This window comes from Trichoplax adhaerens, genomic scaffold, assembly GCF_000150275.1.
Source record: "Trichoplax adhaerens TRIADscaffold_13 genomic scaffold, whole genome shotgun sequence".
NCBI classification, from domain to species: domain Eukaryota; kingdom Metazoa; phylum Placozoa; class Uniplacotomia; order Trichoplacea; family Trichoplacidae; genus Trichoplax; species Trichoplax adhaerens.
This window is the reverse complement of record NW_002060955.1, coordinates 677,239-749,327: the sequence shown is the minus strand read 5'-3', so window position 1 is coordinate 749,327 and position 72,089 is coordinate 677,239. Positions and strand designations below refer to the sequence as shown.

At 31.4% G+C, this 72,089-nt stretch overlaps 8 protein-coding genes across 8 annotated transcripts in view; 7 read left to right on the top strand and 1 right to left on the bottom strand.

Annotated features, from left to right (window-relative positions):
• Window positions 1-11,770, top strand: part of TRIADDRAFT_30395 (uncharacterized protein) — a gene marked incomplete at both ends in the record, with an annotated part of 12,645 nt that extends 875 nt beyond the window's left edge. The window contains 5 exons of the mRNA XM_002116066.1: window positions 898-1,014; window positions 7,242-7,364; window positions 10,600-10,721; window positions 11,342-11,468; window positions 11,595-11,770. Of these exons, the coding sequence (XP_002116102.1) occupies window positions 898-1,014; window positions 7,242-7,364; window positions 10,600-10,721; window positions 11,342-11,468; window positions 11,595-11,770 (665 nt within the window). The remainder of the gene's footprint in view (window positions 1-897; window positions 1,015-7,241; window positions 7,365-10,599; window positions 10,722-11,341; window positions 11,469-11,594) is intronic.
• A 3,494-nt stretch (window positions 11,771-15,264) lies between these two features.
• TRIADDRAFT_30388 (uncharacterized protein) lies at window positions 15,265-16,377 on the top strand (the record flags this gene model as incomplete). Its single annotated transcript, XM_002116065.1, has 1 exon — window positions 15,265-16,377. A coding segment is annotated over one exon (1,113 nt), but the record flags the coding sequence as incomplete, so codon positions are not given.
• Window positions 16,378-21,756: 5,379 nt separating this feature from the next.
• Window positions 21,757-25,119, top strand: TRIADDRAFT_60020 (uncharacterized protein; the record flags this gene model as incomplete). Its single annotated transcript, XM_002116064.1, has 6 exons — window positions 21,757-21,942; window positions 22,738-22,800; window positions 23,223-23,305; window positions 23,609-23,747; window positions 24,735-24,822; window positions 25,076-25,119. The coding sequence occupies 6 exons, from the start codon at window positions 21,757-21,759 to the stop codon at window positions 25,117-25,119; spliced, it is 603 nt and encodes a 200-aa protein (XP_002116100.1).
• Window positions 25,120-34,652: 9,533 nt separating this feature from the next.
• TRIADDRAFT_60019 (uncharacterized protein) lies at window positions 34,653-35,733 on the top strand (the record flags this gene model as incomplete). Its single annotated transcript, XM_002116063.1, has 2 exons — window positions 34,653-34,729; window positions 35,478-35,733. The coding sequence occupies 2 exons, from the start codon at window positions 34,653-34,655 to the stop codon at window positions 35,731-35,733; spliced, it is 333 nt and encodes a 110-aa protein (XP_002116099.1).
• Window positions 35,734-36,623: 890 nt separating this feature from the next.
• On the top strand, window positions 36,624-36,827 carry TRIADDRAFT_8072 (uncharacterized protein; the record flags this gene model as incomplete). Its single annotated transcript, XM_002116062.1, has 1 exon — window positions 36,624-36,827. A coding segment is annotated over one exon (204 nt), but the record flags the coding sequence as incomplete, so codon positions are not given.
• A 7,698-nt stretch (window positions 36,828-44,525) lies between these two features.
• Window positions 44,526-48,984, top strand: TRIADDRAFT_60017 (uncharacterized protein; the record flags this gene model as incomplete). Its single annotated transcript, XM_002116061.1, has 11 exons — window positions 44,526-44,543; window positions 45,070-45,195; window positions 45,557-45,697; window positions 46,472-46,649; window positions 46,743-46,957; window positions 47,101-47,116; window positions 47,189-47,291; window positions 47,565-47,658; window positions 47,766-47,957; window positions 48,035-48,290; window positions 48,533-48,984. The coding sequence occupies 11 exons, from the start codon at window positions 44,526-44,528 to the stop codon at window positions 48,982-48,984; spliced, it is 1,791 nt and encodes a 596-aa protein (XP_002116097.1).
• An 810-nt stretch (window positions 48,985-49,794) lies between these two features.
• Window positions 49,795-52,801, bottom strand: TRIADDRAFT_60016 (uncharacterized protein; the record flags this gene model as incomplete). Its single annotated transcript, XM_002115976.1, has 11 exons — window positions 49,795-49,873; window positions 50,087-50,232; window positions 50,389-50,438; window positions 50,563-50,605; window positions 50,674-50,770; window positions 50,854-50,930; window positions 50,995-51,023; window positions 51,053-51,186; window positions 51,288-51,400; window positions 52,014-52,084; window positions 52,591-52,801. The coding sequence occupies 11 exons, from the start codon at window positions 52,799-52,801 to the stop codon at window positions 49,795-49,797; spliced, it is 1,050 nt and encodes a 349-aa protein (XP_002116012.1).
• Window positions 52,802-59,284: 6,483 nt separating this feature from the next.
• On the top strand, window positions 59,285-64,126 carry TRIADDRAFT_30390 (uncharacterized protein; the record flags this gene model as incomplete). Its single annotated transcript, XM_002116060.1, has 15 exons — window positions 59,285-59,590; window positions 59,688-59,889; window positions 60,009-60,192; window positions 60,380-60,599; window positions 60,892-61,158; window positions 61,248-61,466; window positions 61,551-61,764; window positions 61,924-62,125; window positions 62,237-62,383; window positions 62,514-62,731; window positions 62,838-62,984; window positions 63,063-63,282; window positions 63,392-63,490; window positions 63,599-63,816; window positions 63,933-64,126. 15 exons carry the CDS (start codon window positions 59,285-59,287, stop codon window positions 64,124-64,126), a joined length of 3,057 nt encoding a protein of 1,018 aa, XP_002116096.1.
• Window positions 64,127-72,089: the final 7,963 nt, after the last annotated feature.

Genomic DNA, 72,089 nt, shown 5'->3' with positions numbered 1-72,089 from the left:
TATTATTTTAACTGTTACTTTAAAATGGCTACTGCAATCAAAATTTGACAAGAGTTCTTCCATATTCTCCAGATTTATTAGACTCAGGGATTATATTTCCTTCATCAGATATGGGTTTTGCATGTAGCATTTGTCACAAACTCCCGCGTGACAAGATAACGTTGTAATCGAATCTACGATCTCGCAATAATTCGTACGCCTTCGATTTCCGTTATACTTTTAACCTTAGGAACTAAGAACTAACTTTTATTAATTTGTCCAATTGTTTAAATAGATTTTATCTACAAGCTTTTACACACCTCTTAGAATACTACTAATCCAACTATCAACTATAGATATAAATGACCTTTAACATATCACAATTTAAATCGTACCGTCTACAATCTATATCTGGCTACATAATCTCCTCGGCTTATAATATCATTATAGCCGCATAGCATGTACTATTTTGGTACGGTGAGTTAGCACCGTGACAGCATTCTGTAGAAAATTGTCTTTAAGAATTCTCAAGCAAAACTTTGTACGCTTATTTCCTGCCAGTTTAAATTTTTATTATCTTGCTTTTAATTCTTCATTAATATATCAGTTTACCCATTCTATAATACTGACATCATTTTAATTCCTCTATTCCGTAATAATGGCAAATGAGCAGGTGCTACTGCGAAGGTAGTGAAAAACTACAAAATTGGATAATTTTAATCGTATTGATCTTCTCTTCAATCCTTTTCTCGAATAACTATCATTAAAGATCAATCTTGATGTTGTTTTTCACTTATAATTGACCATTAGTACACTATATTGACCTCTTATCGAAGCGGGTGCTTTCGTCAAATTAGATACTAAGCTAGCTAAATTTCGGCCTATTATTTATCTACTACACATTTTTATCAACGTAAGGATATCCTTCATGCCATACTGGAACTTTTACATGTTTCCTGGGTCGATGTATCGATATTTTCCAAAAGTGCGAAAACAAGGTTGATTGCTGGGATACAGTCAACAATCAAAATTGCCGTAAGTTGCAACTGATTTTATTAAAATTAAGAATTCACATTTAATAACCAGTACTATATATATGAATTAAATCTACTACAAACTTTCGTGGTAAGCAGCAGTGTCAAACCCGTTAGAAATTTTAATATTATTTCAGTAGTAATCTCCTGAGTCTACTGCACAGTAGTAGTTCATGCCTTCATATTTTGTTAGCAGGCATAAACAACAAAAACTAAATTTCGCTATACCACTAATTCTAATTTGTATAAGAAATTACATACTGCTGGGTTTCTTCGCTGATAATCTATATCAAAATAAAAAATAAAATTTTACTAAATTAAATTAAACTATCAACAATTGAAGTCCAAACAAAATAAAATTAGGGGAAAAACACCAGTTTATTATATCTTTAACAAATATCTAAGCAAAACTTCTTAAATGAATAACAAAACACGGGCATAACTACTGCCCAACCAACCAAACTATGAATCAATGTGATAACTCACGATTATCCTAGACTTTTCTTGTCTTCTCTAACTTCAACTGCACTAAATTACCGAACTACGCCACCTTATATATGCTACGCAGAACAGTCGGTGGTATTAGACTATCCAACTATCATTCTAAAGTACTCCAAATTAAACTAGCATTCAAATACATATGATAAGATAAATTATACCCTAGACTCCCGGAAACTACTAAATTAATACTAACTATAGTTTAGTTTGAAACTGTACATTTCTACAGCATACACTAAGACAAAATAACAATCCCAGATCAAATTTTTGGGGTTCATACCTTATGAAATTACAAAGTATCATTAACTTCTTCAGTAATTAATTATCAAAATTAGCACACATAAATTCTATCAACTAAATATATCGCTTGAATCAAAAAATCATAATATCTGATTATTAACAAAAATTAAGCTACGGATTATCTGAACTTCTAACCCAAATAAAGTAGTCAGATTTACGTATACCAAGATACTAAGTAATAATCGACTATTATAATCAACCAAACAAGTCATATTTTTAAAGCTAGGATACTTATCACGATTCAAAAACTAAGCTAGAATAATTAAAAAATACAAGAACTTGAAGAAAACTTCTAAAAATTAACCTTCATTACACCATTTTGTGCAGTTTATGCCTAACATTGATAACGCTATCGTTGTTAGGGTTAAGATTAGCTCATCCTGAATTAATCATTACTGCACCAAGTCGATGAAAATCTTTAAATTTTTCCATCATCTTCGATGAAGCAGCTATTTTACCCCATCTTTACATAAAATCCCAGTTAATAACCAATTTGCTAATTAAAGATCAGATTGAATGAACTCGATTAGGAATGATTGCATCTGTCTAGTAGTATCAATAGTGATGATTTTTCTTCAATTAGTAATTGAATACTTAATTAGCACATTTGTCTATTCATGCAACGCATTTTCGCTAATTATCATCATAATTGTCTAATGCGATCATTTTAAGCATCTCTCCATTTGCTAAATAGAAAACTGAGTCGATAGTATATTAACTTTCTTGAGCAAGCCATCGCACTAGAAATTTCTGTTCCAGCTACAGATTAATGATGTAAAAGTGTTGCTCAAAGCTATTGACTAAGCAGCGTACTTTTAAATTTCAAGAGATTTACTTCCTGTCACAAAACAGCTTTGCAACAAGATAACGCAATATACGATCAATAAGTCAATTTCTTGAACCACTTATCAAGGAACGATATCTGCACTATCACAAACACTTTTGCTCTACTAGCAGATTACACAAAGACTTAAGCGCCTCGTATTTTACGTTAAACACTAAGTTTAAGAATCCACTTTATTTCACGATATACTGCATTTATATACTACTCCTCAATAGTTCATGAGTCATAGTTAATACAATTAACATTAGAATCATTTACTGAGTTAGATATTAATTTTAGCTACTGCTCCCTTAATGCAGACAACAGTATTTACGAACATAGACATGTAATGACTAATACAGAATAGTCAGATTACGATATGTCCTATCACGGAACATTTCCATGATAATTTACAATCTACCATAAGTAAATTACAATCACAATGATTCGAACTGTAAGTAGATGATTTGCATTCCCTATTATAACTATTAATTTCAGTATGTGTATAAGTGTCACTGTCATAAAAAGTCAGTGCTATATTAAAACACAGTGTATCCAAATTAGAAGTTAACTAAATAAGGATAGTCTAACAGAATTATCCGAACATAGTTATTTCTACTGTAATACAGTATTTAACACTGCAACACTTCCAAATACCGTGGTTACTATCAATATATTATTGCTTATCGTACTATCCTATTTATCCATCAGTTACCTCAATTATTGTCAAAATTTTCGCCTGAAAATATTTAGTTTCGTTCATCTATCGAAGCGATTATATTATGAAATCTATACTATTTGTTTGTATAAAGCTGTTAGAGAAGGGACTTTGTAAAGAGGAATAACAGAAATATTGACATATTCCATCTATGTTTCTTACAGCTATTTAGAAGTCGCAGACTTAGAATCGTATAAAATGCTAAAATAAGTCACTATAATAGATTAAAATTTATAAAGAATGTGTCTATAATATTGTGAAATCGCTTATGACAATCCATACCTCCAATGAAATATCAGACTAATAACTGAATATTTCACTATTTTACTGAATCTGTTAGTCAATCCAAAGAGTTGCAACCGCTACCTAACCGCTGCAAATGGAAATTTTTCAACGCCCAACTATCCTTCCAATTACCCTGTAGATTCATTTTGTACCTATACTATCGCTGTGCCAGAACGAAAAAAAGTTATTCTTAATTTCCAGATAGTTGACTTTAGTTTCTGCCCAGATTTGTCTAGTTTTCTTTCCATTACGGATGGCAATGGCAATAAGTTGTTAAATTTTTGTGGAACACGATTATTTAAGCCTATTTTGTCTTATGGAATTACAAAAGTTACCTTTTATGGGGGTAAGATTGAAGCCAAAGGTTTTCGAGCAACCTATACCATGTTATCGCGAACTGGTAGGTGACAAAATAAGAAAAACACTAAATTACTTTATGATCTATGAAAAACTCGTTATAGAGCGATATTATCACGAAAGAAGATTTATTAAAAGTAAAATTTATTGATATTCAATATGCAATCATATCATCTAAACTGGTAGAATCTAAATGCTCCAAGTACCAATTTAAATGCCTTCAAGGGCCGTGTATTCCGCTATCAGAGAAATGTAATCACGCTTATAACTGTCCCGACTGGTCCGATGAAGCAAATTGCCGTAAGTGTTATTTCCTAATTCAATAGTAAATAAGGAATGCTGTCTGGATTGATTGCCTATTTTGCTTCTAAAAATGTCAATTACTTAGAACGAAATTAAGTTTAGATCTTACAATAAAAAAGATGAAATATTACCGAGAATACTTGCTTATCTTACAAAAATATCAACTATTAAATTACTATCCAAATCGGGCCTGCATATAAACTTATCGGTGTTAACTGTTAGTTTTGACGCAGATTGTATTAAGAATAAAGTACAGTAGTTTCAGGTTTGAAAGCATTTATGAGGCGTTGCCTAAAAGTTCATTTTAGTGTAGGTAAGATGAAAGTAAAGAGCGGCTTTTCTGGGAAGTAGTTTAAAAGTAGTAAGCCGATGCATTTCAAATTTACTTAATCTAATGATCGTCAAGTTAATTTCCTTAGATAACTATAGTAGTAGATACTTCCTTAGCTTATACATAAAATAATTTCTTTACATGAAATAAGTTGAAGTTTACAAAAACTAGCGTTATAATTATCTTTTTGAAAGAATTATGAATCAATTCTTACGTAAAAACATTAATGTAAAATTTCTTCTTCAATTATTTAACAAATAATTACCGGATATCTCATCTTATTTACGTTCAGAAATAGTTCTATCCGTAAAATAAGGCGGCAGGGAATTAACTTCCAAGTAACTAACCTAGTTTTATGACTTACTATTATTTAGCTCCGTCTTGTCAGCACAGCTTGTCAACATTGTCTGGAATAATTTCCTTCCATTCCTTCAGCAATCGTTCATATCCTCAAATCTTTCGATGTCAATATGATATCAAGATTAATAGCAACGCATACCAAACTAGAATTAAATTTAGGTCTTATAATCTAACAGGGCCTTATGACAAATTATATATCATGACAGCAACAGCCGAAAGTGGTTACAAAAATTACAGCACTCGATTGGTATTTACTCAAAGTAGCTCTCCTAGTTCATATTTATTCGATCTACAAGCCAAGGTTCGAGTGGTTTTTGAATCGAACTATGTTATATCAGATATAGGATTTGAAATTCTTTATGACGGAATTAGTAAGTTCAATTGATAATATTATGTCTCTATATAGCGCTAATGCTAAGAAAGCTTGATGTATCTGTTGATTGCAGTAGAGTTACTGGATATCCAAATAGGACTGAATTTCAAGTTAATAAAAATTTTCTTGCACCTAGTTCCTTGCCATAACAGTACAACCGGCCAGGGTATCATTACTTCACCTAATTTTCCTCACAACTATCCAAACCGAAAGTTTTGCGTCTATAATATTTCGGCAGATCTTTCGTACGATCACGTTATTATTAACTTTACAAACTTTCAGTTGGAACAAGAATCGAAAGGTTCAGGTTGCAGTTTCGATTACGTGGCAATATATGATGGTCATCAAGCGTTAAAGGAATACCAATTAGGGGTATTTTGTGGCCAACTACTCATGCCAATGATTCGATCAAGTAAAAATAGCCTCTTGATTTACTTTTTCTCGGACTATATTATTAATTTACAAGGATTTCGAGCCGAAATTAATCAAGCTAAACAAGAAAGTACGACAATTATGTTCAATTTAAATAATGCAACAATCTTGTAGGAATTCGCCTTGCTTTAATAATCATATCTTTTCTAATTTTAGATTGTACTAACTATCGCTATATTACCTGCCCTGACGGCGATATCATTGAAGCAAATAGAGTATGTGATGGCGTTTTCGACTGCAGCGATCATTCTGATGAAATATATTGTTGTAAGACAATACTTTTAACTCATGTATTTTCAACATATACACTCGAAAGTAACGCTAGATTTCAATTTTGCAAGATCTTGCTTAACCTCAATACCGTAATCATTTCATTTTATTTCAATAACTTTCATAGATTATCCTAAATGCTTGCGAGGAAATTTTTCTTGCATAGCTGGCCAATGTATAGACAAACAAGGCCAATGTCAAAATCCATACCATTGTCTAGATGAAAATGGTCAATGCAATTGCGGTATGTCATTAAAACTATATTTCAAATTTACAGCTCTATTCCTTTATCTCATGAAGTTTTGATATAAACTGAAAGACTATGCTCATACAAAATGTCCAAGAATCGATAATTTCAATACATATCAATCGAGATATAACTAATAATTAAATATCAATTTCTTTCAGTTAAAAAATACAAAAAAGTAATTACTTTTATAGATCAAGACTATGGAATTATTGAAACCCCTGATGTTTTGCAACGCAATGAAGAAATTAATTACATTATTTTAGTAGATGATGAAAGTAAAGTTTTATTATCTTTCCTACTATGCATTGCAAAGTTAACTTGCAACAATCCTACATTTACAATTTATCTAAATCAAGACAATAGTTCTCACACTCTATCCTTGTGCCGCCAAGAGACTCCATGGCCAGCTATATCTCAAGCTAATTTTCTTCGAATTCGCTATAATGTGGGCTCTACAATTGAATATGTTAAATTGAAAGCCAGCTTTCGGAAAGTATTAGGTACTTTAGATAAGATTATTCTAGACTATGCTACGAAATTATCTAATATTCATCAAGTAACTCTAAATAGGAAGTAAGAGACAAGGCAATAATCAATCTTCCCCATTTTTATTTGCAAAATTTACCGATATAGCAGTAGCCCATATAGCTAGAATATCATACTGAGTGTATAAAATAGCTCAATTTTAATTTATAAAGATTTAACCATAATTCATCTTAAATTATATCGGCAATGGCTGTATAAATTGAAAATTTTAACAACTAACCCGATAATTTCTATAGCTGATACTTTTCAAGTTAGTATTTCACTTCATAAATTAATTAAACATAACAATATTAATTAAATCGTGCTGAAAAAATATTCGCTAATGATTAAACTCACCATTGATTTGAAATACTGTAATTTTACCCAATTTTTCAAGACACAGACGATAATACTGTATGTCTGGAAAACTATTTCTCATGTGCTTCGATTGAAATGTGTGTTCCTAATGCTGTTGTCTGTAATGGTAAATATGACTGCTATGACTGGACAGATGAACTAGATTGTGGTAAGAAGGAAATTATAAGTATTATTATTAGTTTAAAGTTCCTTAAACGACTTTCTGATGCGCCTTCCTGTTGTGGATATCAAAATAATGTCGCGCTTATTTGAATCTCCAATCAATATATACTAGCATTTAGTTGAATTTACCAGCTTAAAATACCACGATGTAGAGATGTATTACGGTATCGTTTAATTAAAATTAATAGTAACTCAAGCAGTTGAATAGTATGTGGTTTATAGTTTTAAAATTTAACAGTTAATGCCTACGATTATCTAGGAAATATCAAGTAACCGCAAGAAAAAATATCATATTAAAATTTTTGAATGAAATTTGAACTACATTATAGTATTCAGATCTGTTTTTATATGAGAGAGACTCATATGATATTGTAAAGTTGTTATTAATTATGCTAGGGATAATGAAATGGATCTCATTACTTATAACTCACTATACTTCTTATTCACTGTAGAATAAGTTAACACTTAATACCAAGTTAAGCTGAATAATCCTAAATTCAATTTTACAATTTTATTAATAACAAGATGCAGTCCAAAATTGCTGTAAATAGATACTTTCGCTAACTTATAATGCATTATGTTGAGATTTAGTAATCAATAATGACCTAACTTATATATCCATTAAAATATTTAATTTATTGAGTTAAATTCGGAAGTTATCAGCAAGTAGCTGGACATGAAACTAAATCACGTCCAATGTGTCACTAACGAATAAGAAGATCAAATCTAATCAATAAATCTACGCTAGCTCTCTGTACCTCTTAGCCTACACAGCCTTAAATATTGTCTATTTATGTCGTCATATTTAAATACAGATTACTAATTTAAGACCATAGCACCATATAAAGAACCATATCTAAATCCTTATAATGATATAATACTAACGTTAGTCATTACATTAGAAATAAATAACGGAACATGACACATTACTTGATATCTTCGAGCATACGCGTATTTCATTTTTCTAGAATATTCAGCAAACTGCTCCGTATCTATTCAAGCAAGTAATGGCTATATTACTTCACCTAATTATCCCCAACCTTATCCTAACAACTTGCGCTGTGCGTACTTGCTGAGAGTTGATTCTGGCTACACTATTAGTATAACTATTGAAGATCTTCAATTGCAATCATCTTATAATCATCAATGTGCCACTGACGTACTCACGATTTTAAATCCTAAATTTAATAAAGTAGAACGGATACTTTACTGCGGAGATATTTATGGCCAACCAATCACTCTGGAAAGTGCTACGAATGAGATATTAATCAAATTTTCATCAGATAGCTTGTATTCCTATAAAGGCTATAAGATATCTTTCAAAACAGGTATAGTTTTGTGACTTTTAATTGTCGCTGCCGTACTTATATGGTGCATGCTATACTATATGCATAATAAATCAATAAGGGTTTTTAGATAGTCTTGTCAACAGCAGAATTAATATCTCTTAATCTATAGGGCAAATGTTATGTCGCCAATCTTTGGATGCTCAACTTGGAAGCATTGTCTCACCTCGTTACCCTAACAAATATCCATATTCCATGGACTGCTTATACAACATCGATATTAGTTATAGAAATAAAAGTGAAAGCTTACTCCTATTTTTCGAATTTCTCTCGTTAGAATATTCAAGATTGTGCAGTTATGATTTTGTTCGATTCAATATTTCGCAAGATCATGTTACTACTTTGTGTGGCTCCAAGCAGTATTGGAACCCTTTTCGAATTCCAAGTCTGCATACAGTAATTCAATTTCATTCGGATTTATCTGTTACCGGTAGAGGTTTTATAATCTTTTACACCACAGATGCAAGTAAGAATTGTAGTTAGTTAATATTTAATAGCGTTCCTAATACAGATTAGAAACAGCCATTTAATAGCTCTGTATCATTTTATTTTAACGAAACGTAATTACGCTACTTTTTGAAGATAAAAAATAAATTGATTTTATTGCAATTAGTTCTGCAACAATGTCCTAAGTATACTTTCGACAACGACGGCGATATTTCTTCACCTGATTATCCTAAGTATTATCAAGGAATGATCTACTGCAGCTATGATGTCGCCATTCCAGAAAATGAAACTATCATGATCAAATTTCAACTATTTGATGCTGGAAAGAAAACTCAATTAGAGAACTTTCCTTGTAATCAAAGTTATCTATCTGTCGCAAAAGTAAACGATAAGCCAGTTCAAATATGTGGTAGCTCTAATCCAGCTCCAATTTATTTGTCTGGAGGAAAATTTGCATTAACATTTAGGTCATATTCCAACAACGAACCGTTACGATTTTATGGTCGATATAAAAGATTACCAAGTAATTTAAGCTAAAATGATAATGTAATTCTACATAAATTAGCTTCATTAAGATATAGCATACGATAATGAGTTTCTTATCGTAGGTAATTTTACATTATTCCGCTTACTTTAATATAACTTTTCAAAATAGTCGCCACAATGTCAATATCATCTTGATGTAAAGGCAATCAGCTTTATATATGATTAGTATAACTAATTTGAATGTATTGTAATCAATAAATTTTGACATATTTCGTACTCGTAAACAATCATTTCAAATCTTTTCGAAATGATTGCCGGCTAAAACGATCAAATTTCGCTTTAAATGTAGGACATCGATAGCTTGCAAATGATAAATTTAATATAAACCTTTCAAGTTCTCTATTTTACAAATATCATATGAGAATTAAAGAAGAGTAGGCACTCATCTTTGAACTTTATTGTATGCATGTTCTTACTTTTCAGTTATGCAAGAAACTTTTACGAATTTGAATGGCACAATAAAATCACCTGGATATCCGGATTATTATTTTGGCGTTGGGAAACGACACTTTCTTATAACAGTACCTGGAGGTTATCAGGTTTCATTAACACTGCACGGAAATGTACCTGGTGGATCTTTAGTAATCAAAAGTGGACTAAATGAATTCGATGAAACTATACAAAAATTGTACAACAGAATTCAATTGACCAAAATCAGAACTAGTAAATCCAAAGTTTTAATTATTTTTGAGCCTGTGGCACTCTTTAACAGCTACTTTTACGTAGATTATATCAGTAGCAAAGGTAATAAGATATCTGCTAGCATGATATTGACCCGTAGGCTCTACACCAGACAATTATTAGTTAATGTTTTGTACTTTTTTGTCTCTATAATTGATAAGTTAATGATTAACAACTCTTCTGATTATAAAATTTGTCCAGTTTATCACTCTTGCTCAACCTACAGCCAGATGTGTAAAGATGGAACATGTTTCGCTGATTCTCTTCAGTGCGATGGAAATACAGATTGCGTTGATAACACGGATGAAATTAATTGCGGTACCGTAGATATTTACTTAACCAATGTATTAGTTACTATACCAGTATAGATTTACATTTATAATTACCTTACCGTGTTAAGTCGATCACTATCTTATCTTAGCTGTTTATCACAATATCGACACGTCTGTATCTTCATCAGGCTTCAAATTATAAAAAATAATTGTAGTTCTATAAATTTTTCTATTCTTGTTATAATTACAGTTTCTTTTACAGTAGAATATACTAAAATATTTACAAAACGTTAATCATCTTAAATTTAGATCTTGGAAATATCAACACAACAACGTGTAATCATCGTTTCCAAAAAATTCAAGGAGTAATCAAATCCTATGGATATCCCAATTCCTACCCACCAAATTCGGAATGCTCCTATAAGATTACTGTACCCCCGGGCAATCAAATCATTCTGTCATTACAACGATTTTATATCCCAGAATCGCCTAGTTGTAGTATTGAATATTTGCTCGTTTACGATGGACCACAGCGATCATCGCCAACTATAGGGCAATTTTGCGGCAAAGAAATACCAAAAGAAATTAAGTCGACATCTAATAATATGCTAATTCATTTTCGTTCAAGGAAACGACAATCATCGGCAACTGGTTTCATTGGATTCTATCAGATTTCAACCTTGTATGAACGGTGCCAAGGTGATAATTTTACTTGCTTTACAGGAGAATGTATCCAACACAGTAAACGTTGCAATGGGATCAATGATTGCCAAGATCATTCAGATGAATATATATGTGGTAAAAATTTTAATATTAATTCTAGTTATCACTCTATCGAGGACATTATTCAATATTGTATTAATTGTGTATGTGATGTTATAATTGTGGTAGATATTTTAGCATACCTCTATTGCTATCATATAGGTAATGTAACTTGTTTAAAATCAGAGTACAAATGTGATAGCGGAGAATGTGTTCCGCTAACTGGGCGATGTACAACGCTTTATGAATGTAAAGATGATTCTCAAGCTAAGATGTGTAGTAAGTGCTATGTATCTATGTTATTATTTTACGATTATTACTCAATGAGTATCTGGTAAAAATTAATCTTTTTATTTATCAACCTGTACTTATATGCTTCCGATAATAACATAATATGCCATCAGATTATGCGAATTTCTCTAGCTAAGTTTAGGGCTATGATGTAGGCTATACCGTCTCACTTAGTGAAATCTTACACAGTCATATTAAGAGTTACTTACGATTACATATTAATATTAAATTTCACATGCTCATTTAACTTACTTTATAATTGTAATTACTTATTTTTTTACAATACTGTACATATCAGTAAGTTTTGCCGAAATCAACAATAGAATTTACGGGACTATGATAACTTTAAAGTACTAATGCTGGTTGTGTAAGCGGTTTAAATTTTCCATGTAGAAGAAACAAACATTTTTAATGGTTTATAAATTTTAGACTATTATTTGTTTACAGGATCAGCCTTAAATAATGAGCTGTTTCAATGTAGAAATGGCCACTATATAAACTGGAATAGCGTTTGCAACGGCAAATCTGACTGTGAAAATGGCTGGGATGAGATGCAATGTCGTAAGGATATGCATGACTATCCAAAAATAATAATAGTAATTGTATAGATATTATTACTAATGATACAACTGTACTTGATAGCCAAATTTAAATGTCAAGAAAGGTGTAAGTGCCGAGATTACATTATTGACTGTAGCTATGCCAATTATGATCATATACCAGATATACCAAGTACAATTAAGCAACTGTGAGTTAATATCGCTTTGAATAGCATCCTTCTTTTCATCAAAAGCATGCCTTTAACCTAAGAGCTTTGATATCAGGATTTAGAATCTAATTAGCTAGAATATCTAGTGAATCATGTTTTCGTCATAATGCAGTATTTTGAAAGGGAATCATTTGGTGACTTTAAAAAAGAATGATTTTATCCATCTTAACCAGCTTGGATTTTTGTAAGATCGTGTTTGTCATAGCCCTTTGATTATTAATTCCACAGTACTTAGAATTTGTAACATCAATACAACCTCCAACCATAAATGTATACAGGCCTATCATTAATATGAAATATTTCTGTTGCAGAGATTTAAGTTCAAACAGGATTAACAAGATAGATACAAGTGTCTTTCAATCCCTAAAATTTTTATATTCACTGTTAGCAGAGACTATTTTTAACTTTTAAAAGTCTACAAAATAAATGACATTATGTCTTTAATTCTTTACCTACGATTTTCACTGAATTGCTTAACTTTACTCACGTTTAAAGCCATTGGTATTTATTTAATCTTGCTTGTTTTAGCAATTTAAACAGTAATCAAATAAAATCTTTCTACAAAAGTGGAAATGATACTGCCTTACCGAATTTAAGATCTCTGTATGTAATTGATGCAACTGATATAATTTTAATAATATTTGGCAGTATTACGATTTAATGGGATAAAGTGATATTTTTTGTTTCATCTATATTGAGCTATCTATATTTATACCTATCAAATTAGGTATCTCGAAAATAATACCATTGAGCAATTTAGTGGCTCCGCAATTAATTCTAAGCATTTTATTCTCTTGTAAGTTGATCTTTAAGTTGTGACTAAAGCAAGATTATCATAATTATACCTAACCTTTTTTACTGTTACTTGCATATAGGAATTTAAGTAAGCAATCCTTATCATCTATTAAAGGGATCTTAACTGATCATCAGCCCCTGTTAGTCTTGTAAGTAGTTAAAATATGATATATATCTCCTTTGCTAAAATGATTATAACCCCGTTAGAAAGAAGATATCAGAGCTACGCAATCCTTAAAACGTTTAATAGAAATATAACTATATCAACTAATCATTCAATTACAAGAAAGTCGTCATAAAAAGATTTATCCATTTATACTGTATTTAACGTCAGTAATGAATAACTATATGGAGCCTATATAATCGCATTGATAATGAAAGCTATTTACAAAAGTTTTATTACTGTTTTATGAAAAATTCCAAAACGGAAGTATTATACGGATTCGATCAGAACTGAAGATTTTCAGAATTTAAAATATTATTCTATCTTTATTTAATTAGCGCAGCAATAGCTAATACTGATTTAAATTTGTATTATCAGGGATTTAAGCGGTAATTTATTAAATCTGCTTGAATGCGCTCAATTCGAAGACTCCCCGCTATTAATGACCCTGTAAGAGATATTTTCTCACTTCAAAAATAAACTAATGCGCTCCATTTTTTTAACTTTTACTGAAAAATTTCCATGATAATTCTGCTATTAAAATAATGCACTACTCTCCTTCATTTATAGAATACTATCCAACAATAATTTTACTTCCATACCAGATAAATGCTTTCAAAGTTTAAAACATCTAAAACAATTGTAAGCGTAACCGTGGCCGAACTTACATTTTCTATGACTAAAAATCTTTTATTAATAAAATGAAGCGTACATTGCAGGGATTTATCCATGAACCGAATCAAGTCTTTGACTGATTTCACATTTGCTGGCTTGAAAAATTCTTTGCGTACACTGTAAGTTGACCAGTGATGTCTGAATATTTCAATATCATGATTCTTATTTAATAAGATGATATAGAGTACGGTAAAGAAATAAAAGTTTTTAGCGCTGGTGGATAACTTCTTTCGAACATTGTAATATAACCATAACCGCTCAAAATGTGGGCATAGGTATTTGCAAGGAAATAACATCGAAATTACTGCAACTCAACCATTTGTTGGTTTAAATCTTTCCCTATTGTAAGTTATTACTGGATATTGTAAACATTATCACGATCATACCCCCATACATTACTAAAATATTCAACATTATAATGATATTAATTACAGTAAGCTACCGCGATAGTGTTCCATCATTGTCACAACCCTCACTTGTGGCAAAGGAAAGTAAAGAACTCTAGTGTAGTTACTTAAAACTTGGGCTATTTCTCCCAGTACTTTCAGTTTCTATGAGAGAAGTATTTGAGAACTCGATTTCTCGGCTGATCTCCACAGACAACTGACTAATTATTACACTATTCTTCACGATATGAGTCTTGCCGTTTCTTAAGCAATTACTTACTTTATTCTACAAACACACGCGCTTAAATAGGTTTCTACAGTGAATCCCAATATTAACGAGTGAGAATTCATGCTTTATAAGTTACATTAATTAGTATAATACCATTACTAAATATACATGTCGATATTCTCAGATTTAGATAGCTACAAGCTATCAGGTGTTAAGACGCTTAACCTTCGTCCATATACAGCTCAATTTTTAGAGATTAACACACCTTATAAACCTACAGTAAATTAACAGCTAACAACTTCTATTTTATCTCATTTCTACCATCCTATTATCAGCTACAAGCGCATTAAAACATAGCACATAACCTTATCTTATCTATTCATAAGCATTCATTAATTTACAGTTACTTAATTAGTAACGGCGTACCGTGACAATCATATAACCTTATAACCATTTTTTAGCAATACCGATAAAAATGTAATTCTACCCTTTCCTGCTACAGGGTTACCAGTCATTACTCATTTTGTTGTATAGCGACTGCACAAACATGCCTTCCACCCTTTAATGTTATTTCCAACTGCGCTGATCTTATGGCCAATACAATTTTAAGAGCATCAATATGGATTGTAGGAATTATTGCCCTAGTTGGCAACTTGTTTGTACTAATATGGAGATTAAAGCATCAAAATAAAAATTCCATGGCTGAACAATCTTATTTTCGAAAACTGGTAACATTTTTTATGGGTAATGCTGAATCTGTAAACGTTCTATTTGTAGATGCACTGGCAATTGCAGATTTAATGATGGCAATTTACTTGATCATCATTGGATCAACCGATATCTATTACCGTAAGAAATATAGCCATTATGATGATTATTGGAGGAAGAGTCCACTCTGTCACTTTGCTGGATTTTTAGCCACGTTATCTTGCCAAATGTCCGTATATATTTTGACCGCCATCACTGTCGACCGACTGATATGCATTATCAGTCCATATAGCCCTTATCGAATTAATTTATCTACCGCTAGAAAGGCAATCTTTTGGGGTTGGCTAATCGTTATTGTAACCATTGGTATACCATTACTACCTGGTATTCCATATTTCAGAAATTTCTATGGACGATCAAGTGTTTGCCTGCCTTTCCACTTTTCTAATCAAGTCGATGGTACAGGTTGGCAATATTCCATTAGCGTTATTACCGTTGTCAATCTAATTGCTTGCATGTTTATTTTGCTAGCTTATTTAGCTCTTATGATTAAGTTAAAAACCAGAAAGGTGATGAGTCATAGAAGTGCTAGACAAGATCGTGTTGTAACAGTTAAAATGATCCTAGTCATCGGTACTAACTTGTGCTGTTGGTTACCTATCATTGCCATTACTTTCTTAGCATTGTTTAAAATCCATGTACCTCGTGAAACAATTGCTTGGATAGCGGTGTTTGTGCTTCCATTAAATTCGGCAATGAATCCTGTCATTTATACGATTGCAACGCAGGTCTTTAAAGACGCATTTTTTAAGCCGAGAATGGGAAAATCTACAAGTACGGTCGCTCCTGTTAGTACAGTATCTGACATCAAGATGAAATATAATCTTTCAGATTATACTTTACCTTCCAATATTTCTAAAACCTATTAATTTCGTATAATATAATAATCGTGAAAATAATTTAAGCTTTGTCTCACGTTAAAGAGCAATATCGGCTGTCGTTTTTATGATTTGCTGAACATTGGCCCTGCTGTTTATCAAGCTTAGCTATACTTTCAGGTTTGCGTAAACACGCATAAAAATGTGAACAGTAAACATATATGCATCGTGCAAATCTTGCTGTAGGCTTGACAGTCTCCAAGGCTGCTGATAAAATGTTTAATTTCAAATGTTAAAGCAGCTGCAGATATTTACATTTTGTCCAATTCTTGCGCTATCTATATTCTTTGCTTGTGATATACCCGAACATTTTCAAATAATGCTAATAATAGCTTAATTGATATTTATATAATGACGGCCATAATAAAAATTTAAATTTATAGCTTAATTGTGAAAAGTGCCGTAAATCATAGATTTGCATCATTTTACAATTATACTGTAGATTTGCATTTGTGGAAGTATTTTAAATTCGTATATAGCTGTATATCTGGCAATTATGTCCACGAAATTACTGGTATATTTTGACTGCAAAGAATACTGTTGCAAAAGATTTAATTAATTAAATAAAATATCATAATTAAAATAAAAGTTATTAATTTATTTGATCTAGTCTCTACTATTGTCGTCCTTTATTTGATGTTTTAATCATGATACCGTAAGCTGAAACTTTTATCATAACTTGTAACATGAAAAGCGCTTAAGTCGTAACATTTATTATTAGTCAGCTTTTTTTATAATTCTGACATTATTACTACCGCAGTATTACACATATTTACTATATGATAAGGTATCTAACCTAGTGGGAAATACTTGAGTGTAAGACTCCTACTTTAAGATACTGCTTACATTTTCATCACTTTAATAGAGGCTTAATTTCTAAAATCAACTTGAAGAAAAACAGTTAAGGCTCACTAATCTACCTTAAAGTGATAATTCCGTTAAATTTGCAGCAATTGTGACCGTCTCATTTTCTAGTCTGGCACAAATAAACTTATAAGAATTATAGTAAAAGGTCATTAAGAATTTATTATATAATACTTCACTAGATAATGGCTTGAATTTTTATTTCTAAAACGGGATTCTGTCACATGAATGTAGCGTACCCTTATTTTGCTGTCGAGCAAATACCTCTTTAAAATTTAATATAAGTACGATATAATATATATGCTAGGTCAAATTCACTAAGCCAATAATTTAACAAAGTAATAAACTATTGTATAAAGTCATTAAATCATTGCTAATATTAAAGAGATAACTAGTCGTGTTATAAAATAACCAAGTCTGTCATTATTTTGAAAAGTAAATCAGGTCGTCTTTACAATTCATAAAATAACCATTCAATTTGACATGTTACTAAGAAGTTAATAGCTAATTTATGAAACATATTTTTTTCATAGACGATTTTATAAGCGTTCTTAGTGACTTTATAAAACAATCAATTGGATGGTAATTTTGTAAAATTACAAAAAAGTCGATAGTTAATTTATAAAATATTTTTTTGAAGGTAATTTTATAAACATTCTTAGTGACTTTAGACAATAATTATGATCAATTAGATATCTTTTTTATAAAGTTGCCATCTGACCTGCTTCACTTTATAAAATGCCTACTCAGTAAACTTGACTTAGTATACGCGTATTCTCGTATACAAAAAGTATAGCATGAGCATATTTCTTACAATCATTTTATACCGAACAGAATTATAATTGAAAAGAAGTTTTAAAGATATCAAGCACGTCTTGCAAATACAGCAAAGACAATAAATAATAAGATTTCTTGTATCATCTGTGAATGAATAATTGTATTTAGAATATGGTGAAAGTTTGTTATTAATAACTGTAGACTATTCGTACAATTATGTTACTTTATTAGCTATTCATCGTCGATATTCCATACTTGTTTCTTTGTAGGTAAGACTTGTATAACTGCGATGACCTACAATTTTTGTCTAATTATTTATTAGAAATTGCGTTGCCTCCAATAGATTAGCTCATGAAAAAAGTTTCCTAGATTTATAGGAAAATGGCGCTGTTATATAAAGACAAGAATAGGAAAATCGTCTTGTGATACGTTTACACGAAAATTTTCCTTATGTTCTGTACGAGACCAGATGGGATAATACTTGTCAAAAATAATCACAATGTCTAGAAATAATATAGGGAAACGATAATTTCTCACAAGCGTTTTTTAAGATTTAAAGGAAATTGTATTTTATCTAATTGATATTATAATTATGTCAAACTAGTCTAGCCATAGAATAATGCATGATACCAGCTGAAAGCTATGCGAAATAAGATGTGGCGTTAGAAGAATCATGAATAAATAATTAGTCACGTCTTTGTCACCTAAAGCCAAATTTCTAGGATGTAAAGATTACGAGTGATCATTTCCTGGTCATAGCTAATTCGTGGAAGCTCTAATAAATCGTTCTAATAAATGCATGTACAGGAAAAGGAATAAAATTACTGATATTCATCACGGCTATGACTTTAAATAATCCGTAATTTACTGCTCTGCAATAATTCTGATCCGTAGAAATCAGGCAATAAAATCGATCAGATAGCCCAAATATCATCAATAAATGGGTATAAATTATTATTGACTCATAGATATATATTTGCTACATAAACGCAATGGATTAATTTTTGTATCATAGTTAATTTATTGGAAAAATTTAATTCATGAACCCTAACAGTTTACATACAATTTGCGCAGTCTCTTCCCGTTTTTAACTAGGCTAAATGCCATGCATAGCTGAGTTCACATCACATGGTTAGTTCCTAATTAAAATGATAAATTATCTTTGTTTTTCTATCATAGTTGATTTATCCAGCCTGTAGGAATAAAATCATGAGCAAATCGTATGACAGATCGATCAAAGGCTATTAGTTTTTATTGTCTTAGTTTTCTGTAAAGTAATAGCCATTATGCACTACATTAGCGGTTGAGAAATCAATCTTCATTTCTTTTATTACAAAATATTGAATTAAAACCTTATATCTATCTTTATCACAACTAATAAACTATTTAAATAGTTTAAATCATTTCATTGAATAAAATTTTTAAACCTATTATTTGGTCTGATTTTAATCACATCTACGAACTTTATTATCGTCGAAGATCATGGCCATTTTCTCTTTGTTTTCATGTACATCTAAAAACTAAATAAAGAATTGGATACTTGGTTATTATACGGTGAGCAATATTGAACTATAATTCAAAGTTATACAGTAAGATTTCAATGTTTAACGATTATTAATATACGGGTAGTATTGACATAAAGTAAATAGATTTTATTATTAAATTGTAATCAGGTAGTGGGTGGTGAAAGTAGAAGAAAACGAATAGCGTTGTCAACAACCGACTTTCCTATTGTTTATATAATTTATGTTGATTTTGCGTATAATATGATTATTACAGTCTGTACTCCACGTATAATCTAAATTAATATTGAAATACAATTTCATGAAGTCCAGGGTACGAATAACCCATAAGAATGTATTTACGAAGATAAAACCCATAAGAATGTTTTTACGAAGATAAAACTTTTAATGTGCGCCTACTGTACATTCATATACAGTTTTGACTAGAGTGAAGTCTTAGATATTTCTGAAAATAGTGGAGTTTATAATATATATTATTCTGTCCTCAAAATATTTTTTACAATCATAGTTATATTTTAAAATCATCAAAAATTACTTTTAAGTCTTTAAAAAATTAGAAGAAGCTCTTCAACTAAATCGTAAATTCGATTGATTTCGAAATTAGCGTATCTGACGTAAAATTTCTACATCTTACAAATTACTTTTGTAAATCTCACTATAACCCTGCGATAGATATCCTACATCTTCTATTAATAAAAAGAGTAATTTCATTTTACACATATTGGAGCTACCTATATATCAGTAAAGTTATAATTACACCATAGAACAGAAATGAAATCTCTGATAAATAATATCAGGTTTGTAATCATAATATTATAAATAATAAGTCATTTCTGGAGGATCGTAATAATAATTTTAAGATATCTAACAGTAATTTGAATCTGGCTTAGCTTTATGTCTGTAAACAGGCATGCATGGCTGAAAGATCATACGATTAATTACTTTTCTATTTATAATAATATTTAATTTTCTTAAGATATATTTTCTTTTTGGCTTTAAACTTGCATTTTTGATACTAATCTTTAAATCTTACACGTTATCAACGTTCTACGACTCCGCTACTTGCGGAGGGTTGATAGTTTTTGAGTATTATAGAGATGCTATTGCTGTTATTTATGAATAATATCACTTTTACAGCTTACTAAGACAACATATACGCTTTATCGTTTTCTCTGTTACTTAAAGATCTAAAATTTTCGAGTTTAATGATTTATAAATAGCCTATCATTTTCATATGATCTATCAGAAGGAGAATAATTACCTTAAAACTATTGCTATCATTTTCTATTACCATACGAAATACATACTACTTTTTCAGATGTATACAGAATAAATTACTAATGTTGTTTGTATTTGATAGAAAATGAGAGCTATTGGCGCATCCAGCTAGAAGCGGTATGTTATTTGATTTTTCTTTTATCTATAAAGATCATGCTAATAAATGAATTTATTTCTGACTTATACACACTAAAAACTGTACTTCAACGTATTTCTAATCAAAAAATTAATCTGTATTCTGACGAACAGTTGAAAAACAGTCCAACTTTTATCTTCTATTTTATACAATAAGGAAGAATATTCGTATATTAAATTTGAAGTAAGATGAGAAAATAAAATTTGATTTTGTGCTCTCTAAATGAAATACAAAGAGTCTGATTTTGTTCGCGAGGTACAGATGTTATAGAACAAAAAAGTGATTTCTAAATTATACAATAAGAAAATGTCAAGATTTGTAGACAAATAAGGTGCTGATCACAAGATCCCAACAGTCATAACAATAAAATTAATCATGATCTATTGTTACCGTATGGTTAAATCAATATCATATCGGCCGAATAATAGATAAGATTATTGTTGAATTACTTTAACAACCAATCAGCTCATTTGCCCTTCAACAATAAAATCTCTCCCGATATAATAGCCTATCCAAGTGGAAAATACTTTAATTATTATGATCGTCGCGATGTTATTGTTCCATAGTTATTCATCTATCGACTCTACTTAACGATTGGAGTAGAAGTGGAGAGAAGGGCATGACCAAGAATAGATGCTATTCTTCATATGGCTAGTTTCTTGAAAGAAAAAAGGCTGGGAACAAGGTGGTATATTCAATCATAGCATCAGATCGTATAGATTATTATCGTCTGCATCATAACATGATCTTTTATTGACGCATGTTGTTGTACAAGCAAATCGATAAAGAAAAATGGATAGAAAGGTCTACGTAGCTAAATTTGACTATCAAAATCCGTACGATGGCGAAGAATTAAACATGTTAAGCTTTCAACAAGGTGATCGATTTTTATATGTGGACCATCTTACTGACGAATGGGTTGCTTTAAAACGAATCGATACAAAAGAAATTGGTTTAGCTCCGTCAAACTATGTTGAGGTAGGTTCATACTTCCTAGGATTTGGTGGATCAATATTTTTTGAACTTATTGATATAGTTGTCTGTACTCTGCGATATCTTGAAGTAATTTTAAACTAGTAATGCATAGAATAGAAATCTTTGGTACGTGGATGCTAGCTTTGCTAAGATTGATTTAGATAAGGAGAAGCTACTGTTTGGGATTGCATCGTACGAAAAATTTTGCTATTATATCAAATTGAGACTGTAGCTTGCCGTGATAATTAATTAATAATCACAATTTACTGTATTTAACTGCCCAAAATGCCAATAAAACACCCGATGAACGACGTTAACGACAACATGGATATGATTTTCATAGGATGATTAGAGTTTATTGCTAGATTATTTAAGCATTCGTGCTGCTTAGACTGCAAAATAAATCTTTTCCGCTTAGCAGCTTTCTTTACCTTTAAACTTTTGAGAAAAAGACTTAAAACTAAGATGAAAGACAAGGTCTTGTATGCTTTTGGTAATCTGCTGTCAAAAAATCATTCTATCCGCATCAATTAATACACCTAGGCTAGTGAGAAAAGTATTAACTAGAACTTCGATTGCATTTGAAATCCATTCTATGTATTATTTGATCGACAGACTGCTTTTGAATGCTAAAAATGCTGTAATTTTAAAATTGACTTTTCTTGAGCTCTTCATTCCTTATTCTTGTGGCTTTTGTATCAGGAATAAATCAGATCGCGATATATGTGACTAAATAATTGTACAATGTTTCTCTTTAATCAGTAAGCTAAATTTCAACTATCCAATCTTCTTTCTTAGACAGTAGATGGCGATAGTAGAAAGAAAGGCAAGTTGAAGGCCAAAACTAGATCGTTGTCGGAGGTAAGAGATAAAAATTTCCACGATATGAAATTTATCCTTGCAATCTTAGACATAGCCCCTATTAGCTTACATCAGTTATAAAGTTCTGAACTACTCAGATCTAACACATAGAATGGCTAGAGTACTATTTTATAATTATAGATTAACATCTTTGTCAAGAGAAAGTTTCCCTATTTATTAATTCTAATAAAATAGCATCGTTCCTACTTTGTTGACTAAACAGTGCCAATTGTTTATTTACTTTTCATATGCAAGTATAGTACATATGGCCTATTTAATCCTGATAATGTAGCAGTAGTTAATCAATATCTTTTAATTTATTGGCCAAATGATCAAATCATTACATTAAGTCGATATTAACATAGAATAAACATAATCAAATGTTTTTCAGCAATTCAATTGAATGTTAATATCATCTATAGGGTTGGCATGCTGACCCAAATCATATCGATCTGACTAAAAATTCGGAGTTAATCGCACGCGATATTAGCATTGGCAGTAAAGCGTAAGTTAATAAACTGTTATTAAATATGATTGGTGAAGGGCTAATGAGCAAACATCAGAAACTTAAAATTTTGTCATTTAGTTACTTACTCGCAGTAACTCGATTTTTGATTCATTTAATCTTAAATAGCAGCTTGTCTTAGATTCGTTTATTTTGATAGTTTAACTAAATATACTTGATCCATTAACAATCAATATGATATAACAGGAAGAGATTTACTTGTAACAATACCCGTTGATTAGTAAACTAAACCATCACCGACTTCAATTTAATTCTGAATAACTTGATTTAAATACATTCTAGCGGTGATTTAGTAGAAAAGCCGCCCGAATGGAAGAAAATGGTTTTATCAAGGCAGCGAAGAGTGCACAGTCTTGATGATGATAATATCGATTTAGAACTATCAGCCAAATTAAATGCAATGGCAAAAAAAGTTGATGAGGTAAGCAACAAAACATTTCCATTTTTACCTTCATACAAGACAAACAAAATATAGTATTCTTTTTAGGACGAAACAATTTTTAACTTTTATGCGAAAAATAGAGCTAATCATTCTGAAACTATGAGTTCATAAATATAGTCTTGCCATCTAGTTTACTTCGTTAAACAGTACAGACAAATCATTGTCAAATTTAAAATTTATCAATTACTATCACCAGACGGCATTACAATTTACAACTAATGGAGAATTTCAGATATGGGCGAAAATAATTAAATTTAAGACAAATTTTAATTAATTTTAGTATGCTAAATCTGTAGTAAATGGTTGGAATTAAATATAATGCGACAGTTGAAAAAATTCTTAATCGTAAGAATCGCTAACCGTGCCCAGATTCTAATAATACTTATTTAACAGCTATATAACCTTTCGTAATTTGAGTTTATAGTTTTAAATACCGGTATGAAATTAACCAAAATACACAGACGAAGATATTAAATTAATATTTACGATAAGGAAATGACCTAATTAAATATCTAAAATGATTCTTAGTATTATCGGGCATGAATATTCGCTTGATAAGAGGATGCAATGATGAAAAGCTTAAAATACGGCATATATTGCCGCAAGGAAACTGATAAATGCCATCAACGTTCGAATCCTTGAAAATATACTTGTAGATCTTGCATTCCTACCCTCCAACCGTATTCAAAGGGTAAACTTCCTACATACAGTAATTTCACTAGATCTAAGACGTGGTACACGGAAGTACTTTATATAAATACTGTAAAACTATTAGCATTAAATCTAATTAATCTCGAAATTCTCTTAACTTTACAAATTACGGTATTATGTACCATAGCTGTCGCACCTATACTACTCCAATAAAGCCATTCTTGGAGTAGGACTTTATCCTAGGGAGATTTTGATAGAGCTTCTTATAAATTTAAATCTTTCAATGGTACATAAATCCTTGTTACGTGATTTCAGCTTAGTATTAGTGTGAGGATAACTAGTAGACTAATATTGAGCCCGAAATATGATGTCACATGTAACAGTGTTGGTATGAAGATTCCGAGTAAGTTAAAATTCTTCATGGCTACGATAGCTATTACTAATGAAGCATCAGGGAACTAATTACCCATCGAAATTCATTATTAGGCATAACTCCTTCGAAGCTTTCGCTTATGGATACTAATTAAACATTTATGTAATAGTTTATTCAGGATATTTTAGCTAAAGCTCTAAATAAGTAGTTTATTAAGCTGGCCAGGACAATCCAGATGAATAGCTTGCTGTATAAAACAAAACTATGACAATAACCTTAACAGGATCCTCCGGGTATCAGGGCGATTCCTCTTTCAGCATGTTATAGTTAAACTTAGAAGGATACAATAAAGTAACATACAATATACCGTTGTTTTCTCATTTAAAATTCCTTTTATTTAATCAGCTAAAGCTTTTCTTACGATAGTTTGAACTTTATCAATTCCTTTTATCTACTCAGCTAGTGCTCCTTTTGCGATAATTTAAAGTGAATTAATTACTTTTATCTAATACTCCATTTGTGATTATTTGATCTTGATAGTCGTAGCAATTCCATCGTTTCTTGAACTTTAGCAAACAAATTCAAGATGTTATCTAAAAGACTTTCAGTATTTGATTGAGCCACTCCATTTTTATATTTATCTCCTATTAAGGCTGATAGAATTCAAGAAGAAGAAAGAGATAAACCAGAATTCTTAAAGATCAATTTGAAGAAAGTGGACAAGATTTACTACTAACATCAAAAAAGTTAAAAATATATTGCTCGATAAGACGTGCTAAAATTGTATAGAAAAAGAAATCAAATTAAAATACCTTCGAGTACATGACATAAGGTTGTAGATTAGCCAGCCATATGATATATTATTTCCGGATCTACTGGACTTGATCAGCTTGGTGATTTCGTATGCAACCAGAAAGTAAGAATTTAAAACAGTCTTTCGTCAGTGTATAGCGCCTGCGTAAAATTGTAGATTGGCATGCTATACAATCTCATCATAATATAATACTAATTTATAACGACATTTTCCAGATGTTAATGGTTTTTATCGGTCAAAATGACCATTGCAATAGCAATAATCAGAAGAATGTTCATGAATTTATATATATATATATATTTGTACGAATGCTCGTATATATCGTAAAAGTGAAATTTAAATATCCACGGGCGTTACTTGTGCAGGTAGTGTTAAGATTTAAAGTTCTACTTTGGTCAATAGCTTATAATTCAATATTTCACTTTTAATAATAGCAAAATCCATTTTAGCTTATAACGGAAAATTTGTTAGCGAAGCTAATATCAGCCTTGTGATGTTAAAATGCTCAGCTTTGCAATCGATTCAATTGTTTTTGTAAGCATTTAAACATGAAATTTCATGCTGGGTACTAAAACATAGAGAGTTCGCTGTTGCAGATATTCAATATTTGATATTGCGCTGATAAATAAGTTTACTGGTTTTACATAACATCAATTCTGATGCTATTTAACGATTTCTTGTATCTAAATGGTAGTTTTGGTGCAAATTAAATCATTTACCACTAGAGATTAATTAAAGTCGTGTCAAGCGATAGAATTAATTAATTTGTGCCTTTACGAATAGGTTTTAATCTTAGATGCTTTAAAATTACGGCCAATAAAAAAAATGATTAATTTAAAGAAAAGAATCGCGTTTTAATTGTATAGATTATCGTAATGGCAATTACAATTGAACTTGGCTTTGTTTTAATTCTAACGTAATATTAAATTATAATTGATAAAGTTGCACAACGACCCTACTGTTCCATGCCACTCATCATTCAGCTGATATAAGATTTGCCTATGGCAAAAATAGCTGATTAAAATAACTTTAAAGGTCACTGATATTCTTTTCTTTTATCTATTCATATTTAATGACCTTAACTGTTTAGTTGATCTATGGGCTTATTAAATCAATCGACCCTACCCGCATTATCTCTATTCATTTACATATAAGCTTTTTATCCCACCGTCCTTGGTGCTGTTATCATCGTCTGGATCTGAACATAGCGTAATTTAACTTGGTACATCTTACATTTATCTTCCGTATTAAAAACAGATAAGATTATTAATTATATTACACAGCTTACTTATATTCCATTAAGCTTGTTTTTATTTACTATAATACTGGCACTTCGTTAACGATTTTTAATCAACTTAGCAAGTAACAAAACTAGTTACGAAATATATTTGTTAAAGCACAAAACATTACTTTCGATCTAGATCATTTATGTATAGTTTTTTATAATTTAATTTTATAGCGAACTATACAGTATGGTAGCTCACAGATAATTTTTATATACATATAGTTGATTACTTTCTAACGTAAGCCTTGCCGTTTAATGTCAGCGGCAGTTTTCATAATCTGGATGACTGAGATTATTTTGTACACATATGTGCCAGTATATTAGTTAATGAAGCCATCCTTGAATGGTATAGATAGTAATGGATACTCCTCTTATGAATAGCAATTTATTACGTATCCAATAATGATAGATTTCGATATATAGGTAACATCTGAGCTTTCTATAATATGACATTAATATAATTGGTTAAATTGTGCAATCGTATATGCTATGAATTGTAAGTTACTACAAGTAAATATTACGATAGCTTAACTACAAATGCTTTATTATGACTACAGATAGTACGCACTGAGATTAATTCTTAATTGTATACGGAGTTACTACCACCATCTCCTCTTTGATATCAAGATAAAATCTTTCTAATTTAGTTTTAATCAAGCTCTCATCAATCAAACTTATATGTACCAACATAGTGTGGCATTTAATCGATATTTGCTTTCATGTTAAAGCGCTAACACCACTTTTCTCAACCTTCAGTTTTATTAACAATAACTTAAAGGCACTATAAAGCATAATGTTATTATAATGATCTTTTTCTATTAATTTCAGTAATCAGAAATGATGACATTACGCTAATGAAAATATTAATAGACAGTTAACTGCAAATAAATGAATGCGCATTGCCAGGAAGCTTAATGAAATAGTGAGTTATAAATGCACTAAATTTTTGTTTTAAGGGTAGTAAAGAATTCGTATAAGCAATCGAAAGCTTCCTTTAGACATGCTATGCCAATATAATCAGATTTAGACTTATTTACTATCGATTAAAGAGAAAATAAGGTAGCATTTTGAATTATTACTATGAATATAAGAAACTAAATATATCGTACGACAAGTTCTAAGAATAGAATCAACTTTATGGTATTAACTTGTTTAAAAAATCTCTCGAGAAAAAAATAGCATAATGTATTCGCATTATCTCAGTTAAATCACGCTTAGGTAAATAAGTATAATTTTAGCGTATTTATTATTCCATAATATATTATGGTTCATTTTTTTGTTTATTATTGACATAACGTCTGAGAATTAAAATTTATAACATGAATGAGAGACAAAGCCGCTGCTTATGAGAGAAGACTGTAATTCTAATCATTAAGGGTCTGTGAACATATTGTGATGAAGGATTGGAGATTGATTGTTGTCATTAAAGCTAGTACAAACTTAACGTATTTCGCTAAAAGCTTTATTCGCATTTACGATTGCTTGAGGCTATAGTAAGCTATTAGTTGTTATTTAGGTTACTATCGGATTCGTCAGACAAATCTTATTTGTAAATGACCACTATAACAATTAAAAGACTAGAATAGCAATATCAAAGAATTAAATTGTCTTGCATTTCTTTTCAAGCTCGAAAATAAAGTAATGCCAATTTTAACCGTCAACGATAATTGTGTTGATGTAAACAGCTAATCATATGTGAAGGTGCTAGTCGTAAATAAGAGAGGAGTCTAAAGGGTAAGTGAGAAAATTATATTTTATTTTGAGAATTCATTTCATTATCAGTTTGAAATAGCGATACAGTAGTACCTCCTTCTATTGAATTTCACAGTAATACAGTCATGGAAAGTTTAAAGCCGATCAACTTTCGACGCTCTTTTACAAACTTTAAATAAGCTTGATATTATTGATATTAATAACTGTCTAAGCAAACCCTAATGCAAGATCTACGTTGCCTAATTTATCCGTATCTTATAAGTTATAGAATCAAATCTAGCATTATTTCATCTTTTGGTATATATTATTTAATTGATCTTTCATCGATTTTGGGAAAACGTAGTTTAATGTAACTATTATTCTATGATCATAAATGTAATTTTAGTTGATATTGATAGTTAAAAAAAATCAATCATAAGCATTGGTCTTTCTTGAATAGCAGTGATCATAAGTATAGTTACAATCAAAACTAGCAACTTTAATTCGTAAATAAGAAATGACTTTACTTTACTGCGTTAGCAATCCTATGTCTAGTACGTAAGTTGAATACATTCTAAACAAAATAAATATGTCTATTTCATATCAATAGCATACACATAGGCTGCTATATTACTCATTCAATCAAATATCAAGTATCTTCAATGATCATGTTAGGGATTGACCTAACAAGTACATAAATGTACGAAACAACGTTGGATAGGCAGTAATAATTTGCTACACTTGATATAGCATATTTACTATCAAAGCAGTAAATAGTTTCTAGCCATTAAACAATAGCTAATCAAATTTTATATGTAAAAAGCATAAATGGAAGGGCCTTCACTAGTTAAACATCAATAGATGCACTTCATTAAATCTTAATATAAAACCTTTTTATGATTTTGAATATCTTTCAGAATATGATAGATACTTTTTATTTAAATCATACAATCACGAATTCTTTTCCCAGCGGGTTTGATAATAAAGCTGTTAAATTTGGATGAACGCTGAACATCCTTGCCAAATATGATATTAAATGCAGTATCTCAGCATATCGTGCAAATTCATAAATTTATTTAGCATCAAAATTAAACTGTAAAGGGGTGTAAAAGTATATAGTTTATTACTGATGATGAAATGTTTCTTAGCGTTTTCATTATTAAATCAGTAAAACTGTATTCTTTTCAAATAATTACTGAATATTTAAGAAAGAAATGTGTCTGAGCCTACTTAATGTTACAAGAGTAAGAACTGACTTTGCAATTTTATTCACGTGTCATTGCATAATTACAACAGTATGATATTATAAATTATACACACAGGTTATGTAAATAGATAAATAGATTCAAAAATGCAAAATTAACATACTCCCTGTATCTTTCTAATGAATTGTCTGATATTATAGCTGTAGCATGTGCTTAGAGGAAAGATAAATAATGTTTAAGTGTAGTAAATGTACGTAATAGTATACACAAATACTGCTAGCATCTGAACTGTGGTAAAGCGTATATTTGAACTATTGCATTAAATTGTGTAAGAAAGCACACAGCAAGTAACCGGAACCGCATCAATTACTAATGTTCTTTAATTAATGGTATATTTGTTAAAGCTTAACTTACACAGAGTAGCATTGACTTATGCCATGAATAATCATAGTAGAAGGGAGTGGATAATTTTTTTTGCGTAATCCTAGACTAGACAACAGAGCAAGAAATTTAACTTGTAGCTTTACAGTCAAACGAACGATCTAGGTCACTTTATTTTTTTACTATTGATTAGTTTATTATTGGATTCCGGTAATTAGAATCATTACATTAATTATAATTATTATTTATTAATATATAACACGACAGTGTCTATTTTTATCTAATGACACTTCATAGTACTATAATAATATATTTCGTCATATTTTAAATTTTTACCTGCAGTCTAAAAATATAGCCACCATACTGGATGTTAGTAGAAATACAAATAGGCCGTTATTAATTTTTATCAATTAAAGTCATAAAGCAGCTGATTTGTTTCCGCTTTCTTTAATGATGGCATAAAAAAGGTATAGAAATCGTAAATTTGGAACAAATTATTTTAAATTTATACTGCGTGGGTGGATCACTTGACGAGCTATAAGCATAAAACACTAAACAATCATTTATTACGAAATTTAGTTTGTAAGTGTCACAACTCAGTAGTTGAAACTAGAAAAACTTAAGTTAACTTAAAGCCACAAAGTCAAGTTTTGAACTATAGTCGTTAACAAAACTTATGTTAATTTTAAGAGAAACCCTAGTTATATACAAAACATCGGTGCATAAACATACTATTATTGCTATCTCTATATCTTAATTTAGATTTTCATCACTCTACTAAATAAATAAATAGATTTTTCTATGTTATCCCACTTTTTCTAAGACTCTTGTCTAGAACAACATAAGGCGACTATAACATTAAACATATAATCATTATCGTAATATCAAAAGACTCTATTAATAGTTTTACTATATTTAGTCTCAGTAAGGTATCGGTACATCAGCTAATACATAAGGATCTTCTAAATATATAAATGTCCTATTTTAAGACCTATTTTACTTAAGTAAATTTTAATGTCCAAAATTATAAAATTTATACTTAATAATACTAATGGTACTATAGCAGTACGTTATAAGAGTAAGTGCTTTTATATCTTGCTTACGAACTATTTATCCATAAATGTACCTTATTAGCAGGAAATAGTTAATTACTAATATTAATTCCTACGTATTCACAATTGTTAAATAACACTTTTAAAAGAAATTGAATACAACGCAGAATTCTAGTAAAAATATTAATAAGTGACTTGTAGCGTAAATACAATGCCTTGATCTAATTAATTACCTTAAGTATCATTTATCATTGTATTTATCATTTTAGTTACTCATTCATATTTCTATACGTTTCTATACCAGTAACATTGCATTAGATACAATAGTATAATACTACTGCTAATAATTAACAAAAATAACGAAAATAGAAGTCAGTTCCTTAATTTACAGCCTTTAAATAAAGTAACCGAAAGCTAAAATTAAAAAAACAAGCAATCTCCTATTAACACATAATAAAAATAAAGGTGAACGGTAGTGGCCTTTACAATATGGAAAGCATTAATATAAGGCAAATCTTTTGATAGAGTTAGTTCAAGCCATAATCAGTATTAGGGAATTTTGTGCTACTTGATTCTTATATCTAGCTGAGATTGTATTATAAGATAGACAGTAATTAGTGAAGTATATTCTACAGTGTCTCTAAATCTTTCTTTAAATCTATTATTCTAATGTATCTATACATTTCAAGTTATTTGATAGATTTCAAGATAGTTATCGCTTCGCCAAATGGATAATAAAGTTAACTGATATCATTTGATGACCTAAACAATTTATTAAAACACACTATTAGGCTTAAAAATTGGCCTGATAAGTTTTGGTACAGGTATAGTCCATAAAATCGAGCAACGTTATCCGAAGTAGTAACTAGTTGGATTATATAAATGAGCCAATGATCAATCAGGTAGCAAGGTATAATTTGAAGGGTATAAAATTGGTTCCTGTTATTTGAGTTTTCGGAAATTTTTCAAAGAGACAGAATACTGTACATACAATATAGAGAGATAATACCTCTCAATGAATCGCATATCTTAGATGTTTTATCGATTCAACGGTGAATTTCAGTTTATTTAATTAAGCATAGTAGCATGAGAGCAGAATGGTAAAATGTTATAAATGAAAGGCTGATTCAACTACAAATAATATCAGACGGTCAGTAGGTCATTCATTTGCAAAGTTGATTTTACAGTATAGATAGTATCTGGGCAATAAGGTTGAAACTAATTATTACTTAAAGCTATTGTACAAAGTATAGACTAAATGGGAGATTAAGAAAATCCTAATTAGATATTAATTACAGCTATCACATCGAAAATCTGTACGTGGATTTTCGTTTTGTTGCAGCGCCGCTAGACATAGCATTTAAATATTCATATCGCATCTGTGGAAACATAATTAAGGCTAATAGCTAAGTAATTTTAAATAATCTGCACATCTAAAGATAATTATCTATCATTTAATGTAAATAAAACTTTCATCTTTATTCAATTTACGCACTTGTAGTCATCAATTTGGCGAGCTATCAATAAAAATTAGAATACATGTATGTAATAGAAGTGTGAATATTATTCACTTACTCTCTTAGAATTCTAAATTTTCTCATTTTAGTGTATTAGCGGTAGAGTAAATAATTTAACTTTGCATATAGAGTATTTAAATTTATATAACTCAAGATTACTTCAGATGGATGAAAAATTATCGAATTGGCATTATCATATAAATACGGTAAAATTTACGTATTTACGTGTATGACATGAGTAATAAAACTAACATTCATTTTAAATTGATTTTTGATCATATCTTTGCACACGGATAAACTGTATTACGATGCTGTAACTTTCTATGTACTAGTTTTCAACTATTTATCAAGATATTTAAGCTTTCAAATATGTTTTGTTTTTGAACTTTATGTGCAGTTAATACTATGCAGAAAATTCACATTTTAAGACATCTCTGTGAATATCATTTTACCATGGACATTTTATCCTTATTATCCTTATAAATTATTCTATCTTTTAAAGTCACTATAATTTGGTTATTTGTTGATTATCTCCTTTTTTGAGCAACTGTGGTCCATTTTTATCCAATACTCAGGCAAATAATCTTCGAAAACATTAATTCTCGGAAAATCTAAACTTCCAGCAAAGACAAATAATTTCAATTATCAGCTAATAATAACATTGAAATCCCATTTCCAGATATTAAATACCCAATTATACAAAAACAGTAGCAATCAACTTGACATTTGTATCTATATGTAATAAAAAAACTACAAGGCCGAAAATGAATGTTAAAATCCACTTAAAAAATTACTATTTAATAAATGAGGAAGAGATTTAATATTAATATCTATATTATATTTGCTCGTTTATGTATTCCTACATCTTAAAATTTCTCTCTTTCTTTCTATTCTTATATATAAATGCCTTAAATTTTGTGTGTATTTGTATGCTTTATAAATTGATAGCAAATTTGATATGCATAGTCCTGGATAAAGTACTGTTCATTGAGCAATAGAGATATACATTATATTTAGAAGCTATAGGAGAAAATGAATAAGAATAGAGTATAATTTTTGTTTTTGTCTAAGTACCATCAGATACAATAAAATTAATAAATAATGGTCTCCGTATTTCCACATTTTAATTAAGTGAAATAGATCAGTTATGTTCAATAGTCTTTTCAAAAGCTATATTAGATTTATTGCTAACCTAATGTTCATATCAAAACAGAAATAATATATAACAGTAATAGATCCATCTATGATTTATTGTAAATTTAGAACAATCGAATTTATTTTTTATTTTTTGTCATTATAGGAACTAATTTTATATTGAATATCAGTATTAATAACCAAATTTAGTTCTATTTAATTATTTTCTTATTCGATTGATAGTAAATAGTGTTAACAATAATGTTTTACAGTAATTGTATTAAGTTACTTCGTAATAATAAATTTCTAATTCCCTGGCTAATTGGCTGATACTTCCCTAAATAGACTTTATATTAATTGTAGTAAAACTTTTATTTATGAATATATATAAGCGTACGCAAATGATAAAGAATAGTTCGCTTTATTTAACCTTTCGATAAATTGAGTTAATTGAAGATACTTCAGGTGAAAACTGTCATAGTCTCAAGTTGTACAATATTCATGTTGGAAGAAATTTCAATTCATTAATAAACTCAATAAATAATTATAATAGCATCTACATTCAAAATTTTAATTACATTGACATGCTACTAGATATGAACGAAAGCACCCACATAAAATTATATGATTCATAATATTAATAATAAGACAGACTTTATGTCTTAAGCTTTAAATAGCATCGCTAATTTCTTAAACCGCCATTTCAACATTAGGTCGCTCGTGATATTCATTCCTTGATAACCTGATTTGACATTGTTGACTAAATGATCAGGAAGAATCATGACTAATAATCAACAATATCATTCTTATCAGCTTCATCATATGCTCTTTTTGGCCATATTTCTACCCTATGCCAGGTAATTAGCTATTTTATCAAATCATAAACGCCATTGATCATTAAAAACTACAAAGATTGTTTTAAAATTCGTATTTTGTATTTCTTAAAACACTGTAAGCTCTGTCTGCGGATTCTGTTTAAATTGCGTCAATAATTTACAAAGGACTTACTGTTAATAAAGTTCATATTATTAACGTACAAAATTTTTATCTTATTTTATTACAAGTTATGTTAGAAAGCCATGCAATATTTTCTAATTTCTCAAATTGTAAAAACTTTATTTCAGAGATACATTTTTTGAATAGACATTAAACTTACCCAATTGATTAAGCTTCATTTGAAATAATGTTCAAATTACTATAGATATATACCCTTGTCAAAGAAGAGACAAAATTTGTTTCTATAACTTAATAACCAATTATACAAAATTTTACAAGATCATTTAATTAATAGATGTAATAACTTTAGAAAATGTATATGCTCCTATATAAAATATCCTTTGAAATTAAACAAAATCGAATTTAAAGTAATTATAACAGTAAAATTTAAATTGCCAGGAAATGACATTAATTATATATTTATAGTAGACTACAGCAATGTTTTAAAACCAATGCTGCTGCAATTGTGCTACTGGTGAATTCTGAATATATTACATATCCGCATATTATAAACTCTATATTAATAAATTTGATCAAGTAATTCAATATACAATTTAATCAAGATATTGTCTTGTTTAAAATAAATTTCCTTTCTCTCTCAATCGATAGTGGATCTCTTAATCCTTGCAAACTATTAGATCTAACTACAACACAATTTGGCCATTGCAAAAAGTGCCCAATTTTACCTGAACTAATTGATAATGGGATAAAAGCAGGCATACGATTATGTCGTCAAAAATACCGCTTTCACCGTTGGAATTGTAAAACCAATATGGAGTCGTCAGCTATACGATTTCAGGCAATACCAATCGGTAAATTGCGTAATATAACTTATAGACGTTATTATATTAATCTACTTTATTAAAATTCTAATGTAATATCATTTTATATGATTTATGATAAGTATATTGACTACATGCAGATGTACCGGTATAATGCATTAAATTTACTTTTCTAGTTGCAGTTTAGAATCTTATTGCATTTATCGGTTTAATTTTAATAATTATAGGTAGTAAGGAAGCTGCTATAAGAACTGCATATATTGCAGCAACAGTAGCCCGCAATAGCGTAAGGAAATGCTTATCTGGAACAACTCTAAATATCTGTCCTGGTTTGAATGCTAGCACTGGTGAAAATATGCATAAGCATCTTAAAAGATGTCACAGAATATTCGGAATTGTGGAAAGCTTTCTAAATAGTGCTAGAATATCTGATCGTCGTCGTTTAATGGAAGAACACAACCACCGCGTTGCAATTCATGTAATAATTTAGACTAAAATTTAATTAAAAATTTATATCGCATGGATAGTATATGATTTATAATTTCTACTTTAGAGAAAAAAAAACTATAAAATTGTACAGCTTACTATATTTCCGTTCCATAATTTTATAATTTACACTATTAAAAAGGATCTAAGTTGTTACTAGAAAATTTAAGCCATTTTAAGCCATTTTGAAAATCATGCAATTCTATATATATTTATCATCAAACTCTTTTCTAACCTCTTCAAACTGATTTTATTTTCCTTTAAAAATAAGGCAATAAAGAAAATAGTAAAAGTTCATTGCAATTATTTTGGGGAAATGAGCATTATCAGTACCTGCTTCTTTCATATACCGTCAGATAAGGATATAAAACGCATAATAACCAATCTAGTCAAAAAAGCAATGTTTGCGAAATCTTCAGCTAAAGACCCGCAAACTGGACTCAAGACCAAATTGGTAATTAAAATAAACAATTCGAGAGCAAGATTACCTAAACTCAACGAACTAATTTATATTGATCCATCACCTGACTATTGCGCTAAAAACAAGAAATATAGAATCACTGGCGTTGCTGGTAGGCGATGTCATTTGTATGCTAAAGCTGGTGAAATTTCGTGTGAAGAAATGTGCTGTGATTATGGTTATCACATTACCAAATCCACGCAAAGCGTAAAATGTAACTGCCAATTTAATTTAAAAAGTTATCGAGAAAAATGTCAAGATTGCACCAAGCAATACTATATTAGCCGATGTCGAAAAATATTAATAAAGCACAATAGTACAATGTCCCATCCATAATAACAGAAGTTTCTGTAGGTATTTATTCATTTCTCTTTAAATTACAGTAGCATATATGAAAATGTTCTGCTATTTTATCTCATTTGAAATATCCGATACGTTAAGTCTGATTAAGCTAGTACTTAATATCCATAAAGATGCCATATTATTGGTGTTAACATCAATATGAAGTGTGATCATTTATGAAATGAATTAAATTAAGCTTTTAATCGATACCTAAGTATACAAATAAAATTCTGCTATTACCTACTGAACTACTAATGTAGTATAATATATTATTCTAAAGACTTTTAAAAAAAGCTGTTATCCAATTCTAAATATATAATGTAACTTCATCAAAAGTAGAAAAAAATAATAAAATATCCATTGATCCGCATGAGCTGATATAATTGCTTTTAATCCTAAGTTTATCATCATAGACCATTACATATCAGGTATCCTAGCATTCTCCAGAAAATAAGTCTTACTCAATTTGCATATAGGTACGAAATTTTATTACAACATTGATTTATGAATCAGTGAGGTCATTTACTTTGTTTCTGCAACATTAGAAATTAATTATCTATAGTTCTATAAAATCAAATGAAACATGTATTACTATCAGCATGCGGAGCAGATGATAAAATTAAAAAGATTTTAAACTATTAGTTTCGATAATGTAGTAAAGATAACAGTAGCTAGATCTTGCGATATTCACATTATATCATCTAACTCATCCGTTTACAATGGTCAGTGATTAGTATTTATTCCGCTTTCATGCTATTTTATATTGTCGATTACAGTAAGCAATTAAGTATTGAATATCTGGACAATATATTTTCGTTTTAAGGTTTAAAGAGATAACTGGACTCCCTATAAAATAGCTTAGTACAGTAATCGTTAAATAAATTAAATAAATTCTATTCTGATTTGCTGCATTATATGATAATTTTTGTTCTCTTTGCAATTGTACCGTAATTCATTTTAAATTGTTTAGCATCTCAATATAATTACAGTGTCTGCGATCAAGTAAGGCCAATTAACTTGGCTTATTCAACACGGACGATTATCTCTTAACACTGCTATCATTTTAGACATAGAGGATAGTTTCAATAGTTTAGCATTCCATCAGTTATCTATACAATATTTACTATATTATGTTTGATTTTAAACAAAAATATTACTTGGGAATTCGTATTGTAAATAGAAGTACCGATACTTTCTTTCAGAGTATAACGCAACTGTTACAGTGTTAAATACTGTATTACAGTAGAAATAACTATGTTAGGATAATTCTGCTAGACTATCCTTATTTAGTTAACTTCTAATTTGGATATACTGTATTTTAATATAGCACTGACTTTTTATGACAGTGACACTTATACACATACTGAAATTATAATAGTTATAATAGGGAATGCAAATCATCTGCTTACAGTTCGAATCATTGTGATTGTAATTTACTTATGATAGACTGTAAATTATCATGGAAATGTTCCGTGATAGGACATATCGTAATCTGACTATTCTGTATTAGTTATTACATGTCTATGTTCGTAAATACTGTTGTCTGCATTAAGAGAGCAGTAGCTAAAATTAATATCTAATTCAGTAAATGATTCTAATGTTAATTGTATTAACTATGACTCATGAACTATTGAGGAATAGTATATAAATGCAGTATATCGTGAAATAAAGAAGAATTTCCAACTTAGTGTTTAACGTAAAATACGAGGCGTTTAAGTCTTTGTGTAGTCTGCTAGTAGAGCAAAAGTGCTCGTGATAGTGCAGATATCGTTCCTTGATACGTAGTTCAAGGAATTGACTTATTGATCGTAGATTACGTTATCTTGTTGCAAAGCTGTTTTGTGACAGCAACATAGATGCAGTTTAATTGAAATTTTTTTTCATTTGAAGTTTTCCGCTAGTAGTAGCTATCATTTTCTTGACGTCAATAAAGCAGGCATCATATTCATGCTTTTCGCTTTGCTTGGATTATTTTAGAAAAAAAGATTTAATTCATGGATTACCAATCACCACGAATGTGATCGTCGCAGATTTCTGCTCATAAATGTTCAATATTGATTATAATAGTACACTGATGTTTTCACAGCATATAAATTATGAATTTGGCGTCAGCAAGTACAATGGTTGCAAGCTTCTAATTTATCGGCATTCTAAAATAAGAACTGCAACATGTAAGCAGTGAAACAACGATAACTAAAGCAATAATAATAAAATAAATGACTTTAATTACTTGATATGCTGTCAAAGTTTTTATGTATTGAAATCATAAAAGTGCTTTCATTTTAGCGGTATATTTTTAATAAGAGTTAACTTAAATTTGTAATTATTTACTATCGAAGCTGTAGTAAAGGTTTAATTTCGTTTCCTTAGTATATAGAACAAATTGAACAACACGCCTAAGCCTATACTGCATGATAAAGTTGTCTATAGTTATATAAAGTCGTCAAAATATTAGAAGATTAAATGGTTAAGAAACTAATTGAAAAAATATTTGCTTGACATTGCATAATAACTGTCTATGGTCACGTTTTTCAGTTTCAAATTGTAATTAAAGAATTAAGTTATCCTGACAAGACATAGTCGTCATATTTTACAGCCAAAGTGACATTAATAATCGCTATTACACTATGTTAATCATGCGTGACCCCTGCACATCATTGATAATGAAAGTACGAAACAAATGCAGTTTCCACTAAAAGAACATATAGTGCTGTATGTCATGTCGTATATAATTTGCAAATAATATTAATATGACCTCATGCAAACTCTAACAAGTTTGACATATCATAGATTTGTAATGTAAGTAGTATAAACTGCATAAATTCTGCAGCATCAAAGGTAAGACAATGTAACTTTTAATGTAACTGCTACCAATTCAGAATTAAAGTAATCTTTCTTGTTTTTATTTCTTACACACAGGGCAATTGTGTTTTTACTAATATAAGGAAAATTCAACAATATCGTAAAACAATATCGCAAAAGGCATATTAAAGATATGTTCCTTCAAGTCTAGAATAAATGTACTGTGTCCATATTTCGATACAATAGCTGTTTTAAATACCTTAACAGTAACTATTATATTAACGTGCAAAACATAAGCAAAGATATCACGAAACAAATTTCGTATCGTGTTGGGTTACTCGTGGATACTGCTGCGTTTCGTTCAAATGTTGTAACTATTACAAAATTTGTTATAACTTCTAGGAGACTATTATAAAATGTGAAATAAAGACTATTAGACTAGCTTTACGTTTTTCGCATCTACCGTTAACGTATGCTACCACTACATAGAGGTTAGTAGGCTATTACAACAAAGTATTTTGCAGATTCATAGAGAACTATGATCCAGAAAGATGTTATAAATTAACTTTAGCTGCCTCTTTCTATCTCCACTAAAGTTATTTAACTTATACCCGTGACAAATGGGCTAATCAAAGGGATGAACGGAATAATATTTTAGCGTATTCGTTGCGTAATATACATATTTGATAAACAGCGATGAAGGAGTTAGAATGGTTATAACATCCAAGAGAGACAGTACTTCTTCAGCGGCTTTATCGCCGTAGTCTAACACTTGTCCTAGTGGTCAGTTTTCTTGCGATTCGTTACTTTTCATTTTAAGCCAATGCGACACTACGATTACATATGTATAAAAATTTCATTCAACTAATTGGTTGTTTGTTTTTACGGAATATATCTTAGCCAATTACTTTACAGGGGTTTCATATGAAATTATCAGACATTTAATGCGTGGTAAAAGACGTTTGTCAATTCAAATAAATGGAAACGATTTATTTGATATTCTTGATGCGTCTTCTGATTCGACACATTATCTGGACTGTCTGGTTTGCTAAATCTAGACAATACTCATTCGCATCACAAATACTGTACATTGTTATCCCACACGTAAAATAGAGGAAGTTAATTCAGACGCTGTAAGCGTCGAAGTAAATAAATACTATATAATTAAGCACTTCACACTTTTGTTATACACGAAAAGCAATTACAAAACAAAAATACCAAGTAGGCGGTTAGTGTGTATTGAATTCGCATTTTTTATTAATGGATATATTCCGGTGCTGTACTCATGTACTACCGTAAAATTGTATTTAGTAGCTCCTGAATAGACTTTCTGACAATGAATATTATTTTTTATTGGTGGCGGAAGAGGAAATCAATCAATTAAATTAAAGTCTTCAATTTCTTAACCTACATCCTGCAATCCGCTATGCAATAAAGGCAATTAAAAATTGTTTTCCATAATCTTATTGTAATCACCTACTTAGTAATAACGAAAGGGCCTGGCAATGTTGTCAAGTACGGTAAGTTTCACTAAATGATCGATGAAAACGAGATTGACTCGTATTCAATATTTCGAGAAGGATTGGCAATAAAAAAATTCAGACACGAGCTGTTCAATAGAGCGAGGCTTTACAATGGCGGATAGGTAACTGATTGTTTTAAGATCGGTTGGAATAATGAGAAAATACGGTCCTTCTACACCTTACTTGTAAAATTGTATTCAACTGCCGAGTCTCTGTGTTAACAGAGGTATGATATTGCGTTGATTCAATGTCGGATGTGGCGTATATCAAACTGCCAAATAATGTACAATTGGCCAATTCAATATCCGTTAACAGTTATGAATACTGTGCGTGGCTGAAACAGCTTCTACTGTACTGTATAGTTCATTCTACGAAAGTGGCATATACAGTACAATCAATCATAAAAGCTGTTTTAGCAAGGTACATATACATACACATATTTTTGATTTCAAATCGATGTAAGACTGTCATACAGGCCAAATATGTCTAAGATTGAAAACCTTAATCTTGTGACTTTATTGGCAAGATATGATTATGTTTAGTGAGACGAACCGAATGCATGTAATAAAGTTTACAAGAAACTGTAATTGTTGTTTTATTTTGAAAAGACACTTTATCATAGCGGCAAAGCACGAAATTGGCCAATCCTGGGATTGGTTCTCTGCATAATGATTAACGGATACGCTACCGGCTAGAGTAATGTACATCGTAGAGCCTAGCCTACGGCACCTTTGTAGCGCAAGGAATGATCATTTCTCACTTTTTTTTACACGTGCATTTGTTACAACCCTCCGTTGTGGTAAAGATTGGTGAATATCTCCAGTGTGGCTGTAATAACTAGGTTACTTCTCCTTATACAGTTACTTTCAATCTCTATTCGAGCAATATACGAGAACTCAGTTTCTCTTTTGAACTCCGTCAATATCTGATGAATTCGTTTACTTTTTCTTTTGGTAACATGACGTTAATAATGATTGTGCCTATCACGCTAGGTATCTTATAAAGTCAAGCGAAAATCACGGAAGAATGCTTACCAGGAGCATTTCAAAATAGACGAACTACCCTAAATTGTAGATATTCAGAATCTTATTCTGGCACTGACATGCTATCGGATGGTAACGTGATACGTTTAGTATTGTGTAAAATTGTTAAGAATTTAATCTGATGTAAATTAACTCAATAGTTTCCATTTTATATCACATTTTCGACTGTCGCAGTATTAACTACACGCCCAATAAAATGATACGTCTAGCATAGCATGCTGTATATAACCTAATCAACAGTAGGTTATTTCAAAGTATTCATTCATTATTGACTAATCATGTTCTAGACTGTACAGTATAATATAATTCATTCACTATCAATAGCAACAATTGCTTCGTTGGTCATAATGTAACATATCCTGATATGTCATACGAAACGTTGCTTTTCCTCTAAAACGTTTACTATTGCCAATTAGCTTTTATTAGTTTTAGAAAGCTATCCATTGATGATATCGTCGTCGCGAGTATAATAGTGTATTATACAATATAGGCTTTGTCCTTTCTGGAAAATGTAGGTTAATTGGTGAAAATAATAGAATTCATCGACCATGCCACCATTCGAGAAATAACTTCCCTATTCCGTATACTATAGTAATCTGTCAACAAGGCGACGGGTGATTGTACTAGTTTCGTTCCAATGGAGCAAATCTGTTTGGTCAGGTGGATTGAAGGTATACTGTATACCAGCCGTTTCAGCAGGATTATTTACTGTGTACTATCTATTACACCCTTCCATGAGTGGATCATCTGTTGGAATTTTGAATGGGTAAAGTTTGTGCTCCAATGCAAGACATGGCAGTAGTCAGTCCGACTGAGTATCGTGGACCAAGTAATCTAATTATGTCAATCAACTTTTTTCCTATTTATAAAAAAATATTGATTATCAAAAGTCAATTTAGCCGTGCTTTCAATGATAGAGAAAACAAAGCACTTGTCCCTACAGTAAAGGTATAAATTAAATAAAAGTATCCATAGCAGCAGCAGGCCCATGAGCATGAGAGAGCAAGTTACCGAGCACCATTTTAAAGGTACTTTGAAGGCCTTATGGAAGCTACAAATGATTGAGCTACAGACTGACCCTGGCTGGACTCACTGTACTGTACCTCTCAGTCAGTTAGACCAATTCCCGCGCAATGTCAAACCGATTTTTAACGGATGCTTTGCAGGTTGGGGAGTTTAAATGTGGGTACTTACAGTACAGTGGCTACACTGTGCATTGTTCACTGTACACTGTGCACTGTAGCAGTCCGGTCCAGTACCGTACTTTACAGTACAGTATATAGTATTGTGTTACACAGTATATGTACTGTACTGTGTACTACAGTACAGAGTGCATCGACTACAGTACAGACTGCACAGTACAGTACACTGCACTCTGTGCTACCATCACGACTGCAAATTTCAAAACACTGCCTAAATTCAATTTAAATTGAATTATTAACTGTAAATACTTCAGTACAAATAGAAAAATTGATGAATTGCCCCAAAAATTATTATTAACCTGTCAGGAACTCCATCTAGTTGTCGTCCGATAGAAGATTACACTGCTTCTCCATCAAAGACATCTGATACAGCCCCTATTTTATCAATGGTATGCTATTCTACATTACTCGTTGCAATAATCAGCATGATATGGTACATTCGTATTGGTAGAAATACAGGCTAAGTAGGATGAAATCAACGTTTAGTTCTATTCGTTCATCTTAGCTCAATCTTAAATAGACTTGATAGACCAGTACTTGCTTATTATATAGAGAGTTTAAATAGGCCATATTTAGTCAATCTTACCTTCTACAGTATTAGGACAGCATGTTGAATAAATTACAAGACTTTTTGAAAAATTGAAACTACGATACATTCAGAGATCCACGTTAGAGTATCATGAAAATGACCTTATGCCAAAGCTAGAAATGAATTATGATTACAATTTTCCATTCATGTCAATGTGACAATAGTTGCGCAACGTTACAACAACTTGTTCATTTTAGCAATGAATTAATAGCGACAATGATTAATTGTATGGATGTATAGGTCCTACTGAGCATTGTAGAAAGCCAGGGTAGATAGAAAGTTACCCACCGTGCAAAATAAGAAGAAAAATATTATCCTGGTCTGCAGAATCTCGTCACAATTGGTTTCAATAAATCCATTGACATCCAACTTTTAAGCCAAAGATAACAGCAATACTAATAGTAGTACTGAATTTGGTGTAACTCAACATGCCTGTTAGATTTGAGGTAGGCCATTTCGAATTAAATCCATACAGGAATAGAACACTGTTAAAAGGATGCAAGCTGAGTAGGATATCTTCCAGGATTACATTCCTTTAGCCTAAGTGATCGTAGATATGCATCGTTACAATAAAGACTTGCACTAATTGCTTATTGAGTTTACTCTTCCGTTTGCATACATATTGCCCTTTAGAAATACTCTATTTGTTATCAGTCTTACAATACTGCTATACATAAAAAATTCTTTCTCTATTGCAAAAATCCGACTATTATACTGTAATAAAGTTACAGTAAGTCTCAAGGACAAACTAGGGTAACATTCCAATTATTTCTACTATACAGTAGCATAAGCTTTATGCCAATTTCCATCCTTTGCTTTTTTGTACAAGTTAAAGCCAGTACTTTCATAGTGGATAAAAACTATCGACTACTACTGTAGTAGTGTTACTGTAGTGTTAATCATTGGAATAGTTTACAGCATCGGTAAACTGTGGAAGGAAGGCCAAAGTAAAGTGCAGTTTTTCCATCACAGAATCAAGCTGCAAACTTTCAAGATAGACCAACCGTCGAGAAGTCAAGCACGGCAGGAATCCCATCGGAGGAATCATCAACCGCTAGAGAGCCACCATTGCAGAGGAAAAAAAGAGTTACTATTCAGGTAGCGACGATGGCATATGATTCTAAGAAATATAGTATAGAAAGTACAAATAAACAAGATTGAAAATTGTTTCCCATTTTATGCTTTGAAACCAACGTCTTGATAATATACGCCTACAGCATTTCGTTTAGGCGCAAGTTGTATTATCGTAGTCGTAGTAAAGATTCATTACTACAATCTTATCTCATAGTAGCCAGTTAAATACTGAGATATTTATCTGTTGATAGTACACTTTAGCTGTTGCTATCAGTCTGACGGATGTTGTTGATGTAAACATAAATACGATTGCTAGTGTTGTCAGTTCATATAGAACTAGTTAACCCTGATATACTTTGATGAATTGCTTCATTTTACTTTAAAGCATCCCGATTCTGCTGGTGAATCATTAAAGTATCAAGAAGCAAATAATAAGATCAATCAAGCCAGACCCTACACTGCTCCAGATGATACTCCACAAAGTCTTGTTCAAGAAGTGAGACAAAAAGCAGCCATCAAAGATGAAGTAAGCTGCTCGTATTATATTTACGTCATTATTATTTTGGATAGCATCATATCAACAAGTTATTATTAATAATTTCTGACCTAATCTTAGATGAAATGTAAACTTTTCATTTCTGTCGTAGACATTGGCGTAAGGACATAATATTCTGTTGTTACATTAGATTCTTCTTACACTTGATGTTTTAATCCAGTATAGCCTAAAAAATTTGAAATAAATAGTAATATATTATAAATTAACTCTGCGATAAGGGAACATAAAGTAAAAGTCAATAATTAACCTACTAGCTTAAACGCTTTAAAACATCAAACGCACATGCAGTATCGTATCGTAAAGGTAGAACTTGTATTGGCACAGTTATTCACAATACAGTACTTTCTTACTCGAATGATTCACTTTATATAAAGAACTGTCTAATTTGTAAACAACTACATTGTAATTATATTATTATACCTTACTATGGAAGATATCTCGAACTGAAATATTCCTAACATAGTTATTCCATTAGTAAATACATATTTCAACTTAATCTCAGCATAATTACTATCTTATCCAACTATCATGAGCTACAACTTGAATTATCTTCTTGCTACCTACACACAATAACAATCAATATCAAATACGTAACAGCGTTTCACAAATAATACTCGCGTTAAGGCATTACAAGTATAACTATTAGCTACTATTATACTATTAGCCTATTCTAATGATAAGGTAACATCATAACATACTAATGTAAGGATTTAATACTGAACTGACATTTTCGATTTTTTGCAGGATAAGATTGGTAGCAAAGCATTACAGTACAAAGCTGGTTTACGCCCTACTAATCCTCCTAGATTAGCTTATGGCAAATCTGAGTATCAGAGACAATACGATTGGAAAAAATTACCGGAAAGAGCATCACCAATTATTGCCGCAGATAATACCATCTTCAAATCGAGTACTGATATTGGTTAGACCACTAGTGCTTTATGCAATATTTTACAAAGGGTAATAACCAATGATACATGTTTTAACAATCTACGATATTCTCTGCTTTTTCTAGCGCCTGTTAAGGTTGATATGGGCCCAAGGCCTAACGTAAAATCTGAATATCAAAGACAGTATCAGGATTGGAGGCAATCCATGCAGCAGTCTACTAAACCAGCCGCGCAAGATCAATCATCAAGGTTGGCACGTCCTAGCCGCTCTATCGATGAACGATCGGAAAGCAGCTTAGATACTACGAAAAGTATTCTAGATGGAGACTATTATAATAAGGTATAATCGTATTTATATGATTATTTTGTCTATGCAATCTAATCACTTAAGACTTAATGATTCTACGTATTATTATTTATAAATTAATTCCATTTTCTTGATTACTCAAACCAATTACTATTTTTTTACCACAATTGCAATAGAAAGAGAAATCTGAAGGTAATCTTTTCAATTCAATCTCTTTTATACTATCTGCCAGATTAATTTATTTATTCTTTTAAAATAAAATAGATATTAAAGCATCTGGTTATAAAGACAAAATATCTGATTATATGGAACGTTTAGAGCAATCTGAAAATCCAGATCGACCTTTCTTCCCTCATCGAAGACGAAAGTATAGCATTAAGATTAAAGGATTTACTAGTGACTACCTTAGCGATTCTTAAAATGATCTAATTTTCTATTTAGGAAATTTACAACGGAATATCAAGAACACTTTAAGGCACCCTTCCTAATGGCATACAGAGGAGGTTCCTACGTTCCGAAAGAGCGAATCACTGATAAGAATATAACCAAAATTAAGGCATGTTTAATTTAGACTTCCTCTTGAAGCTTGGTCTAAGTTGATTTCTTTTACAGAAATGTTAAAATATTAATTTTACTGTAGCTATTTGCTTACGTATTTCTATGATTTATATATCCAGGATGATGATAATTCTCCTGTGATTTCTCCTGATGGTACACCATCGTGGTATAAACAGGTATTTGAGATAGCTTGGCAACTTATAAGTATTTACGACTGCGAATAATCATGGATCGTATTCTTAGTTAATTTTGACGATGTATTTATTGTTTATGTCATAATTAGATTTTGGAACTGCGTGAAAAGGTTCAACTGTTTCGTGAAAGATCGCAGCAGGGAACATTCTTTACAAGAAAGAATCTATTGGTAATGGAAATGGCACAAGAAGATCTTTGGGAACCTGCATCAGATACTTCTAGATCAGGGAGAGAAAATCGCACTACAAATGAACGTGGTAGTTACTCAACAACTTCAAAGGTACTATTGTTATTTCACATCTACCTTATTTCCATCTTTTGATGCTGTAATTTGATAAAGATTAATATTATTCGTAGAAGGTGTCACAAGTACAGCAATTGCCTCCTTCCCAGCCAAAGGAAGCCTGGACCGTCGAAGCGAACGAAAACGAAACTGAAGAAAGTAACAAAGCTGATGAGGATTACGACGATGAAGAAACTTTGAGTGAAAGGCCTGGTAATGGAAATATTGAAGCTGGACAAGGGAATGGGAATGACCAATTTGAGAAATTAGGAAGTAATACTATTGTCGAAAGAAGAAATCCCATTGATAACAAAGCATATGAACCGAAGAGTAAGAGTCATGACCATGAGCAAACGAATGGTTTCGTAACTACAAAATCAAACTCCGGTAATACGCTGCATAGTGGCAACTGTAAATATTATCACATATGCAATGTTTTATTTAAATTAAGAATCTACGTATAAGCTTCATACATCATATTAACTAATTTAATCATTTCAACTCACTATAACATCAACACAACTCGTTTGATATCTAAATTATTTAATTGATAATAATTCAATTTTATGTAGATGGATTAAATAAGGAATATAAAGGAAATTTAAAAAATGTGGATACCTACAGTAAAGCTAAAACAACCGTCGGATTTGCTAACCACAAGAACGAAGCGACGAAAGAAAATCGCAATTTAACTTCGGATTCAAATATAAGGCCGCCAAAATCATCCAATCTGAGACGAAAATTTGGCCAGAATGCAACTACAATCGTTAAGCGCAATGAAAATGGTAATGTTGCTGGTAATGAAAACAGTACAGACAGAGGATATTATTCGAATTCTCATCGAAATACTGGCGATAATAATCCCCATGACGGCAATATAGCAGAAATTTCAGACCGAATTTCTAAATTAAAAAACCGTTTATTGGATGATCGAGAGTCAGTTTCCTCTATGGCTAGTTCTTATGCTTCTGATGTACTAGAAAGATCTAAACAAAGAAAGGAGAATTTTTGGGGGAGGAAATAAAGTTATTCTGGAATGACGATATCGTAATAGTATCTTTTATTTACAATTATTTGTGCTGTATCTCGTTTTCTACCCTTTGTAATGCGATGCTGATTTGGCAGATTAGCAATACAATAATTTACTTTGATTTTGTATATACGTGTGATACCCGTTTACTGCACACCCATGCGGTAATGCGTTATATAGTATCGCTGTAATTCGAAAACAAAATTGAACTGCTACAAATTACAATTTTAAAAAATGTGCTGTGTACCTGAAATACTAATAACATAGTATCGCAGAAATTTCTTTTACTGTATATATGCAGAGCATTTGCAATTTTAATTTTCTATTTTTATTAAGCCAAATTCATTCTGCAACTTTATAGCAATGGCTTGTAGTCATTGACTGGCATACCGTACTTAACTAATTAATTTTAAACAATATGTACAGGTACAGTGTAATCACATCAATTACATCTTATATCGACAGCAGCATTGTTATTAATCATATAGTTACAACTTTTTAGGCCTTACAATTTGATAGCAATTAACCTTGCATCACGTCAACTTAAAAAATTTTTAAATAGCTGCTAACCGATTAATATAAGAAACAACCATTTAAGTCTAGCAAATAAATAGATGGGTAGTAAAGATTGAAATAAAAATGTAAAAACTATTTTAACTAACGGTGTGGAAGATAATTTATCCTCTCTTCGTAAGCTTCATAGTGTGCATGTATATACATATGAACGTGTGAGTTCGTACTCAACTATAGCAAACGTTAATCTAGAGTTATTTCCGTAAAGACTATAGTCTATCGTTTATACAATCACAATGGCGAACAATCAGTGGATTCATCTTCTAATATACATAGCAATGGATCATCTTCAATGACTGGGAACAAAAATCTACAGATAATTCAAATTAAAACAATTTAGTAATGATGCCGCCCGGCAATAGCAACCAAAGAAAAGTAACTTAATGCTAGCTTACGATGTACAGTAATACTCCAAAATAACAAAATTGGAGCAGTACTGTACTTGCATCGACGAAAGCATTCAAATAGATATTTTTCCCACTATGGGTACAGTACATCAAAGCATTTCAGGTACGTGACATACAGTGATAGGTTCCAATGTTCTTTAGCGGGAAGTTGAATCTCCTTGATTTCAGAATTAAAACATAGATGAGCCCCATTAACATGCGTTGAAAATTCTTCCACACTGGCGCACTGACAGCCACAAAATCCGCATTTATTTTCATTTTTCTACAATTAATTAATTTATTAACACCCAAGTCACATTTCTATAATCATTAATAAACTAAATCTAAATTTTATCGGTTACAGAAATCGGCATTAACATAGATTCACGCATCTCGTACAAATAATATTTTTCATTGAACTATTACTTGCATGACTTACCTTTAATCGTAAGTAGTTAATTAGTTTTATCTGTTCGTAGATATTTAGTCCTATGAGTCCAAATACACACGAGAATATTGTAACATAGCTCTGTTCGAATCTATGGAAATTAAATTATTGGACTATACTATTTCTTTATTTATACTCTTGTATAGATATAGTATAGTTTCTTACCGAATTGTTTCACAAGACCAGAAATATTAAAATTGTGAAAATCCTAATGATTACGGACAGTAAGTAAGTTTAAAAATTACTATATTATAGAACTTATATGAGTAACCTTACGTTCAAGTGGACGACAACATCATTGACTTGGGAAGTCAAATCACAGAACAAACATGAAGCGTTTGCAGCCTGATCGATAGATTCATCGCTCCACTCCCTGCAGAAAGGTTATAGCAAAACTTTAATGAGATAGTCAGTTATCCCCTATATAACTGCAAATTAGCTATAAAAGTCTCTCACTCATCCGAGTTGTCTGTATCGTTGTCGTCTTGTCTGTTCTCTTCTTCTTGAATATTCTTCCAACCTTTACCAGGATCCTATTTAATGCAGTGCAGCACAGTCTGTATTTTTAACTTGCTAGTAATGATACTGTCTGTTTACTTGTAAATCTAAAAGGAAATTTCCAAGTTCTTGAATTTTGGTATATAAGAGTACTTACTTAGATAATTAATAATATAAAATTTATCGTATTCCTTGTTATTGGCATTAATTTTTCTATGCCTTTTCTTTCTCATGTGGTCTTTCAACGTGGTAGAATCGCGGAAAGTTCTTTCGCAATATAAACAAATAAATCTACGAGAAAATAGTTTTCATTACTTATATTTCGAATTGTGATTAATCCTTTTACACTGTAGAAAGCAATTCAAGTAAACGTACAAAATAAAATATCATACCGTTCTAGCTTATATTTCAAGATGGTTAAAAACTGATCTACGTAAACTGTTAAAACGTAATTGATAAAAGTCAGCTTTGAAGGGTTAGCTCTATGAAGAGCATTTATAATAACCTATGAGGCACCATGTATTGAAACTATAGCAATAAAATCATAATACTGTAGTCACCAAGGGTTACCTAGATTATCTGGTAAGCCTAAATTAAACGCATGCTCTTCATTCATATGATTTAGTAACTCCTTTCTATTTCATTTCAAAGAATAGACATTCTATAAGTTCTGGAATTTTTATACTTAATAAGCTGATTACTAGAAATAATTTCAAGACACTTTAGACCAACATTCGATGATAAGTATTTAACTTGCTAACCAGCAGTACCTTTTGCTAGTTGATAATTTTTTACAAAATAAACACGATAGCATCCGTTCACTGTCCATCCTTTCTCGTTCTTGTTGAGCTAAGGCAGCTAACTACTCGTATACAACAAATTGAAAAAGAGATCAACTGTCGCACTTAAAGTCTAGTCATTACCAGCAAAGGTCATAATAGGAAATACCGCATGACAAGCATTGTGATACGGTCTAACATTTCAATTTCAAGCTGATATACATCACGATAAAATTTTATCTAAAGTTACTCGGGATAGTGAGATTTCATTCAAAGCTCGTATTATGCTTATGAAAAGCTTTATTTCGGTAAGATTGCACAACTTCTACATAGACTCACCAAAGTATCCTTTTTTAATTTCTCTCTAAGATTGCAGTCATCTTCATTATCACGGCCTAACACATACAGCTCTTATAGTTTGTACGTGCACATGTAAAGAATCAATTAATTATACTGCTAGTTACTAGTAAATTGTAAAATAATGCATCCCAAATTTTAGATTTTACCTATTTGATGATCGAACGGTAGAAGGTCCTTGAAATTATCTATGGTTAATCTGTCTTTCCAATACTTTAAATACCTATTCTCACCGAAAAATTGCCATCTTCAATCATAGTCGTATCCAATAGTACAGTAATACGCGTAATGTATGAACTTTGCGATATGTGGCATAATAACATTGCTTCTTGTCAGCAATCTTTAAGTGATAACTACCTTAGTACCATCCAATGTTATTCAATGTAATAGTATACAATGCAACCTAGATGAACTTGATTTTACTATGCTTGTGCTAGACCGAATAACAGCTAGAACTGTATACTGAGTAGAACATCCATTCGAAAGTAATATGGTTTGTATTCTTTTGTAGGTCAGGCTAGTAATGTAGTACAATAATTACTCGTAATTAATAATATACCTACGCCGCTACGACTAACACTATGCTTTCCTACACCGTAGCCGAATAGCAGACCTATCCAAGCTTTTGCATCAATACTATTCGAGCCATACAATATCATCATGACAGTGATATCCTTGATAGCAAAATATAGACATAACATGGAGCAAGTACATCCATCATTGGTCAACATGAGCCTACGTGGCTTGCAAGGAGGACAGAAGCTAGCCATGATGAATCAATCATTCATTCATTTATTATAATGATACGCGTATCATTCATTGTCACATCTAGCACTTACTACCCATTCCAAATTGTCAACTATAGCATTTCACTAGCATACATCATCATTATTACGCAAGCATGGTAGCAACAGAGTTCTTCTATCGAATAGCGAGTATATTGGGACTGTCAGTGATGCAATCAAATTTTAGCTGGTAGCAATGGTGTACTGATGTACTGTATTCATGTCGACTTCATCGCCGTCTAAATGACTTCACTATACAGTAGTTGTTACCTGGATAAATCAGCTACGCATTCTATGCTATTAATAGTTAACGAGTAATTGCTTTGCATATGATCTTGCAGTTCTTCCTTATGACGAAATAATTGATTGCACAGAAGGCATGGAATTTTGCCATCATCCATCGTTGCACACTTTCTGACGAAAAGGAGATTCGAAACTCAACAGCATCCCTTCGACTTCAACGTTTGACCGACACACACTACTGCACACAGTACTGTACACGCATGACGACACTGTCAAGAGCCATGGACAGACTAGATAGACAGAACCACTCGATTTGCCTAGTGGTCGACCGGTGTCCTGTATTCCGACATCCGTAGTCACTAGTCGCTACTGTACTGCTCGATACAGTACTGCGTACTGAGTGTACTGCAGTAGACTGTACACAAGACCTGCGAAGTTCAGTACTGGACGATATGCAAGATTGTCGTACTAGCGTAGAATTTGGCAATCGAAGATGTTATGCAGTACGCTAGCTCGCAGTCAGAATGCATCGAACTCGTTGTACTATAGAAGTATTCTTGGCTGAAATAGCTCTACAAATGCATTACATTCTATAGTAATACCATTTCACAATCATTTCAGCGAGGTATATAAGTGATATAACGGAGTTTGATGCATTCTGAATGAGGCAAGTTGAGGGATTGACGGACGCCTGGAATTAGCCACAACACAGATGGAAAAGAATTTCCTTAGAGTACTTTGTACTTTAATAAAGGTCCCTAGTACTGTGTACTACAGTGTGCTGTACTGTACTGTACTGTACACAGTGAACACAGTACAGTACAAACCCTTACAGTACATCTTCAATTTACAGTGTACTGTGTACTGTACACTGTACAGGAATAGCATTAGACTCAAGCTAGTACAGTAATGTACTGTACTGTACAGTCACTACAGTGTACAGTACAGGACTCTCAGGCTAGGCAGACGGAATTACTGTACGCTAGGACTGTCCCAACTGAGTCGAATCAGTACTGTACAGTGTACACTGTACACTGTACAGGACTCAGGCTAGGCAGACGCCAAGATCTTCTATCACGGGCACTATGACTGTTCCAACTGAGTCGAATCAGTACTGTACAGTGTACAGTGTACAATACAGTGTGCAATGAACAATAATGTACCGTACGGTATACTGTACTGTAGTACGCTTTCCTGACTACTGAACACTGAACAGTGAACACTCGCGTTAGTCGCGTAGTCCGTCAGCAAGACCAAGTTGGTTTCTATAGTAACCACGTATATACAGAATAGTGGACAAGCTGGGAAGAGCATACATCAGCCCAAGCCTGACAACGTTTGTAATATACAAGAGTAAATTATTCCTTGGCAAAAAGTGGATAATCAATCTAGCATAGTTGGCTAAAAGCGATACCTTCCATCACAGATAAAATAATTGGTAAGGTAGCTTGATGAAGATTGCGTTCATGTTTGTATGTATACTGGATCAATTGATGGTGGTAGAAACTCAATGATACAAATTCGAAAATTTTACAGACACTTAATCTATTTGATCATTGAATACAACTAGTTTATCATAATTTCTTGTTTTATTACCTATCTACAGTACAGTAGCGTAATGTTAAACCTAATTTAATATTAACTAAATTGCACTAAATTACCCTCAACGATAGTCATAGTACTACTCATCTGAATTGAATGTACGCGTCTTTTCGATCACAGGATCAGCAAAATCGATAGTATGATTTATTAAATCATGGACAGTAATATTTTCAACCAAAAAATGGTGGATGAATACGACGATGATAAGGTTAGTTTATAATAATCATCATAATTACTCCAAATGCCTGAAGGTATTAATGTTGTTTAGTTACTTTAATTTGATTTTCCGTGCATTAGATAAATTAAAATATACCACACTCTTTTTGCGCATACCTGTATACGGTTACAGTAGAATCATGATCCAAATATCAATATCGTTCATAACCGAAATTTTTATCGCAGCAAAAATGTGAATATCTCTAAGCTAAAGTTTACCTCCTATAGGTTTTCAAGAACGTCTTAACTACTAAACCAACCTGTTTTATCATTATTGGGAAACCGGTAAGTACCTCTGCACAAAGTATGCCATATACTAGGCTAAGTTAGCTGAGAGCTTCAACGATTGCACACATTAGGGTTCTGGCAAGACCACATTGGCGTTAAGATTAGCCAAGACTTGGAAATGCATCTTGGTAAATTGTACTCAAACGCTTGAAGAAGCGATAAAGGAAGAAACTGTGCTTGGCCTAAAGGTTGGTCAAGCTACCATCAAACTCATCTTTATAGTTAAAGAGCTAAATTAATGCCAATTGAATATCAATTTCTTGTATTATCTAGGCTAAGCAGTTGTTACTCAATGGCGACAGTGTGCCAGAAGAATTAGCAATGGAAATTTTGTTAAATAAGTTAGAATCTCCAGAAGTGCAACATCATGGTAAATTTGTTAATTAAAATACGTAATTACGTCATATCTGTTAACTGTTGTCCATTACTAAAACTTTTAATTCAAAGTCTGCCAATTTTACCAAGAGTTATTATAACAATTATAATAATATCACTACAGGGTATGTTTTGGATGATTTTCCGTCTGCATCAAACGAATGGATGACCCCAGCAAAACAGATACAATCGATACAGTCTTGGCCTTTAAAACCGGACTTTATCGTTAACTTAAAGGTTGCACTGGATAGACGATCAACTATAAATTTCTCTACTAAATTACAAAGTTACCATAACGCTTACAATAGTAATTTACTTTCAATACAGATTCCAGATCAGGATTTATATCATCGTCGGCTTAATCTCAAAGTTGATCCGGTTACCAATGAAGTCTTCGTAAAAGAAGTCTATGAACCCCAGCGGTTAATAGATGAAAGTTTAGATAACGAAGAGGAGAGTATTGAGGAAGAAGAAGAAGAAATAGATGAAGAGGATTCTATCACTAGCGGCGAAATTATAGAAGAGGATGTATGCAGTTTGCTAAATGATAATAGCTAAATATAACTATCAACTGTCCCATCCAGAATGTTTAAAAAATAAACGTTATGATTTTAATGGTAAGTTTTGTTTTATTAACAGGTATTTAGTATGATTGGTGAACTTACTGAAGAAGTAGTCGAAAGATTAGTTAGAAGGCCTGAAGATTTTTCTCCTCGTATTCTGCACAGCATTAAATATTACAAAGAAATTCTTTTAAGGCCACTAGAGGTATTTACTAAAGATATCAAAAAATCATCAATAATTTATAATCGAATTACTTCAAATTGTGAACCGATATTTTATCTCCCTTCAAAATGTTATAGGATTATATGGCAGATCATGATAGGCAATATTTAATTGAACTGGATGCTAAATTGGCTCCAATTGAACTATTTAAGGTTGGTTAGATCGTTCGTAAAAATTATTTATATATACACATCCACCATATAAATAAATATATTTTTATATGTATATATATATATATACACTAAAATAGCATTAAGCAATTCAAAAAAACACTAAAATTTTACAAATTCTTAATCATTTGCATAATACTCAATGCAAATTGTAGGCCTTACTAGCAAAACTCAGTACTTTCGAGCTTCGTTCTGTGATTGTACCAACAAGACTACAAAATGATGAAGACGAAATCCCACAAGATGACATAGACAATGATGATTTAATGAGAACAATGGGAGTTGTAAATATGTTAGCACCACGATTTAGGTGGCGAAGAAGTCGTTGGGGAAGAGCTTGTCCTGTAGCATTGAGACAGGGCAATATTGTCATGGGCAAGCCCGAATTTGGCGTTAGGTAATACTACTCTTCCACTTGTACACACTACATAGTAACTGTTAATTGTAGTGAAATGAACAGCAAGAGTATTTTAATAATGTATACCGTAATATGAAATGCAATAACTTCAAGTTACTGTTTTAATCGTAGAATGCAACATACAATACTATACTTTATATTTATGCAGTGTTTGGCGTAGCTATAATTTAATGGCATCATTTATAATTCTTATGACAATATAAATGATTTCATTTTACGTAATCAAGATACTTAGTTATTATAAATTTACAATATAATTATACCTCAATGCCCTATTGAAGGCATATATAGTAATTATAGAGTAAATAATAAACCCCTTTATGCTATTTTAAAGCTTCAACTGATATTCTTAGTGCAGCTTCTATAACTGTACATAGTAACTATCAAAATTATATTTATTAGTTTCCTCGGACAGATGTTTTTTATGTCCTCTCAAGAAGCACTGGACGCTTTTATGAAAAATCCAAGGCCTTACTTACTACCCCCACTACCTAAAATTCCTTGCAAATTGGCTGTATTAGGTCCGCCTGGTTCTGGAAAAACGATTTTGTCCAAATCTATAGCGAATAAATTAAATGCTAAGGTTTTTATTTCTATAATAAATAAATAATAATGCTTATATTCATAACTAGTATATTCTAATGGCTATGCACTTACAATGTGGGTAATACAGGTATTAAGTGCTGAAGAATTAGTTAAACCACATCTTCAAACAGTTAAAGATAATCTCTATAAACAAGCAAAAGAAGAAGCACTGGCGAACGCTATATCAGTTGTTAAATCTAATCAGCAATTTGAAGCTGAAAGAGCTTCCCAGAAAGAGCGAAGATTGTCTTCTAAAAGTATAACCTGTATTTTAAAGTCTTGATATTTGCTCTTACTATTAATGCTAGTCCTAAACTAGATCATTACTATTATATAGCAATTAAATATTTTACTGAAAAATGATTTTGTCAACCGTAGGTACATCAAATGCTTCAGATGACGAAGGAAATGACGAAGAAGTAGATGATCCAATCGATGATGAAGTAATTGATGAACAAGAAATAGGACCGGATCATCCGGAAGTAGTTGCTTTAGTCAATAGTACAATGGAAAATTTCAATACAGATTCAATTCGAGTCACACCTGAGATGTACGCGGATGCAATTGAAGATGCTATAATTGAAAGATCAACAGAATTGCAAGAATCCCCCGACAGCAATGGGCAGATGTAAGCCCAATAAGCGTATAATTAATTTTTATTCTTGTATGCTGTGTACTATTAAGGAAAATGAATAACATGATTGATATTCTAGAGGTGAATTAATACTGAGGATAATATATTTTTTTAGCTTCGGTAGCTGGATTCTGGACAACTTTCCTAGATCAAGAGATGAGTGGTCATTGATGGCTGATCGTGGATTAATCCCTGATGATGTGATATTTATGGATGATAGCGGAGATCAAAGTGTCTTAGCCAAGCGATGGTTCAAAAATAATCGCGAGACTATAGTAAATAGAGTGAGTGAAGAATGTGAGAGTAAAAAAGTAATAGAGATTGCACGTCGTGAAAAGTCAAAAAAAGATCGAGAAGAAATTGTTAAACGTCTATTAGAGATTACTGACAAGAAAAAAGAATTACGAGATAAGCAAGAGCGTAATGATCAAGATGGTGACAAAGACGGTAAAGAAGAAGAAGATACTGGTATTACAACTTTATAAAATCAAGAAATTATAAGATAAGTTCTGTACATATCGGTAATAATTATCTTACTATACAATATTCATTTTTACATTAGGATCAAATGAAAGAGACCGCGAATCTAAAAAAGAAGATGAAGATGACGAAGACGATGAAGATGAAGCCAAAGCAAAATTAGATTTAGCTAAAGCTCAGGAAGACGCTTTAATTGATGAAGAAATTCGATTAAAAGCATCATTGTCAAGAATAGGTGATCTTGGAGATGATGAAGAGTTTGAAAAAACTCTCATGAGTGCATTAGACAAGATACCAGAGGAGGTAAACTAATAAGAATGAATTGATTTAGCTGAAATTTAGAAGGAAATAAACTAATATATCCCTATCAATGACGATCTATTCATTTAATTTATATTAGGGAATGATGCCACCGGAATGTCCTGAATGGCATGCACAAGTTACAACAAGACAATTCTTTGACCGCGACTGGTCTCATGTCCTTCCATCAATCAAAGGCTTAGGGATCGATCCAATTCATGTGCCATGTGAACTTGATCTTGCAGAACAAAGTGATGAATTTATTAAACAAGTAGAATGTAAGTAGCTATATTTTTAATGTACTAGTAGTACATTTATTTTTCCTCATTTATTAAATTGTAATCGCAACATCTATGTAAAACCTTGCGCGTATGTATGTCATAGATCAATTTGAACATCAACCGTGGGAATATACCGGTATCGATTTAGATGAAGAAGAAGAAGATTTTGAAGATGAAGAGGATGATCTTACAATCCCTGGCGGCGGGCGTAAAAATTTTGGTGAAACACGCCATTACTGTCCTGTAACTCTAAAAGAGCGCAATATTTTACACCCTGGCGCGCCAGATACCGCAGTTCGATTCCGTGAGCATACCTACTTTTTTATATCCAATGATGCTAGAACTCAGTTTTTGGACAATCCAAATTTATTTCTATCAAATGGCAAGCCTTTACAGGTAAAACTTTATAATTTCTTGAGCTTAAAATTTCTCCATCATTTAGCTTTTGCTTACTTAAATTAAAATTATACTTATCTGCGCCTTGTATTGTTAGCCTCCCCCGTTAAGGATTTGTATTATTGGACCTCGAGGAAGTGGTAAAACATTTTATGGTCGCACGTTGAGTAAACAACTTGGAATATTTCACATTACGTTCCGCGAACGATTACAAGAATTGATTATTACCAAAACTCAGAAGCGAATTGTTGATGAACTAGAAGAAGAATTACAAGACGATATTTCAGAACATGACAATGGTATGTTATAATTAACATACAGATCTTGACAATTTCGTCAGTACACATCAATAACTTTTTCTTATGTTATGATGTAGAAGAACTAATTGAAGACATAGCACCAAGCAATGAAGATAAAGCAAATGCGGAAGCTAATAATGCACGGGGTGGAATCATTGAAGAGGAGGGTGAAGAAGAAGATGATGAACTTGAACTAGATGAGGATGAAGACGCAATAAGAGCTTATCTAGCAGATGATGAGCCTATTCCTGACGAAACTTTAGATAAAGTTATTCAGCCTTGGTGGGACGAAGACCCATTTCGGTTAGTCCTACCCTAAATAGAACTAAAATTATATTATTATTGATTCTAAGTAATTAATATCCTAAAAATGTGCTAAGGTCTACAAACCTTAATAATGTTGGTGATTCTATAGAAATGGTATTGTTTAGCTATTCTTTAGCGCATTTTCATTGAAACAAATTTATCTTTCGTACCCTTTACACTGCAGCAAAAAGGGTTTTATTTTAGAAGGATTCCCACGTACCTCAAATCAAGTTCGTTATATGGCGCAAGCAGGATTTTACCCTGATATAATCATAATTTTAAGTGTTGATGATTCCGATGTAATGGATCGGTTACTACCTCCCCTGATGGAAAGGTGGCAAACTAAACGGAATAAGAGAATTGAGAAGCGAGAAAAAGAAAAAGAAAGACTACGAAAGTTAAAGGTAAATATAATACAATATTTATATGTATGTCGCGTTTTAATTTTTACAGATTAATTATTACCATGATAATTTTATCATTAACCTTATTCAATCATCTTGTCGATGCGATCATTAGGAAGAAGAATATCAACAAAGGCGTGAAGAGAAACTAGTTGAAATTGCTGAGAGGAAACGAGAACGTGAGGTAAAAGTGAGCTATGTTAGGGCTAACAAAAACGAACAATTTCTTTAGTAGATTAAATAGGTATATAAATTGAATGTACACGTAACACGACAAATGAATTGATTACAGGCTGAAAGAGCAGCCAGGCAAGCTGAGCGGGAAGAACGGTTACAACGTAAGCGAGAAGATGGTGATTCGGACATATCAGATAGTGAAGAAGAAGATGAAGATGAAGAGGACGAGGAAGATGTCGATGCTCTATTAGAAGAAGAGCTAGGAGAGGAAGAAGAAGAAGAAGAAGAAGAAGAAGAAGCTGAAGATGATGCCAGAGATCGACTGAAAGCAGTTTTATTAGAACGATATGATGACGATATGAATCGCTTAAGTTTAGTCCAGGTATACTGCTAGCTAACATTGTATTATTAGGGTGAAGTAGAGTGTATAAGTTTAAATTGTTGACATGCTTTTCGTTATAACTATAACAGGAAGCAATGGAAGAGGTCTGGATGCCAAAATCTGAAGTAACTTCTGGCCGTAAACCTCACATTGTTCGTTATCTCTTAAATAAACTGCTCAAGCCCTACACTGAAAATCGTACAAGCCTATTGGAAAAGTGTCATCCCGTTGACTTTAGGCTTTCAAGGCAAATAATTGAAACAGGATATAAGCAATCTAGCCAATTTGGATGGTGGTGTCCAGTTAAAGTTAGTATTTTATCGCAAGCCTTTCAGTATCGGAGATAATATACTTAAAATTATATCTCTTTTTGACTTGGTATCTAAATGTAGCTGTTCGATAAGGAAGTTGTGCAGCCGTTGCATGGTCCTGGTGTATCAACTTATCCTGTTGTCCATCGTTCTCATGTTTATTACCTTTCATCTGAAGATGCAAGACAACGATTCATAGATAATCCTCTCAAATACATCCATCAATCTCCACCAGGTCCAGTTATACCTTTCCAAATAGCTATTGTTGGCCCACCTAAATCCGGCAAAACAACACGTAAGTTTTGATCTGATAGTAAATAAAAATGAGTAATAATTTACTGCAGCGTACTGTTGAAGGATCCAATAATCTACTCCATGCCTTTCATACTCGCTATTATGTTAAGGATTTCAATGCCATTAACAAGTTAATAATTATTATCACAATTTCTTGTAGTTGCTAATCGATTTGTAGCAGACTATGGAGTTTTGAGATTATCGATGGGAGAAGCCATACGATTAGTGTTGGAGAAGCAAAGTACAAGCACCTTAGCAAAGGAAATAAATGAATATCTTTACGTCGGACAAACTGTACCTGATGCTTTAGGCATTCAAGCGTTAGAAAATGCCTTACTGAATGTAACATGTCAAACTAGAGGGTAATAAAATAAAATATATAAACTATATTTTAAAGTTAATTAATTTTGTTATAAAAACCTTAAATAATCTGGTCTGTCAAAATAAATAATTATGTCCATTTGCTTAAATAGATTTGTGTTAGATGGTTTCCCTAGTACCAAGAAACAAGTTGAATTAATGAATGAACGAAAAATTCTTCCAGTTAAAATTATTGAGCTTGATGTTGAAGATAAAGAGCTAAAACGTCGAGCTGCTATGGACCGCCGTTCCAAAGATAGGTAAAAACTCCCTACCGTTTCAAAATGATATTACATATATTGTTATGTTACATATATATATATATATAGTATTAATCTGTGTTACCGCAGATTAAAGATATTCTACTAACTATTTCCCTCATCTATACAGAGTGTTACCATTACACGACAGCTCCAGAATATTTAGCTTAAGATTGAAATATTGGAGAAAAGTAGTTATACCGGTGAAACAATGGTACCATAAACGTCATTTCAACTGGTATCCTATCAATGGCCAAGCATCTAAATGGTTAGTATGGAATACCGCTTCCGAAATTGCCATAAAAAGTATTCAACAAATCCAAATATACACCGAAAGAATTTCTAAAGGTAAAAAAATTGTTATTAATCCCACAGTGGTAAGAATATTAAACACGGAAAACATACATAGCAATAAAGGTATACTAACAGCAACTGTTACGTATTTTTCTTGTAGGTCTGGCTGCACCTATTGCTAATCTTTGCATAACGCCTGAAGAATGTGAGGCTCGCCTTGGAGAATATCGGCATTATTGCCCAGTTAGTTTAGTTAATCGAGGAGAGTTACGCGACTGTTATAGCGATAATCAATTAATATACGGAGGTAAATACATTATACGTCGATCTTACTGGTCATGCTCCTATGACTTCATAATTCATGAAAATTTATCTTATATTATAGCTGAATTCCGTGGTCGGTATTATAAAATGGCTGATGAAGAAACTTTACAGGAATTTCTTAATAATACTGAACAATTTCTTGCGCCACAGTCTCCTGTCAACTTGCCTCTTCCTCATTTATTACCAATTAAACGCACTCCTGCGGAAGTTAAAGCGAAATTTCCGATGGAAATTGAGTTAAAGGGTTATTGTCCAGTTACTTATTTGGAAGGTCACCAAAGGTAAAATGCTACAAAAGATGAAAATAGGATAAACTGCTATATGAAAATGATATTAGCCGAGGCTATAGAAGTATGATTTAAATAATACCTAATACAATTTTGTTATCAGATATGAGAGTATTATACCTGGTAAAACAGAATTATTGGCCGAATTTGACGGTAAAATATATTCCTTTGAATCGGAAGATAAATTGGAAAAGTTTATGAGGTGCACCGACTTGTGATTTTGCTTTTTATCTCAAATTTTATCGTGCTATTGGAGTCAAAATTTTTCACTTCTTTGCTACAGACTCACGTTTTTGTATCTCTATGCTAGGCTTCCAAATAAATACCACGGATTAACGCTACCAAAGAAACTACCTCCTCGGCTAGATCCAATAAATGTGACCGGTCTACCTATATTGGGTTACCTCGAGCAATCATTAGCTGAAATTACCGTAAAATCATTAACAGCTGTTGGCTCATTCAAGCCGAAACATCCATTCTTGGATGCTCATCAATCAGCCCATATTTATATGGCATATTTTCTAAAAGGTAGCTTTTGAGAATCTAGTAGAATCATTTTAATAACATTATTAACGCATCTGCAAGCATGTGCAAGTTTACATGTGTACAACACTTAATAGTATACATATTTTTATTCCTCTTAGCTAATAACCCAAGGAATAATGAATATATACGTAAGAAGTATCGTGATAAGCTGCGCAAATTTGAAGAAAATTGTGAATTAATTACGTATTTAAGTGAGAAAATGACGGTACATTATAAAGAGCCAACGGAAAGACCTATTGATTTCGATCATAAAATGCAAAACTTTCTATCTATGAAAGAAGAAGTTATGTAGATTTTTGGAACGGATATGGCATTGATAAATGGTTAAAATAATTGGATCGATCTTCCTTTCTTTACGTTGCCTAATACTTTATATGCTATCTGTCAATTTATCCATCTATCTATCCGCCTATTAACGATTTTTCATTACAAATACAATTTACAAATTTATTTTTCGATATTATTATCATTATAACTAAAAGATCTGGTAATTCAATAACTTGAATTGAAACGAGCATTCGTTATCATTTTATAACTGTCTGCTGTTATAACCGAATTAACATATCGAGAGTTTCGTAATTGGATTGGATGTTGCTCTAGTCAACGCAATATCTTTATTGTATTACAATTTGTAAATAGATAATTTTAATTTCGCTTAACTGTGGTAGTTAGCTACCGATGTAATATTTCATATAAGGGTATTGCAATTGGATTGTACAATGAGCTTGCAATAAAATAAAATTTAACTTGGATAGTATAAATTTTGTAGTTAGAATTAGATGTAAAAGTTGTATTTCAAGGCTAAGCAGTTAGCCATTGGACTTAATTTTGTTGTAGCGGTAATACTTTGTGTGGCATTTGTTAAAACTGCTCATACATCGCGATAGCAAGGGTTTCAAGTAGGTTATCGTATTAAGAGAAGAAAATAGTGATCTTTATTGTAGTCAATAACATGAAAAAATTGCATAATATTTTGATGAGATAAGGAAATAATGTAACAGGATGGGCTCAAGTAAAATAGAATAGATTAAATGTCCGAACTTTTTTGTGTAACTAAATTGACAAGATTAACCAGATAGAAGTTAACTAAATCGTTCTCATAATGTACGAAAACACACTATATGAAAGTTTCGAGTACTGTAAAGGAGAAATAGAGATTGGTATATATTACTGTTTATGTTTAATATCTGCCTGGTATCTACATCTACCTTTGTTCAGAATAATCGAAGATAGATGCATATATAAACGTTACCTTTATCATAGTAGCCTACGAATAGAACTACATTACATAAGGCAACCTTTACAACAATTGGCTGCAGATGTAACATTTCACGCGAAGATATTCCAATTAGATGGTGCTGTGAGCTCATACTAGTTAAAGTTTAGATTGGCTAGCAAGAGTTATTCGCCTTAGACTATTCGGCAAAAAATTTGTTAGCTGATATAAGACTGCTTTTAATGCAATTTATTATTTTAAATTTGATTAATCTTACAAAATTAGATACATAAGGATATTCCAGCTATGACAAATAGTCTTAATACATCTTGCATTTATATCTAAGATATAGCATTTATAAAACTTATAGTACCGCCATAGATATTGAAATTGGAACTTTTAATATTTTCCTTAATAAAATATTTTTCATATTACAATTTTCAGTTTTTAAGCTTCGATACCTAAGTAACGAACGATTTAATTAGACTACGCAAATTTTTATTGGATAATAATCACCCTAATCATTCGCAATAAAATAAAATAAATCAGCTCCTCCTATTCATGGACATAAATCAGTAGAAAGTAACTATGAAAGAGATAGGATGACGGTTTCTTCTTGTACTTTAGTCTGTTACACATATCATTAGCTCTAAGATATACCAGAACATAAGTTATACATGATTTAATATAGATGAAGTATATACTTAGATTTGAGCATATCAAAATTTTTGATTCAATCTTAACATCAATCTAGTAATATTTGCAGTATAATTTCATATACTAATGATAGATTAATTATTCTGATTATGAAATAATTAATCAGTTTTAAGCTCATCTTGAGTCTGCGCAGAATCAAATTAAATTTGTAGCCAAAAATCATTTAACCTATGTAGCAATCGGGCTTAAATTACCAATAGCATCAATTCGCCTATCTGATTTTGGTAATCAGTAGCTGTATGAATAGAATACACATAATATTTATATTATAATAGTAGTCGTGTATTTTACCTGTTTATCATCTTTACATGCAGTAATAAGCCGCTACAATAATAATACTGCAATAATGATATTATGATTTGTGATGTATTTACTTTATCGCACGAAGAAAATTATATAAAATAAGTTGCAATAACAATAATAATGACAACATTATAATAATGACTCATTAATTATGATTCCTATAAGGTAGCCATTCACTTTCCGGCATAATCTATTAATAATGCATAAAATTTACGTCTTAACATACGTTTCTTCTAGTACTAGTAATTGATCATCATAGTATTCTATTTCGAATTTAACTCTTGAAGTATATCTATTATTGCAGCTTAATACAAATTTTAAAGACGACCTCGTTAATTATAATTCCTATAGGGTAGTTATTCTCTTTCCAGGATAATCTATTAATCATGTATGAAATTTGTTTTCATACACGTTTCTTCTAGTCCCACTAATTGGTCATCATAGTACAGTATTTCTATTTCGAATTTAACTCTTTATGTATGTTTATTCTTGTTACTTAAATCAAATTTTAAGCGCGGTACGTTTTCTAAATTATCTTTGACGATAAGCTATAGAAATGAAATATGCAATATTATTTATAACTCTTCAACATCTACTTTTTAGCTATCATGATTTTTTTGCAAATTAATAATTACAGATACATCACTCTTCAGTACAATAATATAATAATCACAAAATAATAGTGCCGTACCTACATGTCTTCATCTCTTTGAAATCTAACTTGATTCTATTTGCGATATTTCCACTAAAAGGAAACTGTAAATAGCCTGTAAGATAGAGCATTTTCTTACCTTTTATTCAGTAGTACAGAATGCAAGATACATGATATGATCCAGCTGCAAATTATATCCCCTAAAAATTGATAACTTTTATAGAATGACTTTTAGCAGTGACACAAGCATAGTTAAAGCTCAGAATGTCACCTGCGTTAGATAATCGATTCACTTATCGACCATTATCCCTATGTTGATTTTAAAATTACATTTAAGCAAGAACTTAGCTGTAAAAGATATGATTTTATAGCCATAATAAGAGTATATTCTACTTTTGGCAGCGATATGATCAACAAGCAAAAAAATCTCAGTGATATTTAGTCTAAGAATTTTCTATAACTGCATTATATCAAGGCTTCAAATCTATCCTTAGTTATCTTTTATGGTTACTGTTGTTCCTATACAAATATTAATGCTAGTTAATATAGCTATAGAGGAAAACTGCGTTGAATCTTGATCATATTCATTTACTATAATTTCCATCCATCCTATATTAACATTAATTGTAAAAGCAAGAAATATTTCAAGCTACAGAAGTGATACAGCAGTAATAATAGTGGTTCGAATACTTTTTATAATAATATGCGTATACTTAAATATGAATGGAAAGACTAATTTCCCATCTCTAATTATGTGATATACTTTAAATCTATTTCAATTTAAGATTAACACAAGTCATCCAAGATTTGAGTGTTTTCTATAGCTACACCGCCATAATTAGAAGTGCTTTGACTTCTATCCTTTTTAATTTAATATACTAATCGTTAGCCTCAAATTAGAAGCTACATTATCGTAGCCAGAACTATCCCAATGTTATTTATATTAATTACCAGCAAATTTTAACAATGACAATGCGATAATAAAAATAGTAGTGCTAATAACAAGTCAAATATATCTGGTAGTAGGAATTGATTTTGAAGAGTTAGAGTAATGGCGTACCGTAACTAATCTCTACAGCTATATCATTGTAATTAATGCAGTTTGAATTCTCACCTCTGTTTTTCTCGAGTATTTCCGTCAACTTCAATAAACTTTAAGCAATAATAATTCCTATATTTTCTCTCTCTACTAATAGCTGCTTCACTACTTAGCATTCATTAATCGGTCATAATCATAAATATTGTATGTACAAAAATTCTTCTCCATGTTATTCTTAAAATAAATACGTCATTACTTCATCGTAGTTAAAATTACTATGAATCTTATCAATATTAATTTATTGTCATTTTCGTCAATCTTCGTTTATCTCAAACATTTCCGTCAATTTCAAAACTAAACTTATAAATTTTTCTCGATAGTAATATGAACAATCATTCGCAATAATATCTAGATGTTAACCCCAATTATCTTTAGCTTAAAGTGAGAATATAAATTGAGGCTGTGTATTTATCGACTTCTGTCAATTTCAATCGAAAAATTTAAGTATGTCTATGCCTTCTTTCCTTGCCCTATGGATTTTTCAATTATAGCTTTATTAATCTATCATCATTTCTAGACTGAAAATTGTTGTTTATCTTAAATCTTAAGTTAATACTACGTTACTTCATCGCTGCTAAAATAACTTTACGCCTTCAATCTTGGCTGACATTATCGAGATGTTAATTTGGAGTATCTTTAGTTCAACGTAAGAATCAAAATTAAAATTATCGATTAGGCAGCTTTAAGTACTTTCTCTAACTCTCCTCTCTGCTTAAAGCTGTTTTAAATCATAGCTTTTCGTCGTTCTAAGCCGAAATTGAGATCATCTCGATCTTAAAATTAATCCTTTCGCAACCAAAATTGTCTGTTTCTCGTAATCTTTAATGAAACACTGCACTGCTGCATTACATCAAGGATGGTAATCAATTTTCTATGTTTATCAAGCGTATTTAAATAGAATGTACTACCTTAACCATCCATCCTAATTTCATATTTATATTAAGCAAGCTTAGCAATTTTCCCGATCGATAGAGTGTCATCATCGCGGTCTAATTTTCTCGATAGCGACATGATTAACCATTTGTCTTATTATCCATACTAGTTATCTATATATTAACTTATTTTATCTTTAGCTTAAGAGTAAGAATTAGAATGTGCTACCATAGCCATCCATCCTATTTTTAAGTTTATTTTAAGCAAACTTGTCAAGTTACCCGATCGATAGAGTGTTATCATAGCAGTATAATTCTCGAAAGCGACATGATCAAGCATATTTCCTATAGTCTATACTAGTTATCTATATATTAGCCTATTTTATCTTTAGCTTAACAGTAAAATTGGAATGTACTATCTTAGTCATCAATCCCAGTTTCAAATTCATTTTAAGCCAATTTGACTAGTTACCCTCTCGAGGTACAACTCTTCTCGATAGCAACATGATCAGCCGTTTGTCGTATGATCTAGATGTTAATCTGTCCTATCTTTAGTTCAAGTTTTAGAATTGAAACTAAATTTACTTATTGAAGAGAGTATTAAAGAAAAAGAATAGATACCTGTCTACTACAAGTTGCAATCCATTTTAATTGTAGCAAGTATTTTTCTAAGTATAATTTAATGATGATGACTACAGTAGAACAACTTGAAAAGCTTATGGATAGTCCGTGGATGCATTGTATTCTCCTATCCCTTTCATTCTTCCAATTGAAATTAAAATTACAATTTTTCAAAAACATTTTAAGGATTAGCTATATAAAAAAAGAAATAAAAATAACATTGACAGCTATTGATCATCTATTGAAGATGATGATGACATGGAATATTTCGTATTTCTCTAGTGATTGTCTATTGTCATCGCATCTTTCAATATCATCAACTTCTATTTGAAATTAAATTCTTAGTCATTGATGTCATGTAACAGTGGCGATTCTGCTATCAATCTATTAACAGACTATATCAAAAGGCAAACATGATCTCTATTCTATCCTCTATTCTTATCATTCGAACGCTTCTTTTTTTCTGATAGCGGATAGACTTATTACCCTGACATGAATGCAATAATACTGGATAGAGTAGGTGATTGCCGCAAATTTCTTCTTGCTTTTATGATAATTTTATTCTTTCAATAAGAGTTGATCAACTCTATTTTACTCTTTAAACATATATTAAAATGATAATTGACTTTATTGTCCAAACTTTGAATTGTATTCCTATTCTTGACAAGTAGCTTTTTTCCCTATAGGGTTAATAGTATACAGCTGTTGAAATCACATGGTCCATGCGCATGCCGTTGGAAAAGACAGAGAAGCCATGAGTGGTAAAACTATTCAACGACGCTAACCAATAATTGCTAGCTATTAAGATTGAGTAATATCAACAACATCCAAACTATTAAGAGGGAGGAGGAGGAGGAGAAGCCGAAGACGAAGAAGAAGAGTTAGCGCCCTCCAAATTCGACTGATTAGAGCTATAGTATTCCTAAATTGGTTATATCCCTCTAGCTATAACGGAAAATTAATTGCCGTGAAGATTTGCACTGCAATCAATCCTTTATTTTCCACCTTACTTCTATATAAATTGGCAATCAGTAAAGTATAAAAAATTCTAGAGCTATTGGACTCATGGTCTTATCCCTCAAGGTAAGATATACTATCTATAGTTTTGTCGGCTAGGCTATACACAAATCCCTGATGATTGTCTATTCTACTTTCTCTCTCGATCTCGAGTATACACTCTCTTTCGAGGCGAGTACTATATATTTTGGTTGGTCTAGGAACAATTAGTTAAAAATTTAAATTACAAACCAACTTGTTCCTTCCACAATACTATAGCTCTACGACACTATCGCACAAAAATAGATCAGCCATGTTGGAATGAATCAATCTCCTCACCGACATAAACAAACTATGCTAGGAGAAGGAGCTAGAATTCTATCTAAAGTGAGCTTGTATCCATATCATGTTCATGTTAGATGCGATAAATGCGAGTACATAATTTTACTAGCCGATAATTAATGAACTCGAGCCTATGATTGCAAATATACTAAAATGTGGGTAAAATAGTACCTTGATCTTGAGAGATCTTATCCTAGTACATCAGCTACTTGATTAAGTTGGTAGTTAACCCAGGATGATGAATGTTTATTCCAAGAAAATGCTTTCTTCACCAAAATAAACTGACTCTGAAGTTATTCATGTCTGCTATCCAACTAGTTTATCGCTTTTTTGCTTTAGCTCTAACAAAGTAGCACCTTCATCTTTTTCTAATAACTACTTGATTGAGTGATTTGCTGACTTGACATGATGAATAATCCTTCGTTATTAACTTTAAAGTTAATCATGATTATTATTCAACTTCTTTATTGCTTTTTCTGCTTAAGCTCGGACTAAATAATACCTACATCACGAGAGATTTTATCCTTTTCTATTAACTACTCAAATGAGTGCTATACTGACTTGACATGATGAATATTCCTTCGTTGTTAATTTTGAAGTTGATCGTGATTATTATCCAACTTGTTTATTGCGTTTTCGCTTTAGCTCTGATAAAATAGCAGCTTCATCTCGAGAGATGTTATCCTATTTCTAGTACCTACGCTATTAACTAATTTACTGACTTTGAAGTTATTCGTGGCTATGATCATACTTGTTTGTTGCTTTAAGCTCAAGTCTGGATAAAATATCATCTTGATCTTAAGAAATTTTATTCTTTCTAATGCTACTTGATAAAGTGGTTTGCTTACTCAACACGATGACTATTCCATCGTTACAGCATTCACTTTGAAGTGATTTATTCCTAAATTCCAACTTATTTATAGCTTTTCCGCTCAAGCTCTGATAAAATAATGCTTTCATCTCCGGAGATTTTATTCTTTCTAGTGGCTACTCGGCTGAGTGGTTTACTAACTCGACATGATGAATATTTCTTTCCAAGGAAAGTTTTCATCGTTATTGACTCGCTTTGAAAACCTCCATAACACCTTGATTGAGAGAGGAGTTATCCAATTACAGCTGCTAGAGTACTTGAATGAGTAATTTATTTGACTCATAAATGAAAGTTATTCCTTCCCAAGGAAACTGTTTTTCCTTATGGGCTGACTTTAAAACCTAACTAGTGTTTTGATAGCCAGAGGTCCTATTCAATTATAGTAGCTTCTTGATCGAGTCGTTTATTAACTTACAACGAAGATTATACTTTTTTAAGGAAACTTTTCCATCGTTATAGATTGGCTTTTGAAGCCTAAATTGCCCATTGATAGTCAGAGGTCTTATTCGATTACAGCAACTTCTCAATCGAGTAGTTTACTGGCTCAATATAAAGAATATTCCTTT